Here is a 72089-nt window from a genome sequence, read left to right as displayed (position 1 = left end):
CAGCTCATGAAGCATGACAATCTTGTAAGATATGCTGAACATCTAAAGACAAAATTCTTGGAAGCTGGCTCATCATCATCATCATCATCGGTGCCACGGTCTCCTCGTGACCCTTCATCATCGTCGACACCAAGGAGAGGACCCTTCTCACATTGGAGTAAGATATCGCAATGAAATTCAAGCACTTCTATATTTATTTATGGGTGAGACTGAGATGGGTTGTTTAACCTTGTGTTGTAAGAGGGGGATCGTGGGGCGTAAACCCTAACCAAATTGTTCTCGAAAAATGTTCCAAGTGCCTCAAATCAAAGTTTTAAAAAATGAATTAAATATAAAACCTAGAAGTTTAAAAACCCAATCAACCATTTGAATCTCCTTCTTGATTTAATCAAGATGCGTTGAGGGGGCAACTGTTTTCTACTTTTTTAATAATAGAATAGGATAGAATCTTGTGTTGTACTCAAACTCTCAATTAAGCATCTGAAAAACTCAACTGACTATTTGAAAGAAAATTGGATAGGTACCCATAATACTTGATCGACCATCGCTCAAGGAAGTACTCTAAAAGTTGTAGAAAAGGGGTTTGAGCCTTGAAGTGGAATGCTATTCCTAGCTCCCATCTTCAAGCATAAAACACAAACACTACCACATGGACTGATGTGAAACAATCATCCGGTTGCCCAAAGTCCAAATGTGTATGAACTACAAAGAAATGGACGTTAGGAAACAATAAAAAAGTTTCTTCACTCAAGCTACATGTGTTGACCGGCTGATAAGTGGGCCGGGCTTTTTTTTTAGGATGGACACATGCAATTAATGTTTCTTCACTCAAGCTCACATTACAAGTTATATTTCACTACAACATTAACATCAATTAAAGTTTTCAATGATTTGTTACATTTCTGTATTTTCAATAAAAATTAATTGGTCTTTTCAATGCTTTGGTAAAATAATATAAGTAACGGTATTAAATCAGTTTTGTTACTCTGTCTTTACCTTTGTAGTTAATCTCTGCCCTTTCCTATTACTTTATGTTGCATTTAGTTGCACCAAATATCATGAAATTTCATGGTTAATCAGTCTAATTTGGTGCAAAATATCATGAAATTGGTGCAACCAAGCGCAACCTTGATTAAAGATCTAGAAGTAGCATGTAGATGTGTGGCTTACGCCTCACCCTTTAGAGGGGTGAACCCGGCGCTACATGCTATTCACTTTTTTGAAACAGTCCTAATCTCTGATTCAAAGACACTGTTTCCTGAATCAGGACCACCGGAGGATATGCTTTGTTTTTTATCATCCAGTAAATGTCCACCAATTGGATGGTCCGAATGGTGTGATACACCATTTATATACATGTCCAAAATACACATGAAAAAGGTTCCCCCCTCAGCTACCCCATGCCATGATCGAAATGACCCATCAATGGAATTTAGGCCGAAAAAGGTTCCCCCCTCAGCTCCCCCATGCCAGGATCGAAACAACCCATCAATGATTACAAGTTTCTTCACTCAAGCTACATGTGTTGACAGGCTGATAAGTGGGCTAGGCTTATTCTTGGATATCTCATGTTTTCCTTTAAAACAAAACAAAACAAAACATTTTTCCATGATTCTTTTTCTTAGAAAAAAATATTCAACCGATATTGGCTAATATGGGTCGAAACCAATATACGATGCCCGTATCATATTATTTTTTGGCTGGGCCGATATTGATATTCAGAACCATGCATGCTCATTTTCGTGATTCCTTTTTGTTGTTGTCGTCATATCGTCATTATTATTATTAATCTTATGAATATGGGGGCTTTTGTAGGTTCTAAGCCCAAACCCAAACCTAAGAGGGAGAAGACAGAGGAAGAGAAAACCTTCAAAAGAAGGGCCAAGTACTTTCTAGCAACCCAGGCGATCGCCATTGTTATCTTCCTCTCTCTCCTTGGTGGGTCTGATGATGCCGAAGTGGAGGTTGACGACGACGATGATGGATTGAATTATGATGACTAGAATCTTTTATAATCTCCCAGTGAGTTTCTTCTATAATACTGGCAATACAAATTTTCATTCAGAGGTCCCAAGTTGTAACTTCCGTTCCAAATTCCATTTCTGCTTAATGTTTTTGGCAGAACATTGTTAACGGGTCTCTTGGATTGTGAGTTGAGCGTTTTGTATGGCATTTCTCTCATCCATTAAAAAAAAAAAAAAATTTGAAATCGTTATTCACTCATGAAAGTCGATTTGAACTTGAATTGAGTCTGGCGTTTGATATTGCTGGGAATGCCGCACCTAGGGCCATCAATGAGCTGACCGAATGGTTCAAAAATCCTGGCCAGAGCCAACCCCATGCCCGGTCCATTGACAGCCCTAAGGCATATGGAATCTAGGGAGCATTTTAAAATCAGATTTTTCCAAAGCCTGTTTTTACATGGGAGGCTCACGATGCATGCATAGCTGCATGGGAAGTGAAAACAGGTCGCGTTTCATGTTGCATTGTGGCCTAGTCGGTGGGTCCATGCATGGCTGGGCATTGAGGTTTAAAGTATCTCGCCAAAAACCAGCGGTGCATGTCGTATGTAACGGTTTTGGCCCCAAGCAATCTGATACACGATGCGACCAAGCCGTCCCCGACTCGTCCGTATTAAATTGTCAACCCAGACAACCTTCTATGACGCTGTCTCGCATCGATGGTTGTGGGGCCCACCCAGATTGGGTGTATGATTTTTAACCGTGTGTGGCCAGCGACAGGACAACAATTCTTTTGGTCGCTTGTGAAGTAGAAACAAACTGAAATGAGGTCAGTTGGCCGGCCTATTTGTAGTATGGATGTCATTTACATTTTGCATGTGATCCGTTGATTAAAATGGAAGAAGTCATTTCACTTGTTAGAGTCAAAGTCAGTCTATGGTCATATGGTTAGGTTGTTCTGGTGACTGATTTTTGGGGCCCACGATTTCAACAACCAGGATTGGATGCTGCTGTACTGTAGATGTCTCTCCACAATGCAGCTGACTAGTGTGCATTTTCCATCACGATTATCTGGGCGTACATAATTCACAATGGGCCCACCATCTGGATTTAGCCATCCAGTTGGAACCGTTCACTTAGTGGGCCCCACTATGATTATCTCAGTCATCCATTTGTAGTCTTGCAAATACAGATAGGAAGGGTGAATGGTTAGGTGTAAATCTCATTGAAAGTGATGGCTAGGGTTTCGGACCATAAACCATCATCCATGTCACGGCAGTCTAGGTGTGCCGCCTATTTTCCAGTCACTTCCACACGTGTACGTTGGATTGGTGCATTTTTTATCTTTCCACGACGGAGATGTCTATGCTGCGTCAGTAGATGGTGGTGAGAACTCACTGTAGTCAAAGCAATAACGATTCTGTCCCCTTATGGCCATGGTTTTAACTTTTAAGACTCGAGACTCGGACCAACTCGTCCGGTCCTGAGTCCAGTCCGACCGAAGAAATCGGTTGGCCTGAGTTACCCCCCTTCTCTTAAAACCCAAGGAATGTATATACATGCATGTATGGGTTAGCTATCGTCCTCATCTCCATGGGACGCTGATTGCCGACACCACACTACCACAGAAAGTTGCTGCAGTTAGAAGCTAGGTGGGTCCCACCGGATTCTTGTGAATCACGGTGGGACCCACCTAGCTTGGGTGTTGCAGGCAATCCACATCCACCTATATGAGACGTTGGTGAGGTCCCAGACCTTATATCATGTGGTACGTTCAATCATCGATCTGGAAGAGAGCAAGCCATGTACAAAAATCATGTTGACCGATGATCCTAACCCTTTGAGTGGGGCTAATTTATTACAATTGTCCGTTATTTACAATGTAGATCATTGCATGGTTAGAATTATTAAAACAAAGTGCTATTTTGGAATCACAAGGAATACAGTGGGATCCAGCTAGTAGATGTTTCGAGATTATGAATGGAGCTATTTTGTTTCTTTGCTCAATCTTAATTATTCATTTTCCATGGCATCTATTAGACACTTGATATCATCCAAAAGAAGTTATTTTTTTACACTATGGCTTACTCCTAGTTGTATGAATGAATGGATGATTTAAATTCAATGATAGGTTACCCCACGTATCATTTAAAAGCTATGGAGAGTGTGGACAATAGCAAATCTCTATACCTCTATATAGAAGGAAAAAATTAATTAAGAATAAAAAAACATCAAAGCTAATTTTAAGATACAATTTAGTTAGTGGGTGACCTATAATGTGGTAAGAGTTTTGCTGGCATCCCTATTTTTATAGGGCACTATCAATATCTTGAAAGATTCTAAATGATGGGTGAGGCATCTAATCAATAATTTAAACCGTTCAAAAAACCATTGGGAACAAGCCTTAGTGTGTGTGTGTGTGTCTATATATATATATATATATATATAGAGAGAGAGAGAGAGAGAGAGAGAGAGAGAGAGAGAGAGAGAGATGGCCAAATGAAATGGAGAAACTAAATAAGTTGAATCATCATTTCAAAACATCTATTCTCACTTTGGATTGTTTGTGATTCCAGAGTTGCACTTTGGTTTGACAATTCTAACCATATGATTTTTGCCTCGTAGATAACATACACTTGTAGTAAATTGGCCCCATTTAAAGGGTTTGGATCATTTGATCCATATGATTCTTACGTCATGGTTTGCTCCCAATGGTATTATTTAATGAACCATATCCAATGACTGAATGCATCATTTAAAAGCTCCCCATAAAGGTGGGATGTTAGCAAAACACATATATTTATATCTATTCAAAAATGGTGAGTGGAGATATGGTTATTTTTTAATAAAATATAATTTTTAGTAAATATCTCTATTAAACTAATAAATTCATGTAAAGGAAATGGTACTATTAGGTCAACCCCACGAGAGCTTCTTATGAGGTCGAGCTGTGTGGACCCCACTATGATATGTGTTTGACATCCACACCATGCATTTGGTGGTCCTTTTAGATTATGGGATATCCTAACAATCAATTGTATATGGAACTTAGGTGGGTCATATCATCTAAAACTATATGAAAACATTGTAAAATATTTAAAAGCATTTGTTGGGGCCCACTTGAGTTTTGGACACATCTAAAACTTGGTGTGACTCCTCATCCAAATGGGACACACATAAATGGATGGGCATCATAGTGGACTCTATAAACAATCATGAATGTTTCAATGAGTAGGGAACCACTCTCTACTGTTGTCTGTGGTGTGGCCCACCTAAGTCATGGATTGACCTGATTTTTAGGCTTGTGGCCTATCATAGAATGGTGCATCTGATATATGAAGTGGATGCCGACACACATCGCGGTGGGGCCCACACAGCTTGACCTCATGGAAAGTTATCATGAGATGGACCTCACAATACCATTTCCCTTCATGTAAGGCTTCTAAACTAATGATACAAAAAACTAGCAAAAAAACAACTAACCTTTTCTTATCTAGATTTTAATAGGATATGGGCCCCACCACGCTAGGCAGCTAGTTTCCACCCGTAGATTGCATCCTTAGATTGATTTTAACCATTCATGTTCTCATACAATAAAAAGTTATGATCTTAAAATCAAGCTTTATTGATGAACAGGAAATTGGAGCTTGAATTTGAATACGAGCCCTTAAAAAAATATTCATCTTCATCCACAATCACTCATTCAATGCAACGGATGTTTCTTACTATGGCCCACCTAGTATAGAATTCAGACCGTGAACAGTACACATCATCATTTGAGATGGAAGCCCAGGGGTGGGGCCCACCTAACTCTTTCAAAACCATGGTTAAAAGACCCGGTGACCTGGCCCAATTCATTCTGCCAGAAGTTGAGTCACAACTATCCTGAGTCGGGGATGACTCGTGATATTGAACCGGATTTGGTCTGACTGGGTCCGAGTCGACTCGGACGAGTCGCATGAGACTCATCCGAGTCTTAAGACATGATCTAGACCCGTCTAATGCACAGTTTTCTCTGCGCACGTGACGTGCACGGCCCAAATGGGTTGGTCAGCTACTTTCGCTCACGTGGGGACAATATAGTCACGTGAGGCCACCTGCACCAGACAAACGAAACTCCAAGGTCCCGACACGTGGGCCGCCAGATGTCCAGAACAAGGACAAGAGAACAACTTTGATACTCTGGCAAAGCGTGTGGATGATATACTAGCGCGTAGAGAATAAACAGAAATTGTCCGAGTCGAATACATAAATTAAAATTATACCATAACCAAAAATTCACGCTTACTACTACATCATCCGACCATTCGATTAAAATATGGAAGTATTCAACGGTCCGATTCCAATAAATATGTGTCCTAAAAATCAGATGCCGGAAGAATTCAAATAATCTGATTCTAGGCCTGCGGCTTAGAAACCTTGATTTAGACAATTTAGTCAGTTTGATTTGACTTAATGTATTCCACGTATGCAAATTCTAGGTGCATGTGTGTAAAGTGCGATACGACGTCGGGGTATCAAATAACTCCGCAGAACAAGCCACCGAAGGGACAACGTGATTCATGTGACACTTGTCAAATGCCCTGAGATCCACGTGTAGAAGGATAGGGGCAGGCGCCTGAATCATTGTTCTCTCTCTATGATCCAGACCGTTGCCCAAACTTTGGAAGCGAATCTCTGCTGCTGATCCGCTGCCCACGTGTCAATACCTCGGCATCCGCGCCGCTCGTAGGTTTTTTTTGTTCCTCCCATGCCCTTTGCATAGATTCTGAAGGATATTTACGCGCTAAATTACAAAACTACCCTTCGGTGAAGGACTCCACATAGAAGGGCCACCGAACTCATACGATGCGTCCTGAAGAACCGAAATATGGCAGAGCCTGTATCCATCTCACACTTACGAGGGAGATATTAAGGGCATCACCCAGATACATCTCACACTTACGAGGGAGATATTAAGGGCATCACCCAATAAGTAACTTTTTAATTTAATAAGTTATTTCTTTAACCTATTCTAAAAGCAAAGTAACGCATATGATGGATGGTACATATCAAAGGAGGCCTCACACAGGAAATGATCCATATCAAAGGTGGGGCCTACAGGATAGATCATCCATATCAAAGGTGAGCTCCACGTCATGGATGACCCACATAATGAATTGTCCACGTCAAAGGTAAGTCCCTAACGATGGCTGCATCTAAAAATGACCTTGTATGATGGATGACCCACAATGAAAGTGGGGCACGAAGGATGTGCAACCCATATCAAAGGTAGGGGCTCCACGCGAGGGGCAGTGGATATAAAAACTACGTGATGTACAATAACATTGAATATGGGCTCCATATGATGGATGGTCCACATCAAAGGTTGAGCCTTAATGATGAATGGCTGACATCCAAGTGGGCCTTGCATGATGGATGGCCAGCTTCCAAGATGGGGCCCATATGATGGACGGTCCACATCAAAGGTGGGCTCCACGTGATGGGCGGTGGACATTAAAGGTGGGCCCCACATGATGGGTAAATTATTTTCACGGTGGGCATCACATATGGATGACCCACATCAAGGTGGGCCCTACATAATGGACGGTTCACATCAAAGTTTTTTACGATGAATAACCCACATTCAAGGTGTGCCCTACATGATGGATGCCCTATATCCAAGGTGGGCCCATATGGTGGACAGTCCGCGTCAAATGTGGGCTCCACGTGATGGCCGATGGATATTAAAGGTGGGCTCTACATGATGGACAATAACATTGATGGTGGGCCACACATGATATATGACACGTATCATAGTGGGCCCCACATGAAGATAGCTGACATTGAAGGTCGACCCTTAATGATCAATGACTCACATCCAAGGTGGGCCCCCTTGATGGATGCCCCACTTCAAAGTTGGACCATGCATGATGGACAACCCACATAAAATGGGAGCCCACATGATGGATGGCCCACATTTAAGACGGCCCCCACATGATGGATACCTCACATCGAAGGTAGGCGTCATAAGGTGGATGGTCCACATTGAAGGTAGGCCCTATATGATGGACAATTCACATTGAAGACGAGGCCAAGGCGGGCTTTCATATAATGAATGATCCACATTAAAGGTTAGGCCGACAGGATGGATGGTGAATATTAAGGGTGGATTGAAGAAATTTAAAGGATATGTACTTGTGGGATGTTGAAAAGAAAGCATATTTTTCTGCCTTTTTTTTGCTACTAAATATGTTGTTTATTAAATATACTTATTTGCTGAATAAATAGAAACTAAGATAAGTTACTTTAGGCATAAGTAATTTATGTAAAGTAGCTAACAATTCAAATGCCCTTAAATGAGAGCAGATTGAGTGACGATGGGGAAACGCCAACTTAGGTGAGGCCATGGCTGTGGGGCCCACCTTGATGTATGTGTTGCATGTTGTCCATCCATTTTGTCAGCTCATTTTTTAGGGCCCACCTTAACGGATGTTTTGTATGTCCACATCGTCCATCTATTTTGCCAGCTCATTTTATGGCATTATTTAAAAAGTGAAATAAATCCAAATCTTAGGTGGACCATGCCATAGGAAACAGTGGTGATTGAATGTCCACCGTTAATAACTTCATGTGCACCACAAAAGTTTTGATTCAAGCTCATATGTGTGTTTGCCCTTATTCATAACATGAACATGTTGGTTGGCAGATAAACACTATGGTAGCCTTAGGAAGTTTTTAATGGTGGGCATTCATTCACCACTGTTTCTAGTGATTGGTCCATTTGGGATTTGGATATACTTCATTTTTTTGGTCATGCCTTTAGATGATCTAGTAGAATGGATGAGACGGCGTGGATATACAACACATATATCAAGGTAGGCCCCATGGTCACGGCTAGAGGTGGGCACCAGCAATTCGATCTAGCTAACTTGATTCATCCGACTCGTTGAGATCTAACTCGACCCAAACCGAATGGGTGAGTTAATCTGAATCGAGTAAGCTTCCCCCAATCCGAACTCAAACTAAGTTGAATTTGGGTTACCCAGTAACTTGACCTGAAACTTGATCCAGGTCACTTGATCCCGTTAGACCTGACTCGATCTGAAATCCAACTCTCTAACCCTACCCGCCGCACCTACCCCGACCCGATCCCAAAATCTCTCCCTCCATCCTTCATCCTCCTCATATTCTAAGCCTGGCAACCACCCACCACCATCCTCCTCCTCCTCCTCCTCCTCCTCTTTCTCCTCTCCACTCTCTCGGTCTCTTCCTTCCTCATCTTTCAATCTGACTCGATGCCAACTCAACCTGACTCGGTACTTCTGACCGGATTGGACTCGGTTCGGATCAATCTAAACCAGACCAGACTTGGCTCAAATCAGGTATGCTGTAATCGGTATCGAGTCAGATCGAGTTCGGGTCAAGCCTATTTCAAAACCAGATCAGGACGAGTCAACCCTAACTTGGTCTGACTCGACTTAATGCCCATCTCTAGTCACAACATTGAGAACGTTGGTGTTTTCTTGGCCACAGCGAATCGGTTCAGTATTGAATCATGCATGTCCAAACGTAGGGTCATATTAGCGATTATTTATTTTTGAAATTTCACTTCTATGTATATAAAAAAAATCTTTCCATTTGATCCATGACCATAAAAGTGATGGTGAAAAATAAAAATAGCTAATGGTAAAAATAAAAAATAAAAAATGCAGCAGGACACGTTGAAGAAAACTTACCGACACACATTGCTTAATTTGTGGGTTTTCTTTTAAGCATATAACCCATCTGTTGTGTTGAGTGTATCGGTGGACCCCATCAATGCATCAACCTTTCACGTGTTATGTGGAGAGGTGTTGAGTGTATCGGTGGACCCCACCAATGCATCACCCTTTCACGTGTTATGTGGAGAGATAGACTGTACTTTACCACGACTTTCTTGCTTAATAGTATTATCTCATTCTTGTCATCATTAGGAGTGTGTATTTGATATGGCAATTACAGACAATCTATGTAAATTAGAACTATTTAATGTGTTTTACAACCTATATTTGGAATGCATTAATGGAGAGACAAGGAGTAATGTGACCTGTGAATCAGTATAATTGGAATCTATGTGAGATGGAGTCATTTGATTTTTTTTAAAAAGGATTTATGGTGTATTTAATGTGAATTGAATTCCAATTGACATAGCCCAATTCACATCAAATACACTCGCTCGAAAGCACCGATAGTTTCCATAGGCTTTTCTATTTTTACTTGTATGCTCATGCACACAAAACTTACCCATGTCGAGTGCTGGTAACTTAGATTGGACCTTCGTGTGCCGTACTTTAGATGGTTAATGTCTGATAACTACACAAAAACGGATGATTTACCTTGAGTCACATAGATGACACATGTATAACTTTCAAGTGCATGCATATTAACCATTACATTATGTTAGAGTATCAATTTATTATGCCTTGAACAATTTTTATTCACGTGCACAGCTAACACCCACACACCACAATGGGTACTCGGACCCATGACATTAGTGTTGAAACCATCGCTGGTCTACAGCTAAGCCATGTGTAGAGACATAAAAGTGAGGGGGTGCAACAAGAGGATTTCTAAAGAGGTTGGCCATCCTTGTACTACTCCAGTCGAAGCACGCTTAGTGGTAGAGTCCTAATAGATTATGGTGCATTAGGGTTGAAATGATCGCACCTACCTCAAATAATAATTTTATTAAATTTCTAGGGATTTCAAATAGTCCTATCAACCTCATGGTGTCTATAACCCACAAGTGGTGCCATGGTTGAGTAATCTACACCATATAAACCTGAAAACCTTTTTGATTAGAAGATCGTACCTACCAATATTGGGCTTTTTGGCAGTTGAATATGAACAGTTTCATATGTACACTCATAGTCTATTTTATACTTCAAATAAAAGATTGTTATTGGGCTCTTAATACTCTATAAACAGATCAACGGTGTGGATTAGTGAACCATGAGCCACACTTGCCATTATTGGATGATCCACCTCCAAGGGTTCAAGAAGAAGCTCGAGGCCTGGTCATTCGAATGGGAAACGGATTGGCTACTCCCCCTGCCACCAGCCCGGTCGCTGGTGGTCAGTGCTCTGTGGGCCCTACCATGATGTATTTATTTCATCCATTCCGTTCATCCATTTTCACTGATCATTTAGGATTGATCTCAAAAAATAGAGGGATATAAATCTCAGGTGGACCACACCACAGGAAAACAACAATGATTGGATATCCACCATTAAAATCCTCCTAACGCCCACTATATTGTTTATTTGACATCCAATCTATTGATTAGGTCATACAGACGCATATGAAAGGAAAAAACAAAGATCAACTTGATCAAAAACTTTTATGGTCCCCAAAAAGTTTTTAATAGTTGATGTTTATTCAACACTGTTTCCTATAATGTGATCCACATGATATTTTGACATATCTTATTTTTTGTCTCTTATCATAAAATAATCTATAAAAATAAATGGATGGCATGGATGAAACACATGCATCATGGTATAGAGCCCACATAGCACCGACCATCAGCCATTGGCAGGTAGAGGGGAGTAGCCTAGCCGTTTCCATTCAAATGGCTGGGCTGCCCTACTACAAGCTAGTAGGCCATGACTCTTCACTCCGAAATAATAATATTATAAGTCTTTTCATTTTTGCCTAATGACTATGATAATACACACACATGATGCTTTTTTTATTAACATACATGTTATTATCTTTTGATATATGACTTCTCGGCCAATAAACCTACGATAAGCATACTTTTCAATACTTGTCCTGGGTAAAAAGCAGATGCGGTGCATAACCTCGAGCCATGGGGTAAAATTGTAATTCAGATCCTCTTTATTCGCTTTATCCGAGTCAAAGTCCGCTTGGGAGAAGCGACCGCAGGCCTCATAAATGGTAGTCCGGGAGGACACCTGACCTGGTACTCCTACCTCTCAGCTGCCACTCGACATATGTGTGGCCTGGATCTACACGTGTGGAGTTTTATGACAAGTCTATGTAGCGAGGTATTTCTTATTGTACTCTGTTTTTCATTTTGTAGAAACAGTTCCTGTAGTTCAGTAATCCAGACCGTTGATTTATCGGGGCTGACCTTGGAAAGACCATGTCGTGAACAACTATCAGATTGAGTGATCCTGTTCATCCGTTATAGGCTTTTTTCAGTGGACCATTCATGGTTACTACGCTCTGTTAAGGATATTTTTTGGGGCCTGCTTCGCCGTGGTGGGCTCCTTGTTGGATGGGAGGGGATTGAAGTGGGTTTCAAATCACTGTTTGGCATCGTAAAGTAACCGGGGTTCACATCGAGGGGTTTCGATCATATCTTCGAGGGGAAGCGGATTGGCTGCTGTACCTCACACCAGCTATATAGCTGGTGTGTTGACGTTAGCAAGTTCTGCAGGTTTTATCAAGAGGTATATGTTATATCCAAAAGGTTCATCCATTTGGCGAGCTCGTGTTTAGGCTTGAGACGAAAAATACGACAGATATAACTATCAACTAGACCATAGTACAAAAGAAATAGGAGATTGAACTTATACCGTTCAAACCTTTTTTGGGGTCAATGCAGTTTTGGATCAATATGAAATTTGTTTTTCCTCTTCATTTAGGTCTTTGTGACTTTATGAACAGATTGAATAGAAAAAAAATGTTACGGTGGGCCCTACAAATTTTTTTATGGTGAAAATCATTATCTCCGCTGCTATTTGTGGTGTGGTCAATATGATCTTTGGATATAATTCATTTTTGGGATAATGCTCTAAAATAATCTTTAAAAATAAATGAACGGTGTAGATATAATAAATACATAACTATGCAGCCCATGTAACTTTGATCTACTTTAAACTGTTAGTACAACTCGGAGCTTAAGGAGCGTGTACAGCAGCCAATCCGCTTCCTCTTCGAGGGTTTGTAATCTACGATGAGAGCTTGGATTACACCTGAAATCATTTCAATAGTTCACCATCCAAATATTGTCCAAGCATTGACATTGTCCATGTAAATCAACGATTTTGGTTAGTCACCCAGATGTGATCTTGTGCTTATGGCTCATTGAAGACTTGAAATTTCATCATTTTTGGGCAAAGTATATATTTCAGCGGGCTTATCACAACCATCGTGTCAAAAATTACATATCTCACTAACTAGAGATATTAAAGTTGATTTAGTAATTAAATTCAAACCCATGTAAATATACCATGGATGGATAGGTACTTTTTGAATTAAAGATGATTCACACTCTAAGGTGCCAAACACACTCCGAGGTTGGCAAATCCAAGGGGTTTCTTATCCTGGGGTTTCCTAATCCAGGCGGTTCCGTATCCATGCTCCCCAAGTGGCCTGGATAGTCATTGGCCTGAGTATAGAATAAGAAGGAAGTTTATTTGCCATGAAAGGCTTTCCCCGAAAGCTTAGGTGGGGCTCACCATGATGTTTGTGAAAAATTCACCCGTTCATTCATTCTGGAAGCTCATTTTAAGACACGAGATTAAAAAAAAAAAAGCTCATTTTAAGACACGAGATAAAAAAAACTAAGGTGAATTAAAACTCAAGCGGGCCACACAAGAGCAAAGAGTGGGGGCTTAATGCAGGGGCATTTTCACACTGGGCTCGAGTGAGGTCGCCTATTGGATGCAGGGGCACACTCGAGGTGGGTGACCCATGCGATTTGGGGCCCACGGGAGAGGTCTCGTGTTCGAGACTCCTTACCAGGGGTGATTAATGTGCATTTCACACCGGGCTCGAGTGGGGTAGCTTGTGGGATGCAGGGACACACTCGGTGTGAGCGGCCCATGTGATTTGGGGCCCACGAAGGGGGTTCGGCCGAGGTCCTAACCCATGAGATGTGGGGCCTGGGCTATGAGATAAAGAGATTAATTCGCCATACTCTAACAGTTCGAGCTTTTAGAGCAAATGGTTAATTGTCTTACATCAAATTGGTATCAAAGTGGGAGGTCTCGTGTTCGAGACTCCTCACCGGGGGTGATTAATGCAGGGGCATTTTCACACTGGGCTCGAGTGGGGTCGCCTATTGGATGCAGGGGCATACTCGAGGTGGGTGACCCATGCGATTTAGGGCCCACGGGAGAGGTCTCGTGTTCGAGACTCCTTACCAGGGGTGATTAATGTGCATTTCACACCGGGCTCGAGTGGGATAGCTCGTGGGATGCGGGGACACACTCGGGGTGGGCGGCCCATGTGATTTGGGGCCCACGAAGGGGGTTCGGCCGAGGTCCTAACCCATGAGATGTGGGGCCTGGGCTATGAGATAAAGGAATTAATTCGCCATACTCTAACAGTTCGAGCTTTTAAAGCAAGTGGTTAATTGTCTTACATCAAATTGGTATCAAAGCGGGAGGTCTCGTGTTCGAGACTCCTCACCGGGGGTGATTAATGCAGGGGCATTTTCATACTGGGCTCGAGTGGGGTCGCCTATTGGATGCAGGGGCACACTCGAGGTGGGTGACCCATGCGATTTGGGGCCCACGGGAGAGGTCTCGTGTTCGAGACTCCTTACCAGGGGTGATTAATGTGCATTTCACACCGGGCTCGAGTGGGGTAGCTCGTGGGATGCGGGGACACACTCGGGGTGGGCGGCCCATGTGATTTGGGGCCCACGAAGGGGGTTCGGCCGAGGTCCTAACCCATGAGATATGGGGCCTGGGCTATGAGATAAAGGGATTAATTCGCCATACTTTAACAGTTCGGTGTGTACGGCCCATGTAACTTCAACGTTCATGGAGTTGAGTAATGCGACTCGATGACTCAACGCGTCGGCAGGATTATTCTCTACACTGGCCTTGTGCTTAAGCACAAAAGTATACTCTTGAAGGAATTGAACCCACTTAGCGTGCCTGAGGCTTAATTTCTTTTGAGAGTTCAAGTATTTTAAGGCCTCGTGATCTGAGAACAAGACGAATTCTTGCGGTAACAGGTAATGTCGCCAATGGAGTAGTGATTGCACTACCGCGTAGAATTCCTTGTCATAGGTGGAATATCTTTGCTTCGCCTCATTCAGTTTCTCACTAAAAAAGGCGACAGGGTGTCCTTCTTGGCTAAGTATTCCCCCTATGCCGACTCCTGACGTGTCACATACGACTTCAAAAACTTTTTGAAAAATCTGGAAGTCGCGTAACTGGAGTTTCGGTCATCGTGACCTTTATCTCCTTGAAGGCCTTCGAGGCGGCCTTTGTCCATTGAAACTCTCCCTTTTTTATGCAGTCCGTGATGGGAGCCACAATGGAGCTGAAGCCTCGAATGAACCGCCTATAAAAGGTGGCTAAGCCATGAAAGCTGCGCACCTCATGAATATTGCGGGGTTCAGGCCAATTAACGATGGCCTTAACCTTCTCGGGATCTGCCGATACGCCCTCAGCTGACACAATAAAACCTAAGAAGATCACACTACTAGACAAGAACGCGCACTTCTTTAGGTTAGCGTACAACTTCTCGACCCTAAGGATCCCACAAACCTGCCTCAAATGGTTGAGGTGTTGCTCCTTAGTCATACTATAAATCAAGATATCATCAAAGTATACGATCAGGAACTTCCCCATGAAAGGTCTCAACACTTGGGTCATTACACGCATGAAAGTGCTTGGGGCATTAGTTAACCCAAAAAGCATAACAAGCTACTCATATAGCCCATCCTTCGTCTTAAAGGCCGTCTTCTACTCATCACCAGGGCGTATACGGATTTGGTGATACCCACTTTTGAGGTCGATTTTTGAGAAGATAGTAACATTAGCCATCATATCTAGCATGTCATCAAGACGCGGTATGGGAAATCGATACTTGATTGTGATTTTGTTGATGGCCTTACTATCAACACACATCCTCCATGGGCTGAACAACTAGCATTAATACTGAGTTCAAGTCCTTACATCAGTGGTAGACTCTGAGGAGTTTCAACACGAGGTCTCGGGTTCATTACCCATAGGTCATGAAATCCCACCATAGCATGTGTGGGTGTGGGTGTGTCAGGTGCGTGTGTAAAAAACAAAAAAAAAAAAACAAAAAAACAAAAACAAAAACACTACCATTGATACATTCTTATAGCCATATGAGTTTTGTATAAGCTACATTTTTTTATGTTTTCAGCACATCCAGGTAGGAATGACCTTATAAGCAGTTTGAATGGCACCTAAAAATCTAGGTATACTCTAGTGGATAGACATTTCTTTTCCACTTTTTACTTTGGTGTGGCTTACTTAAGTTTTGAATCTGCCTCATTTTTTTTTCTTTCGTCCTCATATTCTAAAATAAGTTATCAAAATAAACAAAAAAAAATAAATTTATCACAAACATCATAATGGTCCACCTAGCTACGAGGAAGTCATGTAAAAGCCTATTGTGGGCAATCCACCCTAAACAAAACCCAAGGCGCTAGATGCACTCCATCCCATGCCGATAAAAAACGCTTTATGTCCTCATCATGCATGGAATAAATCAGTAAAAAATTAAGAACTCATTGCAAAAATGTCAAATTCATGCTTTTAACATGAATCCTATGATATCTTTTCAATGGCCTTGAATGGAATGCATCCAGAAATGGACCACTTTTCAATAGGGTCATAACCTATTATGGGTTGTACTATTTCACCCATCTATTACCTTGTGGATGGTACTAGCCGTCCATCATGAGTACAAAGTAGTGAGTTCAATCAAGTTCAATCAAGTTCAATCTTGGTCCATTAAGGGCCATCCTAGATAATATCTTGCATATGTCATTAGAAGCTTTGAATCAGGCACATTGATAACCTAGATATGGCAATACTCAGCATCTTGTGGCAGGTGATTGGGATTTCCAGAAATTGCAATACTATGGTCTAATTCAAATATAAGTTGAAAATCATAGGTGGCATTGTTCAGCTAAAAAGTGGGTAGGTTTTTGGTCCAAGACCACCTGGTCTATGTTTGTCACCGCTTGACCAACTGTCACTATAAAATTTCACTTCATATGTGATTTAAGTTGATGGTTGATGCAAGGATGAACGTGATGAGGTCAATCCCCATCTTCCTCAAGGGAATAACTACTTTGAATCCACAGAGCTTTTCTGAACTCTTCACAAAGATTTCTCGAATTCATGAGGGAAAAAGCAAGGAAAATAAAAATTAAATTCTATAAAATTCGTAAAATAATTGATGGATGAAATAAACGAGTTCACAACCTTTTAAATATGGATATTAAGCCATGGGAGAAGTTTTGGAATCAAACTACAACCAAAACTCCTAGAATTTGCAACTTACTATAAATAGTAAACTTACTATTTATAGACGGTCATGATGTCTATTGGTGTGCATGGTTTTGAGCCAAAAATAGTAAGTGTCCTATTTGCCTGAATCACTACGTTCTCCTAGGGCATGTTTGGATTCACGTATAATATTGTTTTGCATCGTAAATTTGTACAAACACGGTATTTTACACACTATAGCATGGTTCACGTCCAGATTATCATGAACAACTACGTTGTTTGGTTTTGAGCAAATTTGTATATATATAAGTTGCATAATTTAGTGTCGACGTTTGGGAAGAGAGGCTTGGTTGTGTTGGACATGTGTAATTATGAAGTACGATAAATCGATGGGTGCATCGTACAAACAGTATTGTTGAAAAATCGCGAACTATATCAGACAGTTTGCTGAAAATAACGTCCACACGCTATGTGGGACCCACCATGATAGTGATACAGGACCATACAACCATCTGATCCAGCTGATCTTTCTTGTTTCGCAAAGTCTGGGCCTATATGAACTAATGGATGGATCAGATGTTTCAATTCAATAGTATAATAGGCCTTAGGAGGCTTTTAACGGTGGATATCTAATCACTGTAGTTTTCATGTGGCGTGGTACACCTGTGATTTATAACCCTCCTAATGGCAGAGGACGGTCCATATAATAATCTTCAAAAAACGGAAGAACGGGATGGATGAAATAGGATGATCTTGGTAGGGCCCACAGACTGTGGCGAGTTCATATTCTTCTTACATTTAGATTTCTCCATACCTATGTAATCAAGGACATTTTGTAATTTAAACAAAACTAAATTTATGATGCGTACGTTAACTTCAATTCAGTCATGCAAAACAGACAAAAAATAAGTTTTAAACATATTTGAAAGTCCATAGCATAACCCATGAAATAGGGAGAGACATCTCCATGTACAATATTTGGTTACATCAGCTGGTGTGACGTATTAACCCTCCCCTATGAGATGAGATTTGAAACAATCTAGCCGACTACTACATATATAAGCAACACTCCCATCACAACTTTCAATATAGCGGAACCATCAACAGAAGAATCATAATCTCTTTTCACGTCCGGCATGGCAGAGTCGGCGACGTGCAGCCCATCAACCTTTTCTTCAACTATAGTCGAACCACGAGCACGTGGAGCTTCAGATTCAAATCTCCTGAAAAGGTCCCTCATAACAATAATTCCGCCTTGTGGCCTACAGTAATCATAAAAAAATGAAAAAAAATAAAAATAAATCAAAAGATTGATATAATTTACAAAACATTGCGAGACTGGAATTCTTGAGACAGTTCTTCTTTCAAGAATTAAGAAGCTTATACCATACCTGAAAATTATCCCAAGTTGTCGCAGCTTCATCGTACGATTTATACGACTGGTGTCTACATCTTCGGTATCGATCAATCTGCGCATGTGCATCCTCCCACCTATCATAGAGGACCACATAACCATCGCAGAGAATTAACATGCAATACCGCTTTCTCCAAGTCTCCAATATGTTGGGTGTAGAATGATCTTTTCTAGCAACGATTGTGAGGACGAAGATAAAGGATGAGGGAGAGAGTATCTGAGAATAATGGTCCGCAGAAGAAAACACTTATCATTACTTTTTTGTTGCAATGACGGTGCAGTGCAATGACAACAGTGCACTGCACGATGCACTGTACTCTGACAGGAGTTATGCGTAGAAGCTGAAAATCGGTTCGGCGTCGTACTCATGTCGCTCATGGACATCCGTTTGAATTCGAATTCAACAATTGGATAATATACTATTTATGTTTTAAAAAAATAGTACGATACCATGGGCAATGAATCCAAACACGCCCCTAATGATTCTAAGCACTTTTCATGTTGGGCGCAACTCCTAAAGCCAGATAGATTAAGAGTTATACTCAAACTAAAACTTTTTATAAATAGTAAAAATAAAAGTAAAACAATAATTTGACTGTCGATATGATGATATTTTGTAAATTCGGCATGCGCAACCTAGAGTAGAAGGGTTGAGTGGCTAAATTAACTTGTCTTACCCCAAAATCATATATGGTATGCCGAATAACTCATTTCAGATTGCAAGATATGCCCGATTTAAGGTCCTGATGGTCCGGATCACTTCCGCTTGCGATCATGCCTCTTTCACTCCATCTTGGCCCTGAAATTGTCCTCGACCAGCTCTACATCAATGGTCCACATTGACCTTATTATCTATAGGCAGATCCCACCCTTGCCCATTCCTCTTAAAATGTCATTTTAAAAAATATGCAACATACATTAATGCTCGGGTAAATGGACAATCCAGTTTGGTCACACTACAAAAAGTTCAATCATCTATCTAGACCATGTGGGTCCCACTTTCGATTATCCGTCCCTCTCAAAATTCACTTTGGTCCGAAGATCTTAATCTTTCAATCAATGCTGGTGGAAATAGTCCATCATGATATAAATGGTCTGGTTTTGATGTAGACTATTCATCACGTACGTGAGTCAACCGTACCTCTTTCTCTCTCTAATTTTCTATCCTCTCTTAATCTCTCTTCATTTTCTCCATCTCTGTCCTTAATCTTGAGTATGGATGCTCATTGAGCATTTGAATATTTGTGTCTTTACAGCTCCAACTGCAACAGCACCTTAGGTAGAGATTTGAATTACCAAAACTCCAAATGACTAACGCCCCATAAATTTTTACTATATCTCCTACAGTATCCTTGACAGCATCAAAACTGTTCATTCAATGGGCCACGGCTAGAATGGACACAACTCACAAATCAGTACTTCTTGCTGTCCGTCTATAAGCTACTGGCTGTATGGTTCTGATTGCAGTACGAATCCCACTGTGAGACCCACGCGATGAACGGTCTGGATCTTGTCTAAGTGCACTCTTCTTCGTCTTCAAGTCAAGGAGACTTTGAACTGTTCCTTACAGGACGCGTGGGGACCGAAGCCTTGAACCATGGGAGCGGATTAGGTGCGGCCCCGGCCTCACACAAGACGGTGAGACCCTTACTGTGGGGCCCATATTTATGAATTTATTCTATATCCACGCCGTCCATCCGTTTTTCCAGATAATTTTAGCATATGAACAAAAAAAATGAAACAGATCCAAATATCAACTGGACCATAAATTAGGAAAGAGTGGTGATTGACCATTAGTGGCCCACAAAAGTTTTATATCAAGATGATATTTATTATTTCCAATAATCCAGATTTTTTTTTAAATTTTAAATTTTAATCTTTCTGATAGGTTGGATGGAAAATAAATATCGCCGAAACATTATGTTGGGCGCTAGGAAGTTTTTAATGGTGTTGGATTCAATCATTACTGTTTCCTATATTATGGTAGAAATGAAACTTGGATATAATTTATTTTTGGTATAATTCTCTAAAATGATCTTAAAAAATGTATGGACGGCGTGGATTGATAATACATACATGAAGGTGGGGCCCACGGTGAGGGCCTCACCGATTTGGGTGGGGCTGTGGCCGCACTTAAACCGCTTCCAGACCCGTTGAACACGCCGAGAAGTTGGGAGTCGGTACTCTGGCAGACAGTGATGATTAATATGCAGGCGCTCAGAAATTCTGCACGTAGCATACGTTAACTCATACAACACACTAGATTATGGAATCCAAGATCACCTTATCACAATCTCAATATCAGATTCGTTGATCAATCCAAACCTTTGATTCGCGGACACTTGTTTATTGAAATAGGACCGTTGATTTTTTTCTTTTAAATTTTCAACTGTCAAACAAATGTCTAGCAACCGATGATCAGATAATCAAAGAAGTTTTATTTTTTTTGGTTCATGATACATATAATCTGGGCCCATAAGTAGACAGTCTAATTTGACTTAATTGTATGCCACACGTATGCAACTTTTAAGTGCCTGTGTATCATCCACAATGTCTGCCAGACTATCAAAACTCAGAGCGACGAGAACTGCAATGCGGAGCTGAACTCGCATCCCACGTGGGAAGCGCGCGCGCGATATATCAACCAGTATATCACGCGATCATCAGTTTAGATGCTTCTCTAAGCAACAGCCAACAGGTCGGTATGATCATTAGGTGGGCCACTCGTGAGAAAAACCATTGAAATATTAAGAGAAATCTGGACGGATGGTCCTCCTTCTATGTACGTGCGTCGCTCAAACATGACCTGATACGCCTGGTTTTCTAGAATAAGTCATGAAACAGTATGGACGATTTGATGAACGGCTCTGATGTCGTATACATATGACTTGTTTACACTCGTGGTGCGAGATCACTTTACAAAGTGCACTCGAGCTAGATCGCGTACATCGTCTTTCCCGGGAACGGACTAGCTGTTACCCGGGTAACAAGTTGGTAGGTGTTTCCCTGGCCGTGGGGGCCACCTTGATCTCTTTCTTGTATATCCACGCCGTCCATCAGTTTTTAAATATCATTTTAGGGCATGTAACAAAAAATAAAGCAGATCCAAGTGGATCAAAGCACAGGAAATAGTGGTCACTGAAGTCTCACCATTAAAAACTTCCTAGGGCCCACTCCAGAATACCTGTTGATAAGGTCACACAGACCTGGATGAAGGAAAATCACAAACATCAGCTTGATCCAAAATGTTCTGTGGCCTGCGGAAAATTTTAATGGTTGGAATTAAATCCATACTGTGTGGTGCACATGAGATTTAGATCTACTTTATTTTTATCATGATTTCATAAAAGGATCTGGAAAAACTTATGGACGGCTTGGTTTACAAATAATAAATCAAGGTGGCCCCATGGTCAGGTAAACACCCATTAACGTATACGGGGTAACACCCAATCCGTTTCGTGTTTTCCCGGTTTCAATGTACCGGACTCGGGTAGTGACCCCTCCGTATCGACGTGGGCGGTGGAAGAACTATATGGGCTTGTATTTGTTTTATCCACGCCGTTCATCTATTTTTGAAGATCATTTCAGAGCATGAGTCAAAAAATGAGTGATCGGAAGCTCAAGTAGACCATGAATTGGGAATTGAACGACGACCATTATTATTATTATTATTTTTTTTTTTTTTTGAGGGTCGAGGAAGTTTTGGAACAAGATGATATTTAAATTTATACTTCATCTGGGTATATGTGACTTTATGAACAGGTTGGATGGTAAATAAACATTTCGGTGGGCCCTAAGAAGTTTTCAACGGTGTGTTTCATCATCCCAGATGCTTCCTCTGGTGTGGTTCAGTTGAACTTTGGATATGAATAATTTCCAAGAAAATATCCTAAAATGATATTTTAAAATGTATGGAAGGAATGGATAGAACACCAAAAATCATGGTGGGTCCCACAGAGCTCTTCAAGTACCGATGTCGGTAGTGGAGGGGTCACTACCCAATCCGAGTCGTGCTGTACCGAGCAACGACGAAAGGAGCTTGACAAATGTCGAGGGCTTTTTCGTCATTTCACAGCTATTTAATATCGATGCTTATTGTTTACATTTCGTTTTTCGAGCAGAGAAAAGCCTCGAGACGGAACCCAGTGCTCTCTCTGTCTCTCTCTCTCTCTCAGCTGGAATTCCAGAAATCTCGAATCCCTGGTCGATTTTCTACGAATTCAAGCTTAATATTCAAGAGTTAGGGTTTCTCAGATGCTAAAATCAGGTAGGATCGCCATTCTCTGTCTCCGTTTGACTATTCTCACTGTAGAAAATGATCTAGGGTTTTGCAAATGATGTTTTGTGCTGTTATACCTGCAATTTCTGCTTTTTCTGCGATTTTATTGCGCGAAATGAGTTCAGGTTCTCTGCTTCAGTTCGGAGATTGAGTTTTTATTTGTTTTGAAGCGGTGGAGAATGGGTTTATCTTGCTGTATGCTATCTGAAGAATCTGTATTGCAGCAGCCGCATTTTCTATGGTTTTTGTTCTGATTAATTGCCGGTAACGGGGTTTTTGGTTGGAGGAGTTTGGTCACTATGGAAGGGAGCTTAGGTTGCCTGTTTGGGACGTTTGAATAATCTATATTGCTAAACGGTTGCTTATGTGGTTGCTATACTTTTATCTGTGACTGGATTGTCCTGGTTCTATTTCTCGTTGAAGGAGGTCGTTTTAGAGGTATGATTGTTGTTTGGTTGGCCCAAGGAATGGCTGTTGTCTGATACAGTTGTGATTGGATGGTTGGAATTTTATGCCCGTGTTTCCATTTTCTTTGGATGCGTATCTCATAGTTGTCCACAATTGTGAAGTTGTTTTCATCAAATTCAATCATCTCCGCGATTTTATATCAGTATCAGCACCGCAGCACCAGATGCATTGTAACTGATATTTAAAATCATGATAATCGCTGGATAGTTTAATGGGATTTTTAATTTTAGTGATGTGATTAAGGTAGAATAGGCATCATCTTATTATTTGAATATGTAGAGGTGGTTTGTCATTGATTGATGGCTTAATTTAGTTTCAACTGTGGTTAATGGAGTTAGAGTTAGGTTTCTTTTGAGTCTCTATATAGTTGCTTCAGTAATTGTGTGATTCATTTGTTGGTTATTGAGTAGAAATTGGTCATTTGAAGCTTTTGTGTGAAATTTCTGTGGTGAGTACTGAGTACTTGTGTTCTGCTTCACCTTTGTTGTAGTTATTTTTGATAAATAGATGTGGGTAAAATAACAACTTTCCTGCTTCTCAACAAGTTTGGAAGACTCCAATAGAGAAACAATCTGGTCTTGGAGCTCGATCGCTGCTAAGTTAGATAGCTGTCTCCTTAACCTCTTCTTTGATAGCATTTTTGGTCCAAGGTCCTGTAATCCCCCTCATCTATTTCATTTATATTTATTTCAACCTGAAAGATTTCCGTATTAGGACTGCTCACCTCCTTGTAGAGTGCATATATATATATGTGTGTGTGTGTGTGTGTGTATATATATATATATATATATATATATATATATATATATATATATCATAATAATCAACCATTATGTGCAAATCTCTTAGGAGACTCCTCATGAGTACCATTCACCAATATGCTCCGAGTTGTATCCCTCCTAAGCCCTTTTTACTACTGGGGAAAAATATTTGAGGAACAACTCAATGGGGACTGAATCACCTAGATTTTTTCAATTATTTGACCAATGAAGAAATGCTAGGCCGACCCCAGTTTGTGGGGTTAAGGCTTAGAATGGTGATGGTGATGATGATAATGAAAAGATTAGTTCAGAGTGTTACATTGAATTCCTCTTAGAATGGATATGGAGGGATATGATGGTTGTGGTAGATTGCTATGGTTATTGGTTTGCAGTTCCTATGACTCATCTCCAAACACCTTGTGTCCTTTTGTCTCAGATTTTCTAGGTTGGGAGAATACAATGGATCACTTTAGGAAGTATATATAGAGGAGAGGAACCCACTTATTACGTCCAACTCTAACAGGACAGCCCATGCTCATTCCCAAATCTCCTTAGAAAAGTGAACTCTATCTTATAGTTTCCTCCTTGGTCAAGAAAGCCCCCGGATCTATCCCACCACTTCCTCAGAATACTAGGAGTCTTTCCTTCTCTAGTTTCTCATGCGATGAGAAATTCCGTTTCTCATAATACGAGACATTGACAAAAAGTGCCATATTTTCCACATCCAATAATGCAAAAACATTGGATTCTCATAGTTTATTTTATGTAAATATGTTTAATATTTAAAATAGTGGGAAATCTAATTTCTCATTTTGCAAAATATTTCTTCCCATTAAAATAAGGGTTTGGTATAATCGGGCATCTGATCATTGTTGATCAGCATCCATGAGATCTACACAATTGGTAAACCTGAGAAATTGAATCCATATGATGATCTGATTATCGGTGAGGCAAAGTAAGTGATTTCCAATTACCCAAATGGGTGAGATCCACCATCAGATGTGATGAGAACTTAATCCAAGTCAAAAGCAATGAAAGATTCATGCCTATGATAAGGTAATCATCTAGGGACGATCTAAACAGTGGGATCAAGTGGTTGTCCAATGCACGGCCTCAACCTATGGTTTGCTATTCTCAAGTACTTGAGCACATATCAATGCAAGTGGACAATCTAGAAAACGCATCCCACTTCCTTACCCCAACCCGAGCTTTAATTCTGATAAGCATAGGGAAACATGCCACTGGTTCTTACAGTGAGTGATCCCATCTTATCTAGCTATCTGAGTCCAAGTTTCGGAGCTAATAAGACCAGGGAACCATGCCAGACCCCCTAGTGACATATGTTTCCATCCTTTGAAGTTTGAATACCGGTCCACTTACAAGGACTGGATGATCAACCATAATTGCATATACAAACCATAGTATACAGGCAACAATCATGAAGCACTGATCTCTTTAACAGGTATTATTATAAATGGATACAATGAAATCAACATGCATGTTCGCGGCTCGTATAATGCCTCCATTAAACTATGACTCAAACCTCTACAGCATGGAAAATTTGTATTTTTGCCACATTCGTTGAGCTATTCAGCCCTTGAAGACTATATATTTCTCATCAGGATCTATATTTGATTTCAAAAGTGGTATTTGTTAAATCGTAGGTTTTCCGCTATTGCCATCTTGCCGGTGGTGGTGTTTTGAGTGGTTTGTGAGATTCAAACTAGCTTGATATGTCATTTCTTTGTGGCATTTGAGATTAAAGTTTGATGTTGCAGCCCCTTGTGTCAAACAATGTTATTTGGATTATTCTGCAGCTGGTTTCTGCTTTATGGTTAACAAGTCATATATTTGGTGCTTTCCTACTGAAACTGTCAAGAAAGAATGGTATTGATATTCACAATAGGTCTATAATCATGTCATGCGCATTGGCCAGCAATCCATGGTCACGTGTGGATATTAGCATCTTTCAGCTTTCACTTTGAGCTGCTGAGATTCTCTGTTGGTGATTTTTTTTTTTAATTATTATTATTTTAATTTTTTTTATAATTATAATAAACCACCTGTGTTGTTTGCAGGTCTCATTGCCAACTATAACTATGACTTACATTTTTCAAAGAGTGACCTAGCTTTGTTACCTCTGAGATTTCAAGGTAAACTTGTTGAATGATGTTCCATAGGAGATGGTCTTGCTAGGCTTTGATCACTTATATTTTATTTTATTTTATATTTGTTGCTAATGTCATGGTTGGGTGCCAGTTATCTTCCGATGAAGGTTCTGTCTGGCCTGTTTATCTTGTTTGTGGGGCGGACATTTCTCTCTCCTGTTTCTTTGTGTCAAATTCGGCTCTAGTTTTGCCATAATATTAGCAAATGATCAAAGAGTGGTGTAGTCGAGTTGCTTTTATGGTAAATATGTGAAGTGTATTATTGCTAAGAGGGATATTTACTCATTTTCAAGAGGAATGACAACTGAGATTCCGATGAGATTGGTGGGAAGTGGTGGAGCTAGTAATTGGCATTCATCTAAGGAGGCCACAGCATTAACATCATCATCAAATAATATGGCAGCACAGGAGCTGGGGTTGCTTTTGAGTGAGCATAGGTTTCAGGCTAATGGGAGGGACATGGTCCCCAACCGGAGTGGAAGTGCACCACCAAGCATGGAAGGATCATTTGCTTCTATTGGGAACCTTTTTGGTCAGCAGAAATCCAGTCTGGTAGAAAGCCTGACGAGTTTAAACAATGCAATAGAAAACTGTGAGTCTGAGGAGCAACTCCGTGCTGATCCGGCCTATGTAGCATACTATTGGGCAAATGTCAATTTGAACCCGAGACTTCCCCCGCCTCTCATCTCACGAGAGAACCGACATTTAGCACATCGCATTGGTGGTTTTGGAGATAATCGGAGGTTGACTTCTTTTGATGAAAGTAGCAGCAGATCTTTGACTCGTGATGTCCTCTCTACTCACAAGGAGGAGTCTGAGGATGAGAGGTCGCCTAGACAGGCTTCTAGTGATTGGGCAGAAAAGAGTACTGGGTTTCTATCGAGACAGTACACGAGATCATTGACAGGCCGCCATAAAAGTCTGGTGGATTTGATACAGGTAAGGAACTTAATCTCGAGACACTTCATACCAATTTGCTATTATGTGTATGAGTTGCAATGGCCATGTACTTATTATGGGTGATGAGCATATTCGCTGTCGTACTTTCCTCATTCATTAAATGCATGTTTTATGATTGGATTTACAAAAGTTTACATTGTTCATGTTTTGGAGTGATTTTCTTCAGCAAAGGTTGTTATTAGCAATGCTTCACTTGTTTATGTATAACAGTATCTGTGCTGGATTTTCCATGTCACATGCTGATTAGCATTTCCAGATGCATAATGTAGTTCTTCTTGCTAATACTAAAAATATAATGCCTAATATAGCTTATGTTGCTGTCTATAATATGTAAATAACTAAATATGCAGTTTTTATGTGTTTTGTGATTGGTTCACATCTTCCAGGAAGACTTTCCTCGCACTCCATCTCCTGTATATAATCTGTCTCGTTCCTCAAGTCATGCAGTAACAGAGGAAGCAGTTGATGCAGATGCCCAAGTAAACCCTACACATGGTTCTCCTATCAACACAGCTTTAGTACAGGAGCTGAACACAGCCACTGCAGGCATTCATGGGGCTTCACCTTCACTGGGTGTACATTTTATTGGATCGTTAGCAAGCAGTGATCCTTCTCCTGAAGTACCTCTTCCAAGCTCATCATCTGCTGACATGACTGGAAGCCTTCCTGGCCTCGAAAGAGAAGCAAGTAGTGAAGATGCTCATTTGGACGATTCCGCCTTAAGTAGTGGTGTGGCTGGTTCGCACATTAATAGTATTGAAGCTGAAATGAAGGGTCTTAGCATATCTAACCTAACCAATGCAGAGGGGCATAGAAGTAATCAAGAACGGCAACATCTGCAGCAGAGTAATCCGCGACACCAGTTGCATCCGCAACGAGGCGCTAATAAAGTTCAAGGTGTCCACCCCCAAATGATTTCTCAAGGAATGCACCACACCTACAATACCATGGATCATTTATCTCTTGGCCCCAACAAGTTTTCCTCGGTTGAGGTACAACCTGTACTTCAGACCTCTGGAATGACTCCCCCTTTGTATGCAACTGCAAGTGCTTATATGGCCTCTGGAAATCCTTTTTACCCTAATTTGCAACCTTCAAGTCTATTTGCTCCCCAGTATAGCATTGGTGGATATGCTTTAAATGCCACACTTATGCCACCATTTGTAGCTGGATACCCACCACCCACTGCTATTCCTATGGCTTATGAAAATCCTGCTGGTCCAAGCTTTAATTCTCGTTCTGTTGGTGTAACGACCGGGGAAAGTAGCGCACCTGGAGTTGATTTACAAAACCTGTACAAGTTTTATGGACAGCTTGGACTAGCATTGCAACCTTCTTTTACTGGTCCTCTGTACATGCATTACTTTCAGCATCCTTCTGAGGATGCATATGGTGCTGCTGGTCAATATAGTCCATTGGCATCGAGGGGGGATATTTTAGGCAGCCATGATGCTTTTAATTCACAGAAAGGGCCTCCCTTGGTTGATTATACAGCAGATCAGAAATCTGAAACTCTGAGAAGTGGTGCGCTAAACATTCCAAGTTCAAGAAAGGTAGGAGTTGCCAGTCCAAATCCTTATGGAAGCCCCCCCAGCTTGGGCATCCTGATGCAATACCCAACTTCGCCTCTTCAAAGTCCAGTTCTTCCAGGATCGCCAATGTCTGGCATGAGCCCAGGAAGGAAAAATGAGAATTTCAGGTTCCCTTTGGGTTCAAATAGAAATGTAGGGGCATATTCTGGATGGCAGGCACAAAGAGGAAGTGAGAAGTTTGATGACCCAAAACCATTTTCTTTTCTAGAAGAGTTGAAATCCAGTAAGGCCCGCAGATTTGAGCTATCTGATATTGCTGGACGTATTGTTGAGTTCAGGCAAGCTTCTATATTAACTTCTGCAGATCTTATGCATGAAAGTATATTTGTAATTTTGTGGTATATTTAATATGCAAGAAAGTAATCATTTTGTGCATGTCTGGCATCAGTGCTGACCAACATGGGAGTCGGTTTATTCAGCAGAAGTTGGAAAACTGTAGTGCTGAAGAGAAGATATCTGTTTTTGAGGAAGTTCTCCCACATGCTCCAACATTGATGACTGATGTGTTCGGCAATTATGTTATTCAAAAGGTATGATTTTTCTGGAAAAACAATCATTGGTTTCCTTCCATTTTTATTTTTATTTTCCTGTAAAGATACCTTCCATTCTTTTTCCCCTTTTCACCTGCCTTCTTTTGTCATTTAAAAAATAAAAATAAATAATGACCAGGGGCTGGTGATCTGGTAGTCTCTATATTCATTCTCATGTTGGTCGTATGAACTCTGTTCACCTAATTATTTGTCTTTGTAGTTTTTTGAGCATGGAAGCCCTGAGCAGAGAAAAGAACTAGCAAATCAGCTTGCTGGCCGCATTCTACCTTTGAGCCTTCAGATGTATGGGTGCCGGGTAATTCAAAAGGTATTATTATTTGCAGTAGCCTATGCAATTATTTCTTTGTTCATGCACTTGTGCTTTATGGGTATTATAACTTCTTTTGTTGTTATCAATAAAGATTCCATATGTACATGATATTATTTGCAGTAGTCTATGCAATTCTTTCTTTGTTTATGTACTCATGTTTTTTTTTTTGAACGATGATATGTTAAAGATTACAAACACAGATTCGGTGGAGGAAGGGTGTGTGTGTGTGAATATAAATTAATATTGCTCAATTTGTACTTACACAAACATATAGTAACATCTATTCTTCAATTTCTACTTACAAACATATATTAACAAAATCAGCAATATAGTGGTGAACATGAATCATATAAAAGACAAAGATTAGTTATCCGAGGAAGTTGTTCTCTTCTATAGGAACTTGCTCTTGGGGGAGGATTGGAGAAGACCAAGACTGGACAATTTGTCCTTCAAATGCTTCTCGGGTGAAGAGGCCACCTCACTTGAGTCTCCCTTCTTAGAGGAAGAGGTTAAAAGTTCTGTGGATGCTTTGGGAAGAGATAAAGCTCCAGGCCCGGAAGGCTTCTTGATGGCCTTCTTTCAAATGTTAAGGGAGGTGGTGAAGGGTGATATTATGACTTTTATGTCAAATTTTTTTTTTTCTTTTTGAGAGGGGCCGCTTATCAAATGACCTCAGAGCATCTTTCATTGCCTTAATCCCTAAGGTCTTTGGTGCAGAGTCTCCGAGGGATTTTAGGCCGATTAACGTTGTTAGAGGGCCCTATAAAATCTTGAGGGAGGTCCTAGCTTCTTAGTTGTGGAAGGTGATAGGCAATGCCATTTTCGATAATCAAAGTGCATTTGTCTCGGGCTGGCAAATTCTGGATAGCGCTCTAATAGTGCACGTATGTCTCAATTCAAGGCACAAAAGGTAATCAAAATGCTTAGTCTATAAATTGGATATCGAGAAGGCTTACAATTACGTAGATTGGAGCTTTCTTAACTGTATGATGCAATGTGTGGTTTGTGGCACAAAATGGTGGCTTTGGATTTGAGAATGCGTGAAATTGGCCCGTTACTCGATTCTTCTAAAGTGCTCCCCAAAAGGTTTCTTCAAAAGCTCAAGCGGCCTTCGCCAAGGAGACCCTTTGTCTTCGTTTCTCTCTCATGGTGGTCGAAGCTTTGGGAAGAATGATTGCTAAAGGGTAGGAGGAGGGCTTCATAAGTGATTTCAAGGTGGAGGGTGGACTGCCATTTCCCACCCATCATCTTCAATTTGCGGATGACACTCCCCTTTTGCGATGCTTCTTCCAACGTGGTGGATAGATTGAGAATGATTATTCGTTGTTTTGGGGTGGTTTCTGGCCTTAAAAGTGAATATAGCTAAGAGCAAAATGTTTGGAGTGCTGATGGATCTCGAAGAGATGGATCAACTAGCCGATGTATTTGAGTGTCCGCCCGGGTCTCTTCCAACTACATTTGCGGGCCACCCCTTTGCATGGTTAAACCGGCTAAACACCTTCGGGACAAGGCAATGTTCGAATTATCTTCGAAATTATCGAAATATCTTCGATATTATCTTTATTTCCAGCTCAACGATACCGATAACACTGGTAGCGATACCGATAACACTGGTAGTATCATAAATTCTAGGTATTAGCAATGTATTGCTATGTATCGCCAACGTATCAATATCGCTAATGTAATCGTTAATATTTTCAAGTATGTAAATTTTAGGTGTCATTTGTATTGCCAATGCATCAATAGTGTCAATGTATCGCCAATATTTTCGACTGTAAATTCTAGGTAATGCTTGTATCATAAGTGTATTGACGATATTTCAATAGTAAATTTTTATCTCAATTTTTTTTCATGGGCACATGGTTGTGTGTAGTGTTCAATTTGTTATTGGTAATATTGATAATATCTCGATATTATTGATATTGTAACATGTGTGATATTGAGACCACAATCTTTCATTTCCTCTCCAATTGTTGATGATTTCTTGGTAAAATATCATCTGTTGTTGATATTTTGCAATATATATATATATATATATATATATATATATATATATATATATATATATATATATATATATATATATTAAAGGTGACTGAAATATATTAGAAAACGATAAAAAGTACATAAGAAAAAGAAGGAAACTCCCGTTGAGAGATATTTTGCAATATTGATGGATGTTTGGATGGAAGGTTGGATAGTTAAATAGACTAAATGGGATGGTTGGACTGATTTCTTACAACAACACATGCTTTTAAGGCCCCATTAAATTTAAATGAAAACTTGTTATGTATATATATATATATATATTTTTTTTTAAAAAAAAAAATAAAAATAAATTTCTAAATATGTAGATATGTCCATTTTGACATCTCCTAGAGTTGCGCTGAAAATTCCACCGTTTTTCCCATGTTTCATTGCATTTCCGGTTATTAACGATATTATTGGCGATATCGATATTGTTTCCGTATTCCTGGCCAGCGAAACTTGTAGCGATACCGATACTTTGAACGCTAGGACAAGGTTGTTGAAAGATTTGAGAGGAAGCTTGCAAGTCGGAAGAGTAGATACCTATCACTTGGTGGTTGCATCATTCTCATTAAAGCGGCTTTGGTAAATCTCCCCCTGTATTTCATGTCGCTTTTTAAATGCTCGGCTTCGGTTCTCTTAAGGCTTGAGAAATTGAGGTGAGATTTCTTGTGGGAAGGTGTGAAGGATAAAAAGAAATTCCACTTGTTGTGTTGGAACGAGGTGTGCAAGTCGTATGAAGAGGGAGGAGCAACCATAAAGGATCTTGAATCCATGAACTCAACTTTGCTTAACAAATGGTTGGGGAGATTCGGTGTGGAAGATGGGGCGCTCTGGAAGGTAGTGGTTAAAAGTAAATATGGGTTCTTTGAAGGGGATTGGTGGACTTGGGAATTGTCAGCTTGTAGAGCTTCGGCCATGTGGAAAGGGGTTTCTTCTGTGAAAACGGCGTTTATGGAAGGCATTGGTTTCTCATCGGGAAATGGTGGAAGAATCCGGTTTTGGGATGATGTGTGGGTGGGAACTTCTTCATTAAAGTCCAAGTTCTCTAGGATTTACTGTTTGGCTCCAGACCCTTCCATCTTGGTGGCAGATTGCTTTTCCCGTTTTGGTTGAGTGACTCTATGGGCACAATGTTGTCTAATCGCATAAAATTGCTTGAGCCATCAGCCTGGGCTGATCGCTTATGGCATCGCATAATCGCATAAGTGATCGCTTAGGTGGATGGCTTTTTTTTTTTGGAAAAAAAAAATGAAAAAATGGTTCAAAAAAAATTAAAAAAATTCTAAAAAGTTAAGAAAAATTGTATAATTACTACAAGTGATTGGATTGGGTTTATTTACCTATTTCATTGTAGTTTGACTATTAGGCTATCTATATGTTGAGTTATATTATATTATATATAACAAAACAAATTTAAATAATTAACAAGTTACACTTAGAATTAATTATTGAAAACTACAAATATAGAAATTGTATTGATAACTTGAATCTTGACAAGTTAATGCAAACAATATAGTTTACAACTTACAACTTATTACAATCTACAAGAAACTTGATTGTTGGCCATTATGCCAAGTATGCCATGGATTATGCGATTATGCCATCACATAATCATGGCATAATTTAGTATGCCATGGCATAAGCAATCTGAGCCATGGTATGCGCTTAAGTGATCGCACATGACAACACTGTATGGGAACTCTCTTGTAGGCAGTTACTTCGTGACGGATATGTTGAGTTCGCGGCTCTCTTAGATTGCATCCACCTCTATGTTCCATCTAGCAATGATTTGGACAAGATGTTGTGGAAGGTTGATAACTCGGGGTTGTTTTTGGTCAAATCTCTCTATTCCCTTACTTGCGGAAATGACACCTAGTCCAAGGCTGGGGCAACTAGGTTTGCGTGGCATTACGAAATCCCTCCAAAGTTTGTGGCATTTGGATGGTTAGTGGGAAGGAAGAAAGTCCTTGCCATTGATAACCTCTGTAAAAGGTCTACGGTGATGCTTATGTATCTTGTGTATGCATGATTAGGAGACGGTGGATCACCTCTTTGTGCATTGCCCTTTCGTGGGGCTGATATGGGCAGATCACTTGAGCCGGTTCCGAGTCCCATGGGCTTTGCCGGTTTTGAGTCTCGTGGTCTTCGTTGGGTTCGGTTAACTCTTTCTTGTATGCTTGGCATGGGATGGGGCTTGGAAAAGTGAAGTATGTTTTATGGAGGATGGCATTGATAGCTACTTGGTGGCCTGTTTGGGAAGAGAGGAATGCTAGATGTTTTAACAATGTCAACAAATCGATGGATATCGTGTCTCATAGGGCGAGGTCGCTAATTATTGGATGGGCCTCTTGTGTTCCGAAATTAAGGGACTGTAATCTTGAGTTTCTTGGATAGTTTTCGGGTCACCCTCTCTGCGCCCCCTTGTTGTAGTTTTGTTTTCCTTTCTTAGTAAAATTTGTGTTCTCTTAAATTTAGAAAAAAAACATCTATAATAACATTGTATTAATAGATTTTGGAGAGAGAGAGAGAGAGAGAGAGAGAGAGAGAGAGAGAGAGAGAGAGAGAGAGCACATGGTATTAGGAGATTGGTGCTGAATCATTTTTTAAATGGGTTTGAAATTTGGGCGTAGACCTGACCTTATCCAGATCAGGTACCTTGAGTATCCATTTACAACCCTAATTAAGAAGTTGGTCATCGGAAGTAGCCAAGGTATAATTTGAATGAGAGATACATATGGAGAGTAGATTGAGATGGATTGATCATGTACCATGAGGATAGGAGACAACTCCGGTTAGGAGGACATCGAATGGGGTTAAATGGCTTGAAAAGGGGATGAAAGGAAGACCTTAAAGGACTCGGATTGAGGTGGTGTGAAGGGATATGAAGGCTTTTTTTTTTTGAAGCAATGATGAGATTTCATTAAAAAAGGCTGAAGCCAAAAAATTCAAAATATACAGAAGAACAACCCCACCAAGAGACAAATAAAAAAAAAGACTCCATTCCGTCCACTCCTTCATATTGAGAATGGTTGATTTAAAAACTTGAGAAACTTCTCGCTTTTTGTTCCTGAAGCACTGCTCGTTTCTTTCCCACTATAAAGTCCATGGGACTGCTAACATGCCTAGCCTCCACAAAATTTCCATGATTTCCCCATCCCCCCTCCCCCCTCCCCCCAATGCCAAGCAATGAGAAATTCCACAATAGTGTTCAAAAACACCCATATGATCCCAAAAAATTGTAGAAGATGATCTGAAACCTCCCTAGCGAATGCATAATGGATAAACAGACGATCCATTGATTCTGCATCTTTAAGACACATTAAGAAAACATTTAGTAGAATCATCGTCCTCTTGCAAAGATTATCAATAGTTGGGACTTTATTCTTGCCTACTAGCCACCCAAAAGCCGCCACCTTCGTAGGAGCACCATAATGCTGTAGAAAAACTGTAGAAGAAATCCTGTAGTTCTCTCGTCTTCTGCATAGAAAACCGATAACAGGATCTAACTGAGAAAAAGCCCAACTTAGCCTTTAACTACCTTATAGAATCATCCTCTAAAACCACCAGAGATAATTTCACTAATAACTCAAACAACAAAGCCAGATCTACAATCTCCTCATCCGACAAATTCTTTCTAAAGACAGTGCCCCATACCACATCTCCATTCGTTATTGAGTAACAACTACTCACCTTCACCCCAACTTCCCTAGCTAACCCTGCTAAAGATGGAAAACCTATCACCTAACTTCTCATCTTCCACCCACCTATCCTCCCAAAATCTGATTCTCTTACCATCCCCCAAATGAAAACCTATACTGTCCCACACTCTCTTTAAGGGACGCTATTGATTTCCACAAGTATGAAGATCGATACAAAGATGATGCCTTAGTCCACCACCCCTTACCTCTACCCCATATTTTCTTGAAATCACCTCCCTCCACCTAGCCTCTCCCGCCGCCCCAAACCTCCATACCCAATTCCCCAACAAAGCAAGATTCATCTCTTCTAATTTTGAAATACCCACTCCACCAAAGACTGTTGGCTGGCAAACTTCTTCCCATTTCAAAAGATGGAATTTGAGCTTTCTTCCGAATCTTCCTACAAAAAGTCCCTTCTACATCTCTCCAACGCATTGATAACAGATTTTGGACATTTGAAGAGAGATAAAATATACCTCTTCTGAATCCTTGCCTCTTTCTTGATGTCAATTGCACATAAATAGTCAACCACCTCAAACTTTTAGCTATTTTAGCATTTCACTTTTGTTCTCCAGCTTTTTAATGACATCAGGGAATTTTGTAAGTATCTATCATCTGCCGATTTGAGGAGCTACAATTGTTTCTACTAGTTTAAACAGGGCTTTACAAGTTCACAAACAAGCCCCATGGAGATGCTCTGAAGGCTTCATATGCTTTATTTATGGTTTAGAAGACGTCATATTTAAATAATTTCTAGAATGCCAGTTCAAATGCCCCTATTTTTTCGTTACCTTTTCTAGATTGGTCAAGTCTTAGTAACATATTCTTAATTCTCTTCATGCATCATAACTTGATGCAGGCACTTGAAGTTATTGAGCTTGATCAGAAAACACAGCTTGTCCGGGAACTTGATGGACATGTCATGCGATGTGTACGTGATCAAAATGGAAACCATGTTATACAAAAATGCATTGAATGTGTGCCAACAGAGAAAATTGGGTTTATCATTTTTGCATTTCGTGATGAAGTTGCAACACTGTCCACACATCCTTATGGCTGCCGTGTTATCCAGGTAATAACTCAAGATACTAGAAAGCAGTTGAGGGGCCTCCATCTCTTATTTAAATTATCTTCTAATGCATCTGCTTCTTTTTTATTGTGATAGAGAGTCTTGGAGCATTGTACTGATGATCAACAAAGTCAGTGGATAGTGGATGAGATCTTGCAATCTGCTTGTTCTCTTGCCCAGGACCAGTATGGAAATTATGTTACCCAGGTGATTTTTCGTTTCCTTTTCACCAATGCGTGATATACTCACCTTACCCTTGGTGACTTCCATGCATTACCTTTGGTGACTTCCATGGTCATAATATAAGCACTTGAATCACACTTTCTGAAATTTCGAGGAAGTTCATTGACAATTTAACATGTGCTTCTTTGTTCTTATAATTTGAGACTATTCAGGTATCTATGTTCTTCTCTTTGCTCTCTGGACAAGCTCCATTAAGAGGAATGATCACCTACAAACTGATGCCGCATGTGAACTTCACATGCAACCCACCCAAATTCATGTGCCAATGTGTTGGTTGTGTAGGACATGCACTGCATGCATGAGAGGTCACTTGGCACAAAAATCAGGCTGGTCCACTCCAGCAAGCCACATATGCAAGTTGAATCAGACTGTCAGCGGATCTAACTTAAACAGGCCATTGTTTTAATACATGGTGGCCCTCCATATGAGTGGACTCTGAACTGGCCTGAATTTTGTACCCGTGATCTTCGGTGTGGGCCCACCTCATGCATGCCTCGGAAGTCCTACATGTGATGCCTGAACTACTCGTAGGTGATCATTAGTCCGAGATCAATCTTATCAGCTCTTGTTATCTTTATAGACATGGAAGGGCCATTGAGTATTTTTTTGTGGAAGATCTGATCTGGTAAGCAAATCAACGGGACCATCTGGCTGGACTTTCTGAAAAATAGTTAACTTCTTTAATCATGGAGATAGGGTAGAACATGAAACTTACAAGAAAAATCAGAAACTCGCGTTCTTTCATACCTCCTTTTTTGTTCTAGAATATAAATTGTGCTTGCGGACTTTTACTCAAAGTTTATTTTAATAACTAATTTCTGATGTTGAGTGGTCTTACTCAAGTTGCCATGCTGCTCATATGCAACAACTCAATTCTCCAGATTGGTGCTTGTTCATGATCCTGACAAGCTACCATGTCATGCCCATCAATGACTACTAATTCGGGAGTGGTGCTTGTGCATTTTCTTAAGTTGCCATGTGATGCTCATGCTTCATTGTTGGAGTTGACATCTTCACTATAAGTGATTTTTTTTTTTTTTTTTTGCCATGTCATGATACTAAAAACACAATTCTCTAGCTGCTCTTTGAGGCCTTGCATCTCTTTCCTCCTTGCCATTGTTTATGTTTATCCTTGAGGCCAACAGGTTTCATCAGTATGAAGATTCTAAACCTTCTGACCTGTTGTGGATTGAGGGGAGGTTCTCAGAATGATATGAGATGACCAACTCTTGCCTCTTACCACTTTCAGTGACTTATCTATACTTTTGCCAGGCTTTTTAGAATCTTTCTCGACCTTTCTATGAGGTCTAGGCAAACTCTGAAGCAGATATGGTTGGCTAATCATGGAGTTGGGGTCTGAGCTAGATGACTTCCTTCTACTGAGACCTTTGTGGAATCTTCTTGCCAGCACCTTTGCAAGGATTTTGTACAGGCCTCAGATGGTACTTATGGGACAGAAGTCTTTCAAGCATTCTGCTTTGTCCTTTTAAAGATAAGGGCAATGAATGTCGCCTTCAAATCCTTGGACAATTTGTCCCCATCGAAGATCTTCCATAAATGCCATTAGATCCCCTTTCTTTGCCCCCAGAACACTTGGAAGAAAGCTAAAGGGAAGCCCTCTAGGCTAGGATCTTTGTCACTACCCAAACTCTTAATCGCTTCATGTACTTCTTGGAATATCCAGTCTAGACAGGTATCCTCTGCTCTTGGATTCGTTTCATCAGAAAGTAGTCCAATTGCAGGTGAGTCCATTCCTCCTCTGAGAAAAAAGGTGGAGTAGAAATATATGATTGCATTGCAAATATCCTCCTTCCCTTCCTCCCTTTGTCATTGATTAACAAGGAATGGATCTGGTTTGTTCTTTGTGCATTGTTTATGCCATGAAAGAACTTAGTGTTCTTATTGCCTACTTTGAAACGTAATGCCCTTGACCTCTACTTCCATTTTATTTCTCCCTGGAGAAGGATACTATCTAGTCACACCTTCAACAAGTCTTTCCAAAGCCTCATCTTCCTCCAGGCCACCCGTCTCTTCTTTCCCCTCTGAACACTTGATTGCTTTGAGCAGTCTATCCTTCCCTCTTCCATTGAGGCCTTCTTTGATTTAGCCCAATCTTTGATTTTGCTTTTCAGCAGTTTGGGCTTCATTATGAGCCGTTGACAAGCCCACCCTTAGACATGGCTCTCAGCCCAATCTTTAACCTCCATAGAAATTTCTCTTCTTTCAACCATCCAAGCTCAAATCTGAATGGTTTTGGCCCCCAAGACTCATCATAAGGCTCTAAAATGAAGGATTGCGATTAGATACAGCTGTTGCCAAGCTCCATTGCATGATATCCATAAAGCATTGTACCTACATTGTCGATGCCAAGAAACGATCTAGCCCGGACGTTGTCGAATTTCCCTGAAGATTGGACCACGTGAACTTGCTTCCAGTCAACAGAAAGTCAATCAGATGATTCTCCTCCACCTAAGCTGAGAATTCATGCATAATACTTGTAAATGATACACCGTTTAGCTTTTCATGCACGAATCTCACTGTGTTGAAGTCTTCCCTAATACACCAAGGGAGATTCCACCTGCCTCGAGAGTTTAGGTCCCCATAATTGCTGCCTATTGGAAGGATTATTAAGATGATACATGGGCCATTAGATCATCATTAAGTGTGGTAAAACAAGTTGAAAACGTTTTTAAAGCCGATTAAAACCTTTTAAGTACTAGGCCTCGCAAAAAGAACCACTAGATGAGTCCCCGACCTAATTAGATTTAGACCTAAACATGTCCCTAGTTAAACCGAATGGATCTCATGTTGGCTTGTGTAAGTACCAATGAATCACGATGGACGTACCCAACATCACGCACGTTTGGTGGCCTCTAGGAAGTCCTGTAAAGTGAGCCAAAGTTGCCCAGTCAACATTCAAGACCCATACACGCCCTCAGGTTAGATTGATCATCTTTCGTGCACCATCAAGTCTTCGATCATGATCATAATACACACTAATGGGCCCCTAGACTATTGACTTGAATCTCGATCTTGCATTGTAAGTGTCCAAAGGTTTAATACCTCCTACATGGTTATATCCATGACACACTTATACTCTCATGTAAAGTAGGGTAAAGGCATAATTGACACTAAGTCGGTTCTTGATGGTGGGGACCTTCCATCCGACACAAGTCCGTCCCCTCACACAAGATGATTGTACATCTAAAAGAGATGTCCATAGATGTGTCATAAGCATCCGTGTCGGTCATGGCTTATTAGGGTACTGAGATTCATAAAACTCAACTCTCTCGGATTAGTAACTGATGAGGACATCCAAGCACTATACTAGAGGAGGGTTGAGCCAGTCTCCTTATGGCTAGATGACCATTACATGGGGCCCACTTGGCCCGATTCACATTCTGAGCCACGTTGAAGACCCCACGTGCATTTTTGTGCATCTTTGAAGGACCCATGCTGGGAAGATGCACGTGGGCTGCATATAAGAGCTTGATGGACACATCGAACTGTTGGATTGGGTGGACATGATGATCGGACCGTTGGATCATCATCATTGAACATCTTGATTATGGACCCCCATGGGCCACGAAATAGTTTAGTTGGTTAGATTGTTTACATGCTTATTATTTTTGGTATACCTTATATTTGTATTGAGATTAAGGAGTTAGGAACAACTTTTAATTTATTAAGCATCTTTATGTTGAAAATTTTATCTGAGAGTGCCTTTTTGTGGAAGGTCTTTTATGAGACACTATAAAAGAGAAAGATGGGTGTGTGGAGCCCTAATGCCATTATTTTGAAAAAAAAAAATGTGTTTTTTCTTTTTCATGTGATTTGAAGAATACTCTGTGTGATTTGGAGCTTGGGTGTAGTGTGATTCCATTCCCCATTCAACGGAGGTGTGAGGCTTCCATCTATCATATTTATTCTCTATCCCTTTATATATATATATATATATATATATATAATATTTTTCCAAAAACTTCATCTCTCTTCTTCCCTTCCTATCCAAGACCATCCAAATCATCTTTTTCTTCAACTTTTGATCATCTAACTTCAACCTCAATCAAAATCAACCATTGAGGACCCAAAAAACTCTAGCCAACGACCCATACGTGCGACTCCCTAGGCTGACTGTATGGGCAACTGCTCAATCCTTTGATTTCCTCTTGCTTCTCCCATAAAAATCCATTGATTCCCCATCCATAACCATAGATCCCCAATTTTCTATTTTTTCCAATTTCTAAAAGCCATAATCCAAAATCCCCAATTCCCATGAACCATAATTTTTCAAATTTCAGATTTTCTCCTTCCTAAGCCTAATCATAAAATCTACAAATCTATCCCTTGAGTGTGGAATGTGCCTATGCTAAATTGGAAGTTCTATCCTTCCATCGGGCCTAGTTTTAATTGATTTATGTGATTTCTTAGCATGCAGGCATGTGATTTAGGTTAAATCAGATTTTATTGCCTATTGTTTACTCTTAATTACTTGGTGGATTGACATATTTTGTTAATTGAATTACTTTATGGACTCTTTCATAATCTCCACGTTGCATACTAGCATTAAATCATGTGCCCTGCATCAGTAACTTTTGTGTCCAATCTCAAGTTCTCAAGGAAGAGATGTACTCCTCACATAACCCATATCATATAAGTTTAAGGAAACACGAGATTCTTTTAAGGCATATCATACATGTCTTAAAGGACTCATGATCATCAAGATCAATAGATAAGATTGACCCTATCAAATCCACATGGCTAGTGGATCATGGTGCACATTGGTTTTCCAAGGCATAACTCCAACACTTTCTTCCCTTTGCTAGATGCCCCTTTCAGGAGCTGTCTATTGGGTTGCCCTCCTTTCCCCACTTTTCCTCGACTTCCCTCTATGTTTATCGTAATTGATAGAAGAACAAATTCAACAATTCCCTCCTGCTCTTCTTCCCAAGCTTGCCTTGATTGTGCTCTTACCTCTCTTTGATTGACCAATCTCTTCATTCCTTCCAGCAAAACAACTCTTCTAGGCTTTCCCCACTGCCTCCAAAGGAGAGACCGACAATGCAACCCACCCTTTGCATTGTAACTGTGAACCATTCCTTCACCCTTTCCCTATATATTGCATGCAATTGGGCCTCCTGCTCGATATCTGAACGATCTGGTACTGTTGCTCATGATCTGCCTGCGGATCTGAGGCTTAAGCTTGTGTGGGGAGGCCTTAACCCCCAGATTAGAGTGATGTCTGTTCAAGCATTGTCCTCTATCAATGGATTCTGTCTTCCCAGTTCCTACCTAGTGAGCTTCTAGGCCAAATTTAGCCCTTTGCTCCCTCAGCACTTCTCCCTTCCACTCCATGGCACTAGTCTCAGCTATTACCTTGGACACAGCCTGACAAAGCAAAAGCTTCTACTCTTCCCTGACCTCCTTTCCTTTGATCAGTACTTCCTCCACCGGGCCTATCATTTTGAAGATGTCTTCCAATCCAGTTCCTGATGGATCCAGAGGAAGGTAGAGACATCCAAGGTGACCCATGCCCCGCGATTGATCCCATCCCCTGCAATCAATCGATTTTCTTTTCCTTTGCATTTCACCATTCGCCATTCCTCACCGTCACCGTTTGCCATTCCGTTTTAGTCATTCATATTGTTTCCAAATGGACAAATAAGATGCATAGAATCTTTTAGCTGTACCTAGATTCTGATTTGCAAAATGTTTGTCCTATTGGCTGAATTTTGTATGCCGTCAAGTACGAAAGAAAGTCTCCAAGGCTAGAAATGCTGTTGACAGCCCACAAAATTACATTTCTTGAGTCATCTTCAATCATTAGATTTCTGGTATGAAGTGCTGAATGAATTCTGAAAACCCACTGTAAGTTGCTTTGTGTCTCTCTTTGGAGTCTTCCCATCTCGCTGGTCTTGAAAGTTTTTTTTTTTTTTTTTTCTTATAGCACAATATTCAGGGTGAAGTACTCCCCTCACCTCAGAGGGACCTGGATTTCCACATGGGGAACTGTATATTCAATTTTCAAAAGCAGGTGGGTAGGTGGCTTCCACCATCTCTCCATTTTCTTCATTTCACAGTACTATTTCCAATTTCTCATCAAATGTGATTCAGGAATTTGTGTGGGCCCATTTTGTTATCCAGCTCTAATAATCACTATATCTTCTCCAAGGGAAACTTGGCTTTCAAAAATCAATACTATACTATAGCTAAAAAGATCCTCCACAAAATCTTCCCTCCTGGGAACTGCACGAGTCTTCATTATTGTTTCATCTGGCTTTCTTGAAAACCCATGCAATGCCAAATGGTTTGAGAAAATACACATTTTCGTTTCCACTTCACAATGAACAGGAAGGTGATTAATTAATTCTCCCATCATTTTGCAGGTAACCAAATGCCTGGTAGCCTAATTTCCTTGTGTTGAAGTCTTGAAGATTATGTTTAGTTTAGAATTTTGTTGGCCATTGCCATTTAACCAAAAAATACCTCCACCTTAGATGGAGTCAAGTTTTCCTGATGCATCACATGAAAGAACCTCTCATCTGAAAGAGCTTTACTTTGTCATTCACGTATTGCTACAAACATGCCCAATTGTTAGTAAACCCACTATTCTCGCTTCGATCTCATGAGTTGGGTTAATGATAGGGAAGCAGCAATGGCTAGTGAGCAGGGTTAAAGATAAGTGATGTGATTCCTGTTTTTCTTAACTCCCTATCTTTCCCTATTTATTTGTTATTTTTTGAGGGAGTGAATGATTATGTAATATGCCAGTAGATAGCATTTTTGTTGATCGCCTAGAGCGAACATCGACTTGCGTTGGTACTACATTTTCTATAGCATATTTGGGGCCTGGGATTTTCTTATATCCAATACTAACAGTTCCTGATTTACAGGTGTATCATGCAGACAATAAATCTCATATGCATCATTTGTCAGGCCCAGCTTTTTTGTTTTCTCCTGTCCAACTTATTACCTCTATCACATGGCATTGCCTTCTTTGGGCTTAGATCTGCATGCTTTTCTGTCTTTTTTAACAAAATTTACATCTAACTGTTAAAAGCAATTCCGTAATTATCAACCTCTTAATTTTCCATGAATTTCCTGTGTCTGTTGAGGCGGGCTTTCAGTGTCAATTTCATTGACTTAACATTTGAGTTCTTTGCTGGATGTCCTATTCTAATATGTTCTTGTTATTTGCACAGCATGTTTTGGAGAGGGGAAAACCCCATGAAAGAAGCCAGATTATTAGCAAATTGGCTGGACAAATTGTACAGATGAGCCAGCATAAATTTGCATCCAATGTTATTGAGAAGTGTTTGGAGCATGGTGACGCTGCAGAACGAGAACTTCTGATCGAGGAGATTGTTGGACAGACAGAGGGAAACGATAATTTGCTGGTATGGTGGTTTATAAATATATATAGTTTTTTTTAATAGAACAGTCACTTGTTATCCCATGGTTGGAGAACTCGAGACTCAGACTCTGCTCGGCCTATTTGATAATTTTGACTCTGGCAAGTCGACTTGGTGACTTGGACAAGTTAAAACTTTTTAAAGAAGAGCATAAAATTGTGTGTGCATACACACAAACATATATGTTAAACTTCATAAAGGAGGAGAATTTAGAAGAATGGAAATAGAAAAGATTTACCCACTCCATCCCCGATATCTCAACTGGAAATTAACCCCAACAACCTTTTTTAATTTCTTCTATTTTCTTTTCTGTTGCCATTGATAGAGAAGCCGTATATCAATATTTAATGGTGGACAAATTTCTGGAATTTAGAGAAGCCTTAGTACTTGGATATCTTTCAATTAAGATAAACATTACTCTAGAAACCGAACAATATTGTTGTTGCTTCTCTCAATGCTTGAGTTATGCTGTGTTGCTGACTATCGTAAAAATTGCAGAAATTGTTCTTATATTGTTTATCATCTCCTCAGTTTTCTCATCTCATCAACAAAACCTAACTTTATAAGTTGAAACTCAAACTTGAAACGTACTCTTACAGTGGAAAGATTTGAACCTCAAAAAATTCATAAGATTTTAGATAGATGGCTTGTGAGAATCTATTGACTTGGTAAACTTTTCGAGCCACAAATAAAGTATGACTTTTTCCTTTTCTGCATTAGAATAAAAATGGCATGTTTCGGACGTTTTTCCTTTTGTCTCAGGGGAGTCACTGAGTCACATAAAAACTTGGCAAAACTCCATTTTCTGTATAAGGCTCCTCTTTTTTATATATATATATAAACTAATATTTCCCCAAAAATAGTTGTCTCAGGTGAGTCATGAGCCAACTTGAAGAGTTTTCCAACCATGGTTATATTTTTCTCCAGTAGAGGGGCAATGTTTGGTCATGTTCTCTATCTGGCAATCCCTAATCATTCTCAGTTGTCCTTCTAACTATTGATAAGAGATGTTAATGCATGAAGTTGTACACTTTCTTGCTCACTGCATAGATAAAATTTCTGTCATTTGTGAGGTGACTGTGAGAAGAAATTCGGCTGCAAGACTTCAAAATATGTTACAAATTCACAATTTGGTTATTTCAAAATTTCCATGTAACAATTTTGTAATTTTGTTATTTCAAAATTTAGTTTCTCTGTTGGCACTTGCGAGTTATGCTTGGGAGGGTCTCTATTGGCATAACTTGAAGTTGACATTTTTGTAGTGCTATAACTCATCCTTTTGGAAATTACGGGGGAACAGACCACTGCCTTCCAGGAGAGTTTGTGCTTCTTTCTTTCTTTGTTTATACAATTTGTGTGTGGGTATAACCGTGTGTGATGGATCCCTTGCAAGAGTACTTTAAGGTAAATGCATTTTATTCACACTTTCCAACTCAATCTTAGGTCTTTTAGGGCCCGTTTGGATAGTATGTTTGCTTAAGATAGGTTACTTATGCCACAAGTAGCTTATCTTAGTTTTTACTTATTTAAGAAGATAAGTATGTTTGGTAAACAACATACTAATCAGCTTCTCCTCTCTTTCGTCTCTCCTATGCCTCTCTTTAGCAACTTATGAAAAGTAGAAAAGCTAAAAAATTTAACTAAAGTAATCAAATACTTTCAAGTAAAAAAGTTACTTATAACTAATCGTAAACCAAACTTATCTGAAATAAGTCATCTACTGCTATAAATAGAAAAAAGTAACTTATTTGGTGGTATCCAAACAGACCCGTAGTATTCACAGTTCAATTTCAGTTCCTACTAAGTAGCTTGGTCGCTACAGTTTTAGTTTTACTTGCAAGCTCAATGAACTGCTCATTGTGCTCTTGCATTTTATACCAGTTCAATTGGTTAAATTCTTGTTGCCTGATCACAACCAGCACTTTCGTTCTTGTGCTGGCAATATGGTTTCAAACATTTTCATCATTGAGAATATATGGTTTGATTATATCACAAGCGTTGGTCAAATGTTTACAAGCTATTTCTATGCATGAACATTGGAAAAGCTAGCCATATTATGAGGACATCACGTCACGTACACCCTTACGTACGTATCAGAGGAGGCGGGCCGCGCCGATTTCCCCGTGGCTAGGCGAGTACCCGTGATCGTGCTGAAAACCCCATGTGCATGTGCGAGCATATGGAAGACCCCACACTGGGAAGATACACATAAGCTGCTTTATGGAGTGATCTAGACCGTTGGATCGGAGGGACGCGACGATCGGGCCATTGGATCGCATGGATCACATGATCGGGCCATTGATCGTTGATCGTCCACATCAGTTTTAGACTTTATCATATTTTAGGATTTAGTTTTTTATTACTTTATATCTGGACACATTATGAGTGTTTTAGTTGATTTTATTTAGGCTAGGGCTATTTTCGTTAAAGTTCACAAGACGGGGATTTTTATAAATTTTGAAACTTCTTGGATCTATAAAAAGAGAGGGGCGTGTGACCTCTCTCCCATTGAATTTCGTGATTAAAAAAAAAAAAAAAGAAAAAAAAAGAAGAGAAGCTCTTGCTTTGTTTTCCCATCTTCATGTGATTTGAAGATACTTCCATGCGATTTGAAAGAAAGATTGGTGCGAGGCTAATCTTCATCAACGGAGGTGCGGGTCTCCATCTATCCCCACACTATCTTCTCTTTTCTTCTACATTTAAGTACTTTCTTTAGATTCTTAATTCTCTCATTCCAAATTTTCGTCTTCTCCCAAACCCAACTTTTTTATACCCATCCACAATCCAAACCCTAACCAACCTAAACCCATCCTCCCACACCACACGTGTGACCGTACGACCGCATGCGTGAAACCCACCTACCCCTTTTGGTTTCCCACCATCATTATATCAAAACCCCTTTCTTCCATCCCTGAAACCCTAACCCTAACCTTAAACCTAAATTTCCTACTTTCCTAAATTACCAAAACCCTAATTTTCACCCTAGGTTGTATTATGTTTCCTATTTTGAAATAGACTATATCCTATGCTAATTGGATGTCCCTACATCCATTAGATCCTAGTTTTCTTTTATTTAATGATCTTGGGTTGAGTTATGATGTTGGTAGCTTAGGCTAGGATTATGCATGGTTTTATTTTGATTTTTATAATATTTGTGATGATTATAGCGATGTTTGTGTTTTTTTTTATTAAATATCTTAATTCGGCTATTTGATCTCACATGTTACTCAGTTCATGCATCGGTCCTGCATCACATATTGTTAATGATATGCCATGAGGTCATGTCAATTCAAGGGATTGTTGTACTATTTTATTATGTTGAAGCTTGTAATCCAATGAAGTTAACCCATTCTGTCTGGCATTTATGTTCCAGATAATGATGAAGGACCAGTTTGCAAATTATGTGGTCCAGAAGATTCTTGAAACATGTACCAATAAACAGCGAGAAATATTGCTTAGTCGTATAAGAGTGCACCTGCACGCGTTGAAGAAATACACATATGGGAAACACATTGTTGCTCGGGTTGAACAACTTTCTGGCGAAGGTGCGTATGGATTCTATTCTTGGGAAACCATATTCATTTTGTAACATCTTGATGTGGTCACTATTTATGGGTTTTGCCATTTTTCTGTTTGCAATCGAAGGTTAACTCTTGACTAAGAAATTTATCAAATGCAGCCATAGTGTAGTAGTAGGGTTACTCTTAGGCGGCAAGGTGTTCCAAAACAGTAACGGTGGCCGTAACGGCCACCACCATTACCGTCCCTTTTTTGTTTTTTTTAAGAAACTATTACAGGACTGGGACTTACGGGGTTGTTACGGCCTGTTTTTCCTGTATTGGCTGTTACGGCCGTTTCGACCCTGTAATGTGTAACGGTTATGACCATTATTGTTACGTAACGGCCGTTATGTAACTGATTTTGAATACCTTGTTAGGCGGGGAATGTGATACCTATAGGGAGGCAGGGAGGTAAGATATAAGAAAGAAAAGGGATGGTTACTACATTGGCATGGGCATGTGTGCATGTGCCTGCTTGCGTGATGCACCTATATGCATCTCTTATCAATTCCCATGACTTTTTCCTGGCGATGCTGCCTTTATTCATACTCGGATTCATCATAGGAATATGAGATTTACTAGTTAGGCTTGCCCGCTGTTGTCATTCCAACCATACACGTGGCACACTTCTATGCATTGTTCAGAGTCCAATATGATCGAAATAATCCTGATATTATCCTTATCTCTAGCTCGGCAATACCGATAACACTGGTCATATTAGAAATTCCAGATATCGATGATGTATTGATGTCACCAATGCATTGCCAATAATTTTAACTATATAAATTCCAAGTGTCACTTGTATCACCAATATATTGGACTTTGTAAATTCCAGGTGTTGCTTGTATCACCCGTGTATCGGCGATATTTCAATAATATCACCATGTATCAATATTGCCAAAATTCTGTTTATTAAAAAAATTCCATTACAGTTTTTTTATAGACACATGGTTGTATGCGGTGTTCAAATTGTCGATGATAATATCAATATCATATTATCGTTTTTTTAACAGTGGATATTATATTATCATTATCACAACATGGGCGATATCAAGACCACAATGTTTCATTTCCTTTCCTTTCCTTTCCAGTTGTCCACGATTTCTCAGCGAAATATTGTGTTGTCAATGTTTGCATGGAAGGTTGGATGGGTTGATGGGATGGTTGGACTGATTTCTTTTGACGACACATGCTTTTAGGCCCTCATTGAATGGAAACTTAATTATCTAGGCATTCTTTTTACAAATTTTCTGTTCCTAAATGTGCAAATGTGTATTTTAGCGTCTCCTGAAGTTTCATTGAAAAATTCCCCATGTTTCCCCATATTTCCAGTTATCGGCAATATTGATATAGATTCCGTATCCCTGGCTGGCAAAACTTGTAGTGATACCGATACTTCAAACACTGCTTCTACGTAATTGGAACTGTTGATCTGGTGGACCACATATCCGGGCCGACCATAGAGTTGATTAGAACTGGCTTCATCATTTCCATTGTACTCAGTCCATTTCTTTATCACTGATATTTAAGCTGGTTATTATAATATCTTAATCCTTTTAACTGTGCCTTCGATGCAGAAACCGAACCTTCAGAATCATAATTCTTGGAAAAGGTTTCATACCAAGTCCCATCAGTATGTCACCATTGGTGAAAACTTCACATGAAACCACAGGGTTTGTTAGCCCACTGGTAAAATCTAAAATACAGCAAAAGCCCTTCCCATCCGAAATTCATTCGAAAGGCTCCGAACTGCTGGAAAGATGTACAGGTCAGGCTTCTGTAAGTAGTTCTCTGATGATACAAGTATATGTGCCGTAAAGGTAGTAAATACGTATTTATGTATTCCTTGGGATTTATGTTCTATGCATGTATAGCATTTGTGCTAGCATAGGTAGCATTTTAACTAAGGATGGCATTCCGGATGATGCCATCCTTGATTCTGTGAGAAATAGTTACATGACTTATCCATTCTATTTGCCACTGGTTGCTGAGTCTTCCTTGCTTTGCACATTGAGGTACCATTGGTGAGATTGGTTCTGTATTCCCCTTAAAGCTAATATGGTAGTTTTTATGAAGTAAGAAGGTATTATACTATCCTTGACCCAGTGATGTGTGGTGTTGTCTAGACATATGAGTCACACAAGTGGGACCCTTGTTCTGTGATCTAGACCTCTCTGATGGCTGCAACATGGATGGAATGCCCAAAAGCCTCCCAGTTTGGTGATCTGGACTGTTGATGTGGTGGACCCCACGTGGATTGGTCTCAAAAATCTCCAAGACAATTTTAAACGTTTGATTGGTGCCCTGGAAATAAATTGCTAAGCAGAATACAGTCATGGTTCTTCCAATTTGGAGTTTTTGAGGCATGCTCCATCGACCAAGTCTATCAGATCAGTTGTCTTGATCATCGAACTATACCACCACAGAGAAATGTCTTACAATGTGACAGTGATGGCTTTAAATCTCGAATCTCATGTTTATGATTAAAGATGATGTCCATAGCGCTTCTTTTAATGGTCAATAGTTCTTTTATTATAAATTGAGGAAATATATATTTGTTTAATCGATAGTGAAATTTTGGTTTAACGATTATTCAACAGCATCTTGTTTGAAAAATAAAATAATGTCAATGTAAGCAATGTAGAGCAATTTGGGACCATATGATATTGGAATCCGAAGTGGTGTCGGTTGTAAAGTTTGATTCTAAAGTCTCTCTCTCTCTCTCTCTCTCTGGTTGAAATTTTTTTTAAAAAAATGCTTTTGCTTGCTTAAAAGTTTTTAAGGAATTATTTTTCTTGTTGCGTTTGATTCCCTTGATGATTGGTTTGATCTGTGAACCCTGGATGGGCCAGCTCATCCAAACATTGCCCTTTCTACCGGTTGGATGTGGGTACTCGGAATCTTTTATTGTTGTTGTTTATGTTTTGTATTTAAGCTATGTATTTGTATGCAACAATTTATTACAAAGTCAAAAGCATCTCCCATCAATGCCTACGCCCAGCAGGTTAATGGTCTGGATTTCTGAACCATGGGCTGGCTTACATGGACTTCCATGCCGTGGGATGCTAAAGACGGGCTGGCAATGGTCCACACCCGAGCCAGGCAAAATCATTGTCTTTGAATAGGCGTGCCCTGGTTAGTACAAAATCCCCCATTGCCGGCCCTGCCAGAGACCCTCCTTTCACACAAGATCAGGTTATTTGAAGAAAGATCGGGTTATTTCCCACGTACATGTGACAAATGTGATGGTTATTTTGAGAGCTATAGGCAGAAAATTGTCTTGCTTGGACCGTGAGGGCCTGATTTCCTTTTTTTGAAAAAAAAAAAATATTCCATTGAAATACAATGTCTAGAGTGTAACTCATTTTTTTGAGCTAAGCTTTTGCTTCTTGAGACCAATCATATTGTTATATAATGACTGCCCAATAAGCCTTCCATTTTGGGGAGGTGTCACCCATGCGGCAGTCGTGCTGTCCACTTGATCATTAGTGGTCAAACCTACTATCGAAATGACTTCAGCGAAATGCAGTTGCATACCCTACCCACATAACGTGAAGAATGCATCAAAGGGTGAAAGTACGTCTTGCATACATTAGCAAGATGGCCAAATTGTGCTCTTGTCAAAATCGGGAGCAATGTTTATCTACATGGAATGTTTTGCGCATTGACACACCTTGCATACTTGCCTACATCAGTTTGTTATATATATATATATATAAATATAAAATGCTGGTAGCTTTTGGGCATTTTTGCACTCAGCAATTAATTTTCGTGGAGCAGAGATCATTGGATATTCAAAGGACATGGGAAGACATTTCTAACAAGAATAGTGATATTTAGCACACTTAACAATATGGTAGTCAGTCAAATATTTCAGATTTCACCCAAAAAAAAATTCACACAATAGCTTAAATTTTTATCCACAAACCACCTATGTAGCGCCACTAGCTTGCTGTCTTCTTTGCATATTGCATATAGCCAGTGGCACTATTGAGATAGCCATACAACAAACACTGTGGAGCCTACCATGATGATTCTATTCAAACCACTTGAAGATATGTTGTGCCACCTCATGTATGAAAAGCATCAGCCGTAAAACAAGGTAAATCTTAAACTCGAGTGGGCTATACCAGAAAACGTGGTCACGAGTTTCCCACCATTGAATGCGGTAGCAGCACCCTGGTTTCTAACACGTGTTGAATCGTTTTGGGCAGTAACTGGTTCACAACGTTGTGAAGTACATAGCAATCACTCTATGTAATATATTTACGTTTGTTCTTATGGGCAAATTTACAGATTGTCCAATTAATTCAAGGACAGATTCTGGACATCATAGACATTTTACCAAACTGTCTTTTGTGCAATTATGAGGTTTTCGAATTTCATGGACATCTAATGACAAACGAAAAAGAAAAAAAACGGCCAAAGCATATTTACACCTTTCTGCCACTGGCAATGAGTACATTACTACAAAATTAGTGTAAACGCGAAAGAGAGATTATAATCCATGATGCACTTGTAATGCATGAAAATAGATATCAACGCATCAGACAAAGATATTGATATATTTTGGGAAGCAGACATGGTCCCATAAGGCTAAAGATGAAGATGATGATGATGAGACATTGACCCATAACTCAGGTGGGCCCATAAAGGAATATAATTCATTTTACATATAGCACACAAAAATGTCATGTAGAAATTTGAAATGGCAAAATTTCAGTTTTACCCAATGCAACAACAGGCAATGGAAAAACTGCCTGAGATTTGCTTCCATGGATGGAAGTATTGACCAAGCACCGTACAAATAAAAAAGGTGCTGTTGGGAAAAGAATCTGGTTTGCTAATTAATCAAGGCATTCCCTAAGTTTGGCTGCATATCCGGCCCGTTTTCCCCAGATCTGGACAACTCATCAGGCAAAGGCACATTTAGCTCTGAGCATACCAGCTGAATTATTTTTCTGGTAACAGTTCCAAGAGACATCTTATTGACAGTCACCGCCATTGCGAATCCATGCTCAATGTTGCAGAAACCTGTTGACCCACCAATCCCTGAGTGCCCAAAACCCGTCAACGATCCATCGCTGCAGCTAAGCCTGGTAAACCCAAGCCCAAATTTCCCATTCGGCAAAGTCAAATTTCCATAATCGCCCACACCCAAGAATGCATCATGAATTCTTGGGCTACTAAAAATCCTATCACCTCTTTGCCTGCTACTGCCATTGATGTTGTCTGTACTGCAGTTGCCAGTATCATTAGTAGTATCACTATCCTTGCTTTTACTTCGACTATGTTTTTTAGGGTTAGTGAGATTATTAGTTATGGTGTCTAGAGTGTTCTTTGGAACAGCTACTTCCTTGCTTTTGCTTCCTTTCTTCTTTTGAGGTTGCAAGGAAGGTAACTTTGGGATGTGGGGGTGGCTGCCAAGAGGCGGCTCATAAGGTGTGTGCGGTTGCGGGACGAGACCACCGGCGACGAGTGCCGCATAGTATCGTGCCAATGCACGAGCCGAACAGTGCCCATTGGCAGCAGGAATGATAGAACGACGCACAGCTAGGGTGTTGAAGATGACAGGGAGGGTTGACACAATGTTTGATAAGTTGCTTGCTTGGAAGGTAGAGGGAAGTTCCGGTCGGTGGCCATTGATCCCGGTAAGATTGTTGAGATCATCTGTGTCGAGAGTGAGAGTTGCTAGTCGAGATTCTACACCTGAGAGGACATTCAAGTTTGTTAGTGATGAAGTTGAGTCCCACCTAATAACTGGAACTTGAAACCCCATTGGACATGGGTGAAAACTGTACATCAGCAAGAGAAAAGTTCAAACATAACACTGGAAAATGACAACTGAGATTTTATTGCCAAAATAAAAAAGAATAAAAATCCGAGTGAGATTGGAATGTTTTGTAAGATAGACCTTTGATTGAAGCTACCAACCATGGTTTTAAGACTCGGCTGACTCAGACCGAATTGTTCAGTCTCAGGTCAAGTCGCAACTCGCCCTGTGTTGAGGGTGATGCATCATGTAAAACCGGATCAGGTCTTACCATGTATCAGGTACCGTATTGTACATCACTGATATAGCAACCTGGATCGGGTTGTTTTGGGCCGATACAGCCGTATAATTAATGGGCAATACCAGCACATATCAAGCGATACGTACCCATTTCGGATGATACTTGTAACCTTGGTTGCACGGGACTCAGCTGAGTCCTAAAACCTTGCTACGAACACATGTATGCAATTAGTGGATGGTGCTTATATGCATACATGCTACTTGTACAGGTATGCATCGATGGTGCATGATGGGTACAAATCAAGGGCACATGAACGGAGAGAAAAAAAAGAGTTTCAGTTGTACCGGGAGGAATGCCAACATATAGCTCGCCTTCGATGTTGAGTGGGTGAATGATTGCTTCTTCCAGGACCTCTTGAAATCTCTTCCCAGATGCATGCTGTTCCACCCGAATGCATTATCATAAAAACACACACACACACACACAAGAGTAACTTGAATTAACTAACTAGCCAAACTGAGAGCCGAGGATGGGAAAAGACACCAAGAAAAGTAATTACTAGAATATCTCAAATCAATGACATGGGAGCCTTAAAAAAAAAAAAAAAAAAAAAAAACCAAAAACCCAGGAGCCTAACCATTGTAAATACTCCCATAGTAATACTTCCATTGTGATTTTCTTATCATTTGGAAGTTCAGGAGCTTTTCAACTTTCTTCTAAGAAACCATAAGCATTGTCATATGGAAGCAGGTATGTACAATCCTCTTGATCCATATACCCTTACTTTCTTCATTGTTAATAGAATAGTACACTTCAGAACTATTGCAACACCAAAAGCAGGAAGAAAGGATGTCTGTATATAAAAAAAAAACGGGGTACATGCCATTTCCCTTCATGTTTGCAAACCAAAATTGGGCCCAATTAGAAATCCTTTCTAATTTGAAGAATTGACGTTATAAAATTGTAAAAGAATCGAAGGTAAATCTTCATACAATTTGAGCATGCTAAAGTAAGAAGAGGAGATTACCTCTATAATTCCACCACAAAGCCAACCAAAAGACAAGTAGTGATACAGTTGCTCGTGCCCAGGTTCAGTTTCAGGGGTTTCTGTAGCAATACGATTCAAACATTCATCCCATTCACACATGAACAAAGGATTCTCCTTTGAGACATCAGCCAATGCATTGTGCAGACCAGATGTATGATTAAGCACATGGTGAACCTAAAATAGTAAAAGAAACACAAAACGGAAGAAAATTACTGAGTTAATACTGAGATGGTATTGCAACAACTTCAGCAAGAAACTTATACCTTTATTAGATCTTTCCTGTTGGTATCGAAGCCGGGCCAAATATTGGCGACATTTTCCTCTAACTTCAGCTTCCTGCAAGGGAACATTCAAAACAGATAATCCCTATTTCCAGAATTCAAAAACTTCGACAGGTTGGTTGGTTTTCAAAATTGGATAAACAACAAATCAAAAGTTCCAAAGCCATTCAAAATAAATAAACAAATATCCCCACAATTCAGCACAAAATGCAGTACAGGATGTCTAGTGATGTTGTTTCTATTTGAACAAAGGTAGAAGCATCTACAAGTTAAACCAGGGTTCAAACACTTGATTGAATGCTCAAAAAACTCCCTGAGATGACTAGATCAAGATTTTGTTTTAAAACAAAGTAAACACACATGCGCACGCACAAAAAAAAAAAAGATTCCTTTAAACTAAATCGAGCATTTGGCCAAGTTTCAGGTTGACTTGGGTCTCTTAAGAGTTGAATAAACCCTGCTTTTTAACCAGAAAATTTACAACAGGCACTAGAACGTAAGAATCAGAGGGTCTTCATTAGAGACAAGCACTGCCATATGGAGGTTAAGAACAAACCCAATAATTGAATTCCTATTCGGTATTTTGTTTTTAGATTTTGTTGGCAATTCCTTGAATTTCCACAGCCTCCTCTGGTTAAAAAGTTTCTAGAGTGTGAAAGCATCGGTCAGCAATTTAGATATTCTGGTTTTTATGTCTCCTCAGACAAAAAACACTGCCACGGTCTGCAACTTAAAACATCTCATCAAAAGCCGCAGTACTCTCTTGTCCATTCCTGCCTTGCAAGATCATCTAATACCAAACTGAATGGTTCTAATTTTCACCACCAAATGCTCAGAGTGGGCAGTCCCAAGTCCTTGAACCAATTTTAGTGAATAGTAATACACATAACAGAAGATCTGAAGTGCCTGCTTACCCCAAAGAAAACCAGATTTCAACGCACAAGTTTTTCCCCTTTTTTCTTTTGATGAATAGAATTCTATTAATAAGAAAGCTTCTCTACAAAGAGGGAAAGCCTGCCTGACAAATAAAGTTGTTCTACTTTCTTGTCAATTAGACTATTGGAAACTTAATTTGCTTCTCACAGGTCACGACTGGACGATTAAGTCCTTGTGACAAATGAAAATCCCATCCACAGACACACATGACCTTGCATTGCATCAGGTAACTGATTATGTCATCCCGTACACAGATATCCCAACAGCTCTAATAAGAAGTAAAATACCAGATAGAGTTATGGCATTCAATATCATATTGGGAGATATTGGTGAAGATTTCTAGCATTGCTTTTGTCCTTCGCCCGTTCTCAACACTTTAAGTTTCTTCTCTAGCTAGTTCTCCCTTCAGTTCTTCATTTTCGAAAACAATCGAGTGCTTCAAACTTTCGAAAGATCAGATACACATTCCCGTACAGCGAGTATCATCAATAAAGTTTGTAAATTACTGAGATCTGTTTTGCGCTCGTACACTTATAGCTCAAATGTATCATTGTGAATTATCTGCCAAAGTTCATTCGATTTTGCTGCCTTTGGAAAGGTTTCTTGGTTGCCTTTTTTACATACAATACTCACAGAACAGCAAGTTCACTTCAGTCAATCTTCCTAGCAACCCGTCCTGCACTAATCCTATCACTGACTTTTCCTATGTGTCCCAATCTGCTATGGATCTCTCGCATGCCCAGAATAATAGATTTAGATACCATGGGTTATCATATATTTGGTGAGAGAGGGTCTTAAATCAGTTGATCGGAAAAAAAGACCATTTGAATTTATACCATTTTAATATCATGTGCAACTATCATCAGTGGTTTGAGCTAAAGACAATCCATTTCGCAAAGGGGAATACAGTCATTATTGGTTTGGCCCAAAAGTCTTCACTTACTGAAATGGGTGCAATAGAAGTGTTCGAAGTTGAAAAGGACAATAAGGAAATCCCTCCATAGCAATGGCCAGGTGATGTCAAAAGAATAACTCAGATATTATGCTCGTGCACATGTGGTTCTCACAAGATCTCTTGGGGCTTACATGCCTGGTTAATGCTTAACCGGTTGCAGATGCCAGTAGAATTGGCTCTCACAAATAGATCTACACAATAGAGCTGTCATGCGGCAAGTGACATGCGTGACATGCAGTAGGAAACACACGGCAGCACAACATGGTTGGGCAGCCACGACGTGAGCTCTAACGACAATGAGATGCGACCGATAAGCTGCAGTGCATATAGTGCGGTATCACACCGCGACATTTTGGCACTCGATAGACCTTGAGCAACAAGGAGTATTTGCACAACAAGCATCTGTTGATGCAATACTAGCACAACCGAAAAATGTGCATAGAAAATATGCAGCCAGTAGTCAGCGACAAGTCGCGCAATCAAGAACCTCCCTCCCTCCCTCAACTTAATGTGAATAGTGATAATAGAAGATAAGAGGGAGAAAAATTGATGAGGACATCACTACACGTACACCTTTGCGTACGTATCAGAGGAAGCGGGCCACACTGATTTCCCCATGGCTAGACGAGTACCTATGATCGTGTTGAAGAACCAATGTGCATGCGCGAGAATCTGGAAAACCCCGTACTGGGAAGATGCACATGGGCTGCTTTATGGAGTGATCTAGATCGTTGGATTGGATGGACATGATGATCGGGCCGTTGGATCACGTGATTGGGCCATTAATCATGGAGCATCCACACTAGTTTTTCTTAGATTTTATCAGCTTATACGATTTAGTTTTGTTCATGTTATGTTTGGACACCATTATGAGTGTTTTTAGTTGATTTTAGTTAGATTATGAATATTTTTGTCAAAATTCACAAAACATGGTATTTATTGCAAACTTTGAACTTCTTAAAGCTATAAAAGAGGGTGGGCGTGTGAACCTCTCCCTCATTGGATTTTGTGATAAATAAAATAAATAAATAAATAAAAGAGAGAAAAAGCTCTTGCTTTCTTCTTCTTCCATCTTCATGCGATTTGAAGATACTTCCATGCGATTTGGAAGGAAGATCGGTGCGAGACTAATTTTCATCAATGAAAGTGTGAGGTCTCCATATATCCCCACACCATCATCTCTTTTTCCCTCCATCAAGGTATTTTTTTCAAGATCTTCGATTCCCCAACCTAAGCATTCGTCTTCTCCTAAACCCATCTTTCCTTTACCTATTTACATTCCCGAAACCCTAACCCTAAATCTAAAATTCCTAACTTTCCTACTTTCCCAAATTACCCAAATCCTAATTTTTACCCTAGGTTGTATACTTGTATCAAGTTTTCTATTTTAAAATAGATTATACCCTATGCTAATTGGATGTCCCTACATCTATTAGATCCGAGTTTCTTTTTATATAATGATCTTGTGTGACAATGTTGGTGACTTGGGCTAGGATTATGCATAATGTTCTTTTGGTTTTCATGGGATTCGTGATTATTATAGCAATGCTTGTGTTTTTTTTTTTTGTTAATTATCTTAATTCTACTACTTGATCTCACATGTTAATTGGTTCATGCATCGGTCCTGCATCAAAAATATAAGGGGGAGAGCAATATGTGAGGGAGAATAGGAGTTGGTAAGACCAACCATCACAAGGGGAGGGCGAAGGCATGCCTCGCCATACTAAGGACCCCTCTAGGGGCTGCCTTCCTCTAACAGAAAAACTATGTACCAGGAGACATGGAATTTAATGTTAGAAAGACACTGGACATTGTACCATACCCATTATCAACAAGCCAATGTAACATTCCTGCAGTTATCCCCTTTGTTGCAGAGAAAACTGGAAACAGGGTATCTGGCTGAACAGGCCGAGGATCGTATCTTCCAAGCATGCCAGCAGCAGAATCTATTACAACCCTTCCATCCTTGTAGGCGCATACCTAAAATGAAACAAAATCATCCAGAATTTTAATGGAATGAACCAAAAAAACTAGTAACAGCCATTTTCATTAGTAGCACTTTAGGAAATAATTAAATTGAACAATACTGAAAGAACTGATTTCAGATAAAGACATCCTAAAATGTATCTGCAAGAAAAACTCAAGAATAATGAGGAAAGAACCAACTACATGCATCCAAACAGTATATTGCCAAAAACTCATCACATGCCATTGTGAATAAATCAACAAATCCCTAATTTTGTCATCTTACAAAAGTTTTATGTGAGATGTTTAAAAGCGTGCAATAGACTTAAGTCAACAATCGTGAGTTATTTAAGAAATAAAGTCGTCATGGAATTAAACTGGTGTCTGGATAAGTTGAGGCAACTTGATTGGTTCCTAGTGGACATTTACATAAATGCAACATCACAAAAGTGCCCTTGGACATGATTTCCTCATTGCATGTGAAATTTTAAGGGGCAAAAATGATTTTGTATCATCAAAAGCCGATAACAGAATTAAAAAGATAAGAATTGGACAACAATACACCCTAGTTACAATTTAGACTGAAAAAATAAACCATTCATGAATCGGAAATATGTCAACTAACAGTATAGGATTCTCCTATGCAGTTCTTCACAAGGGATTAGTCAAATCGAGACATGGCAACAGATTAGAGAAAGCATTTAAGTTTTATCAGTGTCCAATCTCAATTTCCAGAAAAAATAAATAAATAATCTGAAGTAAAAATAAATTAATTAATGAATCACAATTAACCATTTGGAGATGCTGAATTCACAAAATTCAGGTGAGGAAAAGAATAACAGCAAGGGGATGTAACGACCAAACAAGCAACTTTTTTTTAAAAAAAAACACCATTAAGATCAGTGCAGAATATAGTCTGATAAATAGATAATCAGAGATGGATAATGTAGGAAAAGGGTAGCATCCTATCATATGGCTACAATTTGATTTCATATTTTACCTGAATTCCAAGTATTTTATCATTTCCAAGCTCAACTAACAGTTTCCTCAGCTTGGCTTCCACATCAGACAGAACAGGTGTGTTATAGATCCACTGTGCATCCATTGCAGATCCAGTTCTAATACTTCTGCTTCCAATAAAATCAATGTAAAAGTCCAACATGAGAAGGAGAGAAAAGTATAAGGCATGTATTTAACCATGATCTGTTAGAAGAACCTTCATCAAAAAAAAAAAAAAAGGCACATTGACAATCTGCCTGCAACATTAAACTCACCCTCGTAGAGCAGACTCGGCAAATGGCCTCATGATGTCTAAATAAACTATGCTGACGTTTAGAAGGGACGAAAGCCCTGGAGAATGTAGATTATTGCAGTAAACAAACTAAACAGATAAAACCAATATTTGACAATGATACAAGGAACAAGAGAGTTTCAATACATGCCTCGAAGCAGATTTATAACCCGCATGAATATAACAGCATCACCTGGAAAAGCATCAACCTGGGAAATAGAGTTTGTAGGTCCCTCAATATGGATGCATGTGAAGCTGGATCCTCAAGCATTTGTTACATATCGATAAAACAATTCAAGGATAAGAAATTAGTGAGTAGAAAGTTTAAGAAATTTGGACTCACAGGATTAAACCGTGCTAGTTCCTTTTTCCCAAGTTTCGTCTTTTCTTGGATGATCTTCATGTTCTTCGTTCTTTGATTGGCCAGAGATTTCATGTTTTCCTAAACAGAAGCAAAGAATGGACATAAGGCATGACTTTAGTTGAGTAGTCTATCTAAGAAGCAGGCCTCAAGCACACTCACAAGAGCTTCTTTTGCTGGTGTTGAGGTGCGGAAGAATACACCGGTTACTTCCATAGCCTGTTCCGGCAGGTCCAAGCGTAACCTAAGTCCCATCTCGGCAAATGCAGACAAAAGTGCTACTTGGTCCCCCTGCCACCACGTGCATTGTAAAAAAATTCTTATTCAAAAGGGATAAAGCAAAAATAATTATGAAAAAGACAAAGGCAGGTACTTGGTTTGAAGATAAACAAGAAAGGAAGTACAATTCACGCTAAACATAACAGATAAGAAAAATCATATAAATGATATTTTGAGAAGTCTTCTGAAATTTTGAATCTAGATTATTCAAGCACATCTTGTCTGGCAATCGATTGTAGAGACATGGAGTAATTAGAAACAACCAATGTGATGGAGTGAACTTTTCTCTTTTAGCTCAGAAATTAGCCAAACTCAACACCTAATAACATTTGAAACTACAATATGGAAAGGAGTGTGAGAAAATTTCCAAGATTGGCAAGTGGCCAAAAATATAGACCATCACAGTAAAGGGAATTGGTCCTCAATTTGGGAAATCCAAGAAAATTCTCTAATCCCTGTGGTTGTAAAAATAGAGATATGTTAGATGGAAACAGGAACCAGATTGGAAGATAATTTTTCACATGATGGGATAAAGAAAAAAAAAAAACATAAGCAGACAAATCGACAGAATTAGAGAAGCAACAGAAATAGGATAAAGGGATAGGAAAAGGACAAGTGCACGAAGATTATCAGAACAGAAATGGGTGCGTAGGAAGCCTGAAAGGCTTCCCCAAAAACAGTTCTCAAGGATTTGATGTGGGCACAATCAGACAGGTAGGAAGACACTTGTGAATCTGATTTTCATGGAGCATCCTTAGATTTATAGTCAACAAGAACCAAATTTCAGTCATAGACATTAATCTGGGAATGACCTATGTTATCTGAGTAGATGGGTACAGGTGTTGAGTACACAAGTATCAGGTAGTTGAACCCTTGAAATCAAAATTCTTAAGAGTACAGGCATGACAAAGAATTGAGTACTACTCATGAGTATTATTTCTGTAAATTGCGTACCTAAAATTTTTCCCAATTGGTTGATTCACCATAATTTCTAGTTAATTAACAATTCTAGAATTCAAAATCCTAGTGGAATTGGAGTCAAGTCTCAGGGAAGGGGAATTTTTATCCCTACCCTTACCTGAGTATCCCAGTCTCCAGCTCAGATAACTCTTTCTTTCTTCTTCTTCTTCTTTTTTCAACTTAGACACTCTGGAAAGTTCTGGTATCATAGGGTACATCTTTAGTTACATGATTAGACCTATTTGTTATTTTACAGTTTTAGGTGTGGCATTTAGGTTTTTATTGTTAAAGGCAAAATGACTTTTTATTTAGACTTTCTTTCAGTTAGAGCCACTTTATAATTATGCTGGTTTGTTATTTGGTTTAGTTCCAGGGTTGCTAGGAGTCTTTCTGATTACAAAATTCGAATATAATTTATTTTCTAATATTATATTTTCTCTATTTTAATCATTCCTATTTAACATCAGATTGTTTCAAAATACATGTGGATTGTACAAACCTCAGCACATGCCAGAAACATTTTTGCCAGGGCTTGTTTCATAGAGCTTGATATTGACTTCGTCAGCCCAAAATCGAGCAAAATGGGGCGATGAGGAGGTTCCTTGCTCACAAGAAAATTCCCTACAAGAACGCAACATGGCCCATAATGGTATACAACTACAACCAAACAACGTCCATCTTGATGGTGATGTGAGGATAATCTAACAAAATGATAACACCGCCACAACAGGAACATGACAGAGAACGCATACCTGGATGAGGATCACCATTGAAAAGTCCATCAACGTATATTTGGTGAGCATATGCACGAGTGATTTCTTCAACAATCTTTTGTTTGTCTACGCCAAATGCCTCCAATGATTCATGGTCATTTAGACGAATCCCATCCATATATTCTAAAATAAGGACCTTTTCAGATGACTACGAGGAAGAACCAAAAGAAAAGGAATAATTGATGAGTAGAATTATAAGGGAGCATCCTACCACATTCTAAATTGAGATAATTGATGCGGGCAAGGTGTTAACCACAGGTCAATACCTGGATAACTTCTGGAATCAGCACATCCACACGATTACCTGGAGTGGCATCATCCTGCTTGCTTTTACTTAGATTTTTAGAAACTGATCTTGTATTTTCTGCAGCCGCAAAAGAATATCAATCGTGCCAATTCAATCATACAGATGCCAGACAGAAATGCAACAACTTCATGTTGAGAAGCATTGCATATCAAGTTTGCAGGAGGCAATCAATCTTCTTTCTCACACTAAAGACAAGACTAACTAAATAATTTACAATATTGAGGCAGACCAGACCAAAGCATACCAGCTTCAGAGTTGAAGTCAAGTTCCCTTGGTGCCTCCTTGCACCACTCATCTATCATTGGGTTGAAGTCATATTGCGGTTCAGCCCATGCTATCCAGTCCACTATTGACTTTGCATTCTTCAAGTCCTGAGATAAGTTTTATGCCAAAATATGACTGCTAGCTTACTTCTCATCCAAATCATATTAATATTAAAAACGTGAGTTACCTCTAATATGACCTCCTTGATGCCCTCATGTTGGACTTTAACAACCACCTCCCGCTCATTGTTGAGAGTCGCACGGTGAACTTGCGCTATCTGCATTGCGAAATATTAATGCACAAGAAACTTATTATTCCAGCAACCACTTGCAGTAACTTCAAGAGAATAATTATCTCAATTACATGATGATAACAATACTCGTTGTCATTATCAACTTTAGTCTAAGAATCTTACAGATGCAGTGGCAAGAGGTTCTTCAGAAAAATCTACGAAAAGAGCATCCATGGGCTTCCCCAATTCTTTCTCTATGGTCTGGCAAACCTGTTGAAACAGCAATTGCCGGTCAAACTAGCCCATTGTCTTAAAAATAAGTTTCTACGAAGAAGAAGAAAGAATCTCATTTCTGCCAAAATTTCAACTGATTGGATATGGATCAGGTTAGAATCATTCAGGTTTCTTTTCTCATTTTCATCCTGAGGCTAATAAGATAGTGTATAATATTGCTAGGGAAGGAATTTCCATATCATCTTCTCATATGCAATCTCTACCATCCCCATGGTTGTCTCAATTTTATTTATAATAAAGTCGTCATCAGTAAAAAGAAGGAATAACTTCAGAGTTGAATTTAAAAATTAAAACAAAGCTTTTTGTTAGGAGTTTCTAGAACATCTCTTCATAGTGAAGAATCTCTGCCCCTCTTATGATTGTTCCTTTAAAGAACAAAAACTTCAGATGAGAAACTGGGGAACTGGACATTTTATTGGACCTCCCAAATTATATTAGATTTTAAATGAATTGAAAATCGAAAAGCCAAAAGGCAAGAACCCACACTGGTTTTGTTTTGCAAATATCTAGGCCTGGAATTTTGAAAGTTCCAGAAGAGTCAATGGAACTAAACTTCAACCAAACTTCTAATAATATGTAAGGAACTTTAAACTAAGGGGGGGAAAAAAAACTGAACATGGAATCAACTGGAGAGTTGTTAGGAATTTGTGAGATATATCATAAACTGGTGTTGCAAGTTGCAATATAAAGATGTTTGCTTGGGATTTGGGAGTTACAAAATCATCCAAGAAAAGGAACAAAAGTACTAGGTTTAAATTATTTTCTAGTTTTGGATGTAAAAGCATAGGTCAACAGGGTAAGAATTGAAGCTGTCTGAAATCACCTCTCGTAAAGGACGAGGAGGAAGAGAGTCTTGCAATTGCTTGAGAAGACATATATAGGCCTCAGGAAGCACATCTGCACGTGTAGATAAATACTGACCAAGTTTTACCCACAACCCTTCCAACTCTACCATCAAACTGAGTACACGTTTTGCATTGCGCTCATGAGCTCTTTCCCACATAATGTCCTTTTTAGCTTTATTAACCCATTTCCCTCTCTTCTGCACTGCCTGTGGCAATAAAACACGTACGGCCAGTTTCCATGACAAGTAGAAGAAAAAAAAGAAGAAGATTTAGACTTGACTAATCAAGAAAAAAAGACAGACCTTATAGTCCAGGTAGATTATCAATGCAACTGTGAATACTTTTAGGCGCCTTCTCTGAATGCTTCCCCATCCCATCTGAGTTTGCAGGGTTATAGAGTGTTGGTAAGAACCAAGCTTTTATTGGTCTCTATTAGAAAGCTTGGTGATGACTCAAGATCTCCAGATTCTGCCTGTATCACTGAAATCAACATGGTTCAGTGAACAATTACCATTGACAGCTACAAAAGAAAATATCACTTTGGATAATGATCAATCTAAGATCCAACCATTAAGAGTGCATATCGACCCTAGATTAGGGCCATGAAAGGGTCCTGATCAAAGATCCAACTGTTCAAGTTGAAGAGATGGTCAGTGATTAATGATCCATCTCCTCATAGTGACATGGACCACTGAAACATCCATATTGTAATCTTTGACCCTGTTGATGATCTCTATGGGATGATTGAAGACCTAGATTAAATCCACGCTCTGATCTTTGTAATCATTTTTCGTTGTTTGGGTTGTAATTTTGTTCTTTGCCTTTGCATTCGCAATGGTGGGGCCTCTTAATAAAGTATTGTTATCTTGAAAGAAAAAAAGAAGAAGAAGAAGAAGACCATATCTATGTTCCAGTTGGATTGTGTGGGCCTACAGGCCCAATTGAGTGGCTTCAATTTATTGCATGTGTGACATATCTTTGGATTAGAAGGGTCCAATCAATCTATCGGTTGTCCTCATCTCCGCACACTTAGTAGTCAAAGTTATCCAGCCATATCTATGGAGGATCGCAATGAATAAAATTTGAGAATAGCATGTTTGCTCGATTGGTGGAAGAAATGGGGGGTTTTATGCATGTGAATACCAGCATAGCAGCTAGTAGACAGGAATCCTCGCACAATTCATTATCTTTATATTTTTGGCAATATTTTGTGTTTTCTCTGCTGAAATTTCAGACCCAGATCTTTTCAGATGGATCTAGATCAAAACTAATAGAACTTGCTGCATCAGTCATCCACGCATCCAAATGAACCCTAAATACTTAAGAAAGAGGATACACCTAGGCCTCAGGCAAAAAGCAAGAAATTGAGGAAAAAGAAAACTGTGTTTTAATGGCCACCTCATGGATAAGATGTGTTAAACATATTTCTTTGTCAGAATGAACACATCAACTAATTGTGCAACCAAAATCAACATGGAATGCACCATAGATTCAAATTCTAGATTATTACAGAACACCTTGCAAAGATATATTCTTTTTCCTCCAATAATTGACAAACTTCATTAAGATGGCAAAGAAGTATTATTGTTTAAACATCAATCGAAGGCTCAAATCCAATACAAATTGCCAAACGAAACAACAAAAATACACAATAAACTCAGATTGTCTCATGGAAAATCACCAATACATAGTATTGTTTCATTGGTGCTTCTAAGCACTCTACCTACAATCAAAATAAAACATCAAACAAGATGAATTCTAACAGTAAAGTTTTCTTAAAAGTATTACCCATTGCCTCAATTCTGAAATTCTGTGGAATAAGATACCACGATTATGTGTGCGGAAGCATATAGAAGCTATAGAGTGATCGCTATGTCCTAGAAGGGGGGTGATTAGGACCAAATAAAAATTATGTCTATTTAAATCCAATTACTTAAACTAATTCCCAAATTAAACTAAGTAAAGAAATTTAACACTAAGGCTTCCAAGCCGTTAGTGGTTCCAATAACATAGACTACAAAAGATGCATCATGCTAAGCTATTAGTTTATATAAGATAGTGTACATGTGTGTATGGGATGTGTTACCTATCTAATCCTATCATTAATTTAATCATGCATACATATAATTCATCAATTCATCACATAAGCATAATTAAATAAGTGCTCAAAGACAATACTAAACACAAGCATGTATAGTAGTTCGGTTTCCCTACTCAACTTCTAACAGACGCACTCAACCCATGAGTGTACCGGATTTCACTATCGGAGGTTTTAAATAAGGTTTACCTCTAACCTTTACAATCTTACACAAGAACCGGCTCCCTTGAAGACTTACATGGTTTTCTAAAGGCTCGACACAAGCCTCTGTACTAATCCAAGAACTTACGTTTACTCTCGTCGGAGGCTCCCTCGGAGACTAATATATACACACCCGTGTCTGGTTGCCTACACAAGGACTTGATTTAGGTCCTACACAAAAACCAATGTCTCACACAAGAACCTAATCAAGTTTGGCAATCAAACTCTTACACTCAATCCTACACAAGGAAGGAGTGTACATGGACTCAATCAATGAAACTTACTTGTTGAATTGAGCCCCGTTAATGCGTCATCTTGGGTTGCTTGATCGATACTCTCTCGTGCTTTAATCAGCTCCCCTTTGCTCCCCCAATCATGATATCGATGCTTTGTCGGGGCTTCAGCTCTAAGATCAATCACCATGTATATAGTGCTCCTTTAGAGGTGACCAAGATGATGGGAGGATGGGTGAATCTCCTACAACTCATAAGAATGTTGTAATGCCTAAGGGCTTCACCTAGAAGGGTCTTCTAGAGAGTTTAGACAATGATTTAACTATAAGCATAGTGTCTAATCTCTAGAAAGTTGAGAGTTCATCCATATCTTCGAATAAGAGCATGGAATGCTCATTAAAGTAAATGATCACAAGAAAATTGACATGAAACTCTTTGAATAGTGGTCTAGGATATTTGGTATGAATTAGAAAACACCTAGCTTCTTTTATTTGCACCGAAAACCTCTCTCATTGCCCAAAGATCCGAAGAAATATATAACAAAAGGCTCCAACGGATCTCCAACAGCTAGGCTCGATCAATCGATCCTAGCCTTCGATCAATCAAGCTTGGCCGAAAATGGTCTAGTGAACTCGCTGGACTGTTCGACCATGTTCGATCGATCGAGCTCGTGTCTCAAGCACCCGAATTAATTCATATTTTAGGCCAAAGGTTGCTAGATGTTTTTTGCCATGTTCGGTTGATCGACTCAATCGATCAAGCTTTTGTTCGAGCACACCACCAAGACTGCTAGTTTGGGCAGTTTAGATTTCTAGAAGCTTGGGAACCTCTATAGCCTATCTTATCATGTTTCAAAAGTCTCATAAGGTTAAGGGATGATCACACAAGGTTTTCCTATTAAGATTATGATCATTTAAAGGTTTAAGAGTTGTTTTTGGTCAAGGCCAGGATTACTAAGGCGCCTCATTTACATGTTCTATGTTCATTGATGCTCATGTCCTCTTGTGACTTCAGTCTTCAGCTTCCAAGGGCTCAACTAACTACATAACACACGGACTCATGTAATTGACAAACAAGATGCTCAAATTAGTGCACTAACAAATTCACACCTATTCTAACCTCAAACATCTCCACCACTCGAATTTCAGGCAAATTTTCGATTTGAGAAGAATCCTTAACCAAAGAGTGCTTTTCATTTGTTTTTCTAACTAGCATACCCAACATCAAAACAAGATGAAATTCACCACTAAAATTTAATATTTTGAAAATGTTATCCATGCAGCAACCCTCAAACATCACTATTCCAATCAAACCCACCTTTTTTTCTAAATTTAGCATGAGAATCCTTAATAAAACAGTGCTCTTCACGCTCATTCGAAAGAAGCCATTCCCAAACTAAAAAAAGATCATCAAATAGATTAAATTCCTACCAAAATGAGCATCTTCAAAGAATTGACATCCAGTAACTATTTCAGTAGCAATCTGCTGAGTTCTAATCAAACTTTTGCTGATATTTTTCAAATTAGGCCTAGAAAAATCAAAGTAAGTAATTTAAATCACACCTACCAAATTCGTCTGATATTGACTCACTCATTGTGGCAAAAATTAATTCACAACTTGACTTTGAAGTTTGACCCAGATGGATAGGAAATATATATCAATGACACAAAAAGAAACTGCCTTAGTTTTCAGCAATTTAAATGGATAGAAGCTTCATCATACCTCAACTAAAAAAGTTAAATTCTCAAAAATGAATCTCACCCCAACAAAATAAAAATAAAGATGAATCTCAACTCAATTGCTAAATATTCTTACAATCAAACAAATATTCAACTCCTTCCCTCAATAAGAAAAGAAACTAGAACTCCCAAATATCCAATACTCCAAAACACTCAGCAAAATGAAAGGACAAATCGCATCACTCCAAATTCCCAAAAAATCCAAAAAAGATGGAGAAATGTCAGCTCTTTTGCACCAAACTCCACACAAGTAATTAAAAAAACTAGAAGGCAAATTCCTCAACGACGACAACAACAACAATTTTCAACTAAAAATCCCACAAAATCACCTAAATTTAAAAGAATAACTCTCACCTCCCCTTGCATTCTCGATTTCTTAAAACTCCATAAATATTAAAAACCCTCACCTCGATTGCAGCAAAACTCGAGAAATCAAACAAAAAATCAATCGCAATTTCCTCAAGAATAACAAAAATCAAAGATATTTCGTGGAATCAAACAAAATCTCGCCTCGATTGCAGCAAAACTCGTAATAATCAAAACAGAAATCGGAGGCGATTTTCCCTGGAACAGACGATTCAATAAAAATCAGAGATATTTCGCGGAATTACACAAAATCTCACCTCAATTGCAACGAATTCCGTCGAAAATCTTCGAATCTGCGAGCGGAAACGTGGAGAAAAACCCTAGAAATTTCGCGGGGATTCTCAGACAGCGTTCTCTTGGAATCTACGCGGAAGAAAGAAAGAGAGGACTCGTCCATTCTCTGCATTTTAAACGTAGCTCGGAAACGTAGCGTGGGAGTGGAGGAAGGAATCTGTCCGTTGGATCGGATAAGCGGAGTGATCTTGGCCGTTCGTTGAAAGGCGATGCATGAATGTCTTCGTCACGTCGGCTCGCTGACTATTATTTTTTTAGCAATTTTTTCATATGGCCCGCTTGCTTTTGCGGCTATGGACCGAATATCTCCTACCTTTATTTCCCACAACCCCACAGAAACTATTTTTCAACCCCTTCTCAGTATGGTTTTACCTTTGCCAGATGAAAGCACCGCCCTCCCTTTCTCCTCATTTCAGCGGGTTCATTCGTTGCACGAAGATCACTACATACACATGCAAGAGGATACGTGGGGTCCACCGTTATCTTGCGGCTTATCCATGACCTCCATCCATTTTACCAAGTTATTATAGGGCATGACCTCAAAATTTGAAGCACTCCTAGAGCTCAAAATCGAAGCATATCCAAGACTCAAGTGGGCCACACCAAAGTAAATAGTGGAGATAATGACTGTTACTGTTAAAACCTTCCTATAGCTCACAGTCATATTTATTTTTCATTCAACTTATTTATAAGGTCACGGAAACGTGAATAAATAAAAAACACAAACATCAGCTTGATCCAAAGCTTCTGTTATACCCAAGAAATTTTTAACTTATAGGCATTCAAATCCCTCTAGTTCTTGTGATGTAGCTCACTTGAGATTTGGATATACTTTGATTTTGAGATCTTGCACTGGAACGAGATGGTAAAACAGATGAACGGTGTGGATAAAACACATACATCATAGTGGGCTCCATTGACTTACTAAGCCGGCAAGTAAGCTATGCCATTCCTAGCTAGAGTTTAAGCAAAGAACGAGGGAAGTGAATTTAGGTGATTGGTGGAGGATAATGGTCTACACTCCTGCACTCATCAAACTCTACATGTGTCATAGTTGATGATTTGATCGTGGTTGGATCATATCAGAAAATTTTCATTCACTAGGGTGCCGAGGGCACAACTAATTAGGATGTGTATAGGGTCATCATGCATGACATACTTGTACGTACAACTCATTTTGTACAATTTTTCATACCACTAATATGAAGAGTGCTGTTGTACACTGTTAATGGCCAAAAAAAGTGAGATCTAAAGCTCAAGTAGATCACATAACATGAAACAATGTAGATTGAATGCCCTTTTAATCATTAATGGGGCATGGGATGCTTTTGAGAAATCCATCCCATTCATCTCTTTTGGTAGATCATTTGATAGCGTGGGATAAAAATGAGGCAAATATCAAACTCAAGTAAGCAACAAGAAACAAAAACAAATTAAAAAAAAAAATTTAACACACTTACACATGCCCCCATACACTCACACCATAGTGGAATTTCACCACCTATGGGTACTTGAACCCTTGACCAGGTGCTGAAACTCCTAAGAGTCCGCCACCAGAGCAAGAGTAAGGACCCCAACGAAAAATAAATTAGTGGAATTGTAGGACCACCACGGAAGCACCTTGGGACCATTGTAGGCTTACTTTGAGAGTTGGATCTCCCTTAGTTTTTTGGCTCATATCGAAGTAAGTTAGCAAAACAGATAAACAAAGTAGATTCTCACAACCATCAGGTTAGGTTTGCACGACAATTAGAAGTAGTTGGACGTTTAAGCCCATGGGGCAAGGGTTGCGTGGGGCCACCATGATGTCTGTGACAAATCCATTCCATCCACTGAATTTCTTGTATCATTTTATGGCATAATCTAAAAAATGAGGGTGATTTAAAACTGAAGTCGGGTAAATGAATAAAAAAGAGTGAGGATTGAACGCATATGGTTAAAATATTTATCGGGTCGCAGATTGTTTGTGACAAATCTACCCCGTCTATTTGTGTTTTCAGGTTATTTAAGAAAATGGGCTCAAAATGAGGCAGATTTAAAGATCAAATGGGCCACACGATGGAAAACAATGGAATTGAACGGCAACCATTGAAACATATTGGGCCATTGAGGGGCCTATTTTGAGCCAGGATTTGGCTCATTGTTTGGCAGATGCCTTAAATGAGCTGGAAAAACAGATGGGCGGAGTGGATTAAAAAATAAAATTTAAAAAAAAACCAAAAAGCAAAAAACAAAAAAAAAAAAAACACATCAAGGTGGCCCCACATACGGTCTGGGTTAGGTTGGGTGACGCCCACCATGATTTTGTGATAAATACACTCCATCCATCTCCATCCATCGGATATTCAAGTCAAAAGGATGAGGATTGCTCGACCATAAGTGGGGCCCACCATGATGTTTTGTGACAAATCCACTCTACCCATCGGATTTTCCACATCGTTTGAGGACCAAGCCTAAAATTGAAGCCGATCTAAAGCTCAAGTGGGCTAAACAAACGTGAAACAATGGGGATTGAACGCCAACTGTTGAAATATTCATGCGGTTATGAGATGTTTATCACAAATCCACCCCGTCCATCTGTGTTTTCAGTTCATTTTATGCCATGGGCCAAAAACAAGGTTGATACCAAGACCTAGTACATGGCCCACACAATAGGA

At 39.5% G+C, this 72089-nt stretch overlaps 3 protein-coding genes across 9 annotated transcripts in view; 2 read left to right on the top strand and 1 right to left on the bottom strand.

Moving 5' to 3' along the window:
- Positions 1–2219, top strand: part of LOC131256621 (mitochondrial outer membrane import complex protein METAXIN) — a 15510-nt gene extending 13291 nt beyond the window's left edge. Inside the window, exons 5-6 of the mRNA XM_058257557.1 lie at positions 1–157; positions 1816–2219. The exon at positions 1–157 is cut by the window's left edge and continues 21 nt beyond it. Of these exons, the coding sequence (XP_058113540.1) occupies positions 1–157; positions 1816–2003 (345 nt within the window). The 3' untranslated portion in view covers positions 2004–2219. The remainder of the gene's footprint in view (positions 158–1815) is intronic.
- A 20482-nt stretch (positions 2220–22701) lies between these two features.
- Positions 22702–49790, top strand: LOC131256619 (pumilio homolog 5). 6 transcript variants are annotated; one of them, XM_058257553.1, is made up of 13 exons: positions 22702–22861; positions 23044–23311; positions 26181–26255; positions 26362–27209; positions 27617–29100; positions 29211–29352; positions 29573–29680; positions 36272–36484; positions 36578–36688; positions 42672–42758; positions 43927–44121; positions 47510–47681; positions 49274–49790. In XM_058257553.1, the coding sequence occupies exons 4-13, from the start codon at positions 26568–26570 to the stop codon at positions 49294–49296; spliced, it is 3177 nt and encodes a 1058-aa protein (XP_058113536.1). In that variant the 5' UTR covers positions 22702–22861; positions 23044–23311; positions 26181–26255; positions 26362–26567; the 3' UTR covers positions 49297–49790. The 6 variants fall into 6 exon arrangements, with proteins under 6 accessions (XP_058113536.1, XP_058113533.1, XP_058113538.1 ...); XM_058257552.1 differs by having other exon boundaries at positions 22703–22861; positions 22999–23311; XM_058257550.1 differs by lacking the exon at positions 23044–23311.
- Positions 49791–52192: 2402 nt separating this feature from the next.
- LOC131256618 (uncharacterized) lies at positions 52193–69696 on the bottom strand. 2 transcript variants are annotated; one of them, XM_058257548.1, is made up of 19 exons: positions 69396–69696; positions 64804–64981; positions 64480–64707; positions 63546–63632; positions 63318–63407; positions 63111–63237; positions 62826–62923; positions 62539–62707; positions 62286–62407; positions 60710–60838; positions 60530–60628; positions 60338–60395; positions 60170–60245; positions 59896–60022; positions 58753–58910; positions 55022–55094; positions 54738–54932; positions 54055–54148; positions 52193–53405 (listed from the first exon to the last, which is right to left on the bottom strand). In XM_058257548.1, the coding sequence occupies exons 2-19, from the start codon at positions 64876–64878 to the stop codon at positions 52540–52542; spliced, it is 2871 nt and encodes a 956-aa protein (XP_058113531.1). In that variant the 5' UTR covers positions 64879–64981; positions 69396–69696; the 3' UTR covers positions 52193–52539. The 2 variants fall into 2 exon arrangements, with proteins under 2 accessions (XP_058113531.1, XP_058113532.1); XM_058257549.1 differs by having other exon boundaries at positions 64804–64969.
- Between the last annotated feature and the right edge of the window lie 2393 nt (positions 69697–72089).

The sequence above is a fragment of the Magnolia sinica genome, chromosome 9, assembly GCF_029962835.1.
Source record: "Magnolia sinica isolate HGM2019 chromosome 9, MsV1, whole genome shotgun sequence".
NCBI classification, from domain to species: domain Eukaryota; kingdom Viridiplantae; phylum Streptophyta; class Magnoliopsida; order Magnoliales; family Magnoliaceae; genus Magnolia; species Magnolia sinica.
Note: the sequence above shows the minus strand (reverse complement) of the source record. Positions and strands in the feature narration are given on the sequence as shown.

Coding starts and splice junctions, on each gene's coding strand:
- LOC131256619 (XM_058257550.1), top strand. CDS start 26,568: ATGACAACTGAGATTCCGATGAGATTGGTGGGAAGTGGTGGAGCTAGT. Junction 36,485..36,577: donor ATGGCTGCCGTGTTATCCAG/GTAATAACTCAA, acceptor TTATTGTGATAG/AGAGTCTTGGAGCATTGTAC. Junction 44,122..47,509: donor AGGGAAACGATAATTTGCTG/GTATGGTGGTTT, acceptor TTTATGTTCCAG/ATAATGATGAAGGACCAGTT.
- LOC131256618 (XM_058257548.1), bottom strand. CDS start 64,878: ATGGGATGGGGAAGCATTCAGAGAAGGCGCCTAAAAGTATTCACAGTT. Junction 63,408..63,545: donor AACCTCTTGCCACTGCATCT/GTAAGATTCTTA, acceptor TTCGCAATGCAG/ATAGCGCAAGTTCACCGTGC. Junction 63,238..63,317: donor TCAAGGAGGTCATATTAGAG/GTAACTCACGTT, acceptor AACTTATCTCAG/GACTTGAAGAATGCAAAGTC.